Genomic DNA, 70239 nt, shown 5'->3' with positions numbered 1-70239 from the left:
TGCTCTCTGGGGATTTTCCTTGCAATTGGCAATCAAAGAGTCCAAGAGTTGGCAGAGAAGAAGAGATATTCTTGAAGGAATCAGGTACCACTGAAGAAATGTCAATATCGGATAGTTGAAGCTCCTTAAGATTGGTTAGGTTTTGAACAATTCTGTTCAAGCCATCAGCTAGGGAGAGATTGAGTGAAACTAGAAAGGTTGGAAATTTCGGAAGGGATTAGGCCACTGAAATTGGAGTCAGAGAGGTCAAGGTGAGTCATACTTACAAAGCCACCAAATTTGGACGAAATTGAGGAACCTCTGAAATCATTTTCAGAGAGGTCTAGCCTCTTGAGATGGCCAAGAGAGAATAAGCTGTTATTGAAATGGATATTGCCTTGAAGCCCGCCAGAACCAAGGTTGAGACCGATCACATAACCAGTCATCTTTTCACAAGTAACTCCATTCCATGTGCTACAATCCTTGCCTTTCTGCCAATAAATTGTCCTATTAGAATAGGAGTGAAGGGTATCAATAGAAAATGAGTTTTTGAATGGTCACCACCGCTTCATATTGGGCCACATTGCATCTACGCACTCACCCACTCATTAGGCAATGTGGATCACATATATATTTGCGAATGCTTGTGCCTTTTTCCCCAATTTTTGCCCTTAAAAAAATTCCCTCAATGTCATTTCTATTTTGATAATTATAATCTTATAGTTTAATAATTTTAGCAATTAAGTCCAAATTAAGGGTAAGCATTCATTTTTCTCCTTAACATATTTCACAGATTTATTACCCATATTTGTTTTGACTAAATTAAAGACTTCAATTATATGAAAGTAACGAGTTGAGAATTTATGGTCAATTTTTTTAGGCTTAGATACTAAAATGGTTCTTGTGTTTTACTACGTTGGATAATTTAGTCCCAGCTTTTTTAATTTGGCAAATTCGGTCCCTGTGTTTAGGACCGTTATTCAATTTGGTCATTCCATTAAAATTGCCGTTATATATGAACATAATAATCTTTTTTTTTTCTTTTGAAAACCTATAAAGCTTTTTTAATTTAAAAAAATTGAATTGATTTAAAAATATATCAACAACATAACACTAGAAAAACAAAAATAAAAACATGAAAAAAAAGGATGGGCATAGTCAGGGAGGGTAAGTGCTGCTTAGCAAGTGAAGTAGTGGAGAAATGGCTACGCAATGGTTGGGTTGGAGAAGATCTCGCTGGGAGCTGGTCGGGGGGTAATGGCCTTTTGCCTTTTGTATTTGAGAGAGAGAGAGAGAGAGAGAGAGAGAGAGAGAGATATATATATATATATATATCTAACCAGAAACTGGTATCCTAAGCCTACACCACCTGACATTCAATTTGAAGAAAGAAATAATCTAAGTCAATTTTCTGTTTCTCCTGATAAATTATATGAATGGAATATAGATGGCCTGTCTGAGCTCGAAATTATGAATAAATTAACCCACATGTCTATGGTTGCTAATAGTTATAGTACTAATCATAATTTAAGACAATCTGAGATAATTCCCCTGTTAGAAACTGGTTTTACAGGAACTCTAAGATCTTGGTGGGATAAGCATTTAACTGGTGAGTCCCGAAATAATATTATACATGCAGTAAAATTAGATGCTGAAGGTCTGCCTTTGTTTAATGAAAATATAGGACAAGGTATAGAAGACAGTGTTAATACTCTGCTTTATACTATAATTAACCATTTTATAGGAACCCCGAGTCATACACAGTCTAGAATACATGATCAACTGAGTAATTTGAGATGTCCGCAATTAAGTGATTTTAGGTGGTATAAAGATGTTTTTATCTCCCGGGTAATGCTGAGAGAAGACAAAGTAATCAAGCCTTTTGGAAAGAAAAGTTTATAAATGGTTTACCTAATTTGTTTGCTCATAAAATTAGAACTGTTTTAAGTAATGAATTAGGTCATATAGATTATGATAGTCTGACTTATGGTAATATAATTAGTATAATTAATCAAGAAGGTATGAAAATGTGCATTGACATGAAAATAAATAAACAAATACAGTCTGAAAGGAAATCTGCAAGACATGAGTTAGGAAGTTTTTGTGAACAATATGGTCAGTATACTCCTCCTTCTAGAAAAAATAAGCTTAAGTCCCCTAGTCATCTACGTAAAAAACGTCATTATAAGCGTAAAAGACATTTTACTGAGTCCAATGATGAGTTTTATAAGAAAAAGTCCCGCTTTAAGAAAAGATGGTCGGATAAGCCTAAAAGAAAGAATAAAAGTAGAAACTTTAAGAAAAGAACCGACATGAGTAAAGTTAAATGTTTTAAATGTCAAAAGTTTGGCCATTATGCTAATAAGTGTAAAGTTAAAAATACTATTAAACATTACAGATCACGGATGCAGATAAAGAAAAATTAATTAAAGTCCTTGAATTAAGAGATTCTGAGCCTGAAGATGTAACTATGGATAGTAATTCTAATTCTAGGTCTGATTATGAGTCTACTGAATCCTACATGAGTTCACCTAATATTCAATTAGGATGTAAAGATAAGTGTTGTAATACCCTTAAATCTATTTCTGTGTTAACCAAACAGGAAGAACAAGAAGAATTGTTACTTGATCTGATTAGTAAAATAGAACACCCTGAGTTGAAGTCTGAATATTTAAAGAAATTAAGAAAAATTATAGGCCATATGAATACAGCCCAACCTTCTTCTATTATAAGTTTAAATTCTACATTAGAAAGGTTTAATAAGAAAAAAGACATTACTTTGCATGATCTACACTCTGAGGTAAAGGCTGTGAAAAAAGAAATAATTGAATTACGACAATTAAGTCATAAATTACAAGCTGAGAATTTTGACATCCGACAAAGTTTGAATTCTCTATTAGAAAAAGATTTAGTTAAGTCCGATAGTCAGCCAAGTAGCCCTACTCATTCTGAAGAAAATGAAATAGCTGATCATAATATTAGTTTAATTAATCATATTCCTTTTAGAAAATGGTACTCTAAAATTACTATAATTATTAAAGACTTTGAGCTTGATACTATTGCCTTATTTGATTCTGGTGCTGATTTGAACTGCATAAAAGAAGGATTGGTTCCTACTAAATATTATACAAAATCAATTGAATCTTTAAGTACACTTCTGGTAAAATGCTACACTTGAATTATGAGATTCCTAAAGCCCATATCTGCCAAAATAAAGTGTGTTTTAAAACTTCGTTTGTTTTGGTTAAGAATATAACTGATAAAGTAATCCTAGGATTACCTTTTATAAGTCTTTTATATCCTTTACAAGTTGAATTTGATGGAGTTGTTGCCTGTCCTTTAGGTGAAAGAGTTAAGTTTGAATTTCTTACTCGATCCTGAATTACATGAGTTAAAGACTGCACAAAAAAGTATTACATCTATAGCAACATCTTTGATCCTTGACAAAACTAATCAAATTAAACACTTACAGGAAGAAGTTCAAAATAAGCGAATTGAGTCCCAGTTAAGTTCACCTTCAATGCAAAAACAGATTAAGGATTTTGAAACAAAATTGATTCTGATGTATGTTCTGATTTACCTACTGCTTTTTGGCATAGAAAGAATCATATTGTAAGTTTGCCTTATATACAGAATTTTTCGGAGAAAAATATACCTACTAAAGCTCGTCCTATTCAAATGAGTCCTGAAATGTTAGAATTTTGTAAAAATGAAATAAATGATTTATTACAGAAAAATATAATTAGACGTAGTAAGTCTCCCTGGTCTTGTTCTGCTTTTTATGTACAGAAGAATGCAGAGTTAGAACGAGGATCTCCTCGATTAGTTATTAATTATAAGCCTCTTAATACTGTTCTTGAATGGATTAGATACCCTATACCTAATAAGAGAGATTTGATTAATCGCCTGAGTAAAGCCATTATATTTTCTAAATTTGATTTGAAAAGTGGATTTTGGCAAATCCAGATTACTGAGTCTGATCGATATAAAACTGCTTTTGTTACTCCCTTTGGTCATTATGAATGGAATGTTATGCCTTTTGGTCTAAAGAATGCTCCTAGTGAATTTCAGAATATAATGAATGAAATTTTTAATTCTTACAGCCAATTTGCTATTGTTTATATTGATGATGTGCTTATATTCTCTGAGTCTATTGAGCAGCATTGGAAACATTTATATAAATTCTTGCATGTCATAAAAGCCAATGGATTAGTTGTTTCTGCTAAGAAGATTAAGTTGTTCCAAATGCATATTAGATTTCTTGGTTTTAATATAAGTCAATCACAAATACAGCCTATAGATAGATCCATACAATTTGCAGATAAATTTCCTGATCAAATTATAGATAAGAATCAATTACAGAGATTTTTAGGATCACTTAATTATATTTCTGATTTTTATAAGAATCTGAGAAAACAATGTAAGCCCCTATTTGATAGATTACAAACTAATCCTCCTCCTTGGTCTTCTATTCATACTGAGCTTGTTAAATAGATTAAAAGTCATGTTAAGACACTCCCTTGTCTTGGCATTCCTACTACAAATTCTTTTAAAATCGTTGAGACTGATGCTTCTGATATAGGATATGGTGGTATTCTTAAGCAAAAAATTACTCCCACTTCTTCTGAGCAAATTGTTCGATTCTATTCTGGTACTTGGTCGAAGTCGCAGTATAATTACAGTACTATTAAAAAAGAAATATTAGCTATTGTTTTATGCATTACTAAATTTCAAGATGACCTATTAAATAAAAAATTTCTTGTTCGTGTTGATTGCAAATCTGCTAAACATGTTCTTGAAAAAGATGTTCAAAACATTGCATCAAAACAGATTTTTGCACGGTGGCAAGCACTTTTGAGCATATTTGATTTTGATATTGAATTTATTAAAGGCAGTGAGAATTCTATTCCTGATTTTCTTACCAGAGAGTTTTTACAGGAAAATTATGGCAGGAAGAAAAATGAAAGAAAAAGATAAGAATAAAGAACAGCACAATCTGAGCCCCCAACTACCCAGAATCCTCCCTGCAACCTTGAGCCAATATCCTGTTAAACATGAGTCTGCATCTCCTTCTTCTCCTAATCTTGAGCCTGCATCTATTACACCTTATCCTGGTATGTCCCCTATTCCTCTAGCTAATAAATTTAACCCTTTAGGATCTACCCTGAGCAGGTACGACCCAACTACCAGTCTGCACTTACATCCAGCTATGATCCTTATCTTTTACCCCCCAATGCAAGCCCTCTATCTTCTTCTACATTTAGACCTAAATCCTCTCCTTATGTATCTAAATGCACTACTAATTTATTTGTTCTTGAGCCTCATATTACTGCATCCATGAGTCCTGCTGCAATAGCTTTTAATCATTTTCCTCCTGGTTTTCATTTTCTTCCCCATAGTCCTTATAAGTCCTTAAAATATTACAGAGAAATTCTTCATGAAACAAAATCTGTAGATATTAAGCCTATAAGAGACAAAGTTGATCCCCAGAAAATAATTTACCACTCCTTGTACATTTATCAAGTCCTGAGTCAAAAGAGTTGGGGTCCTCACCCCTATGAGTTAAGATCCCTTCCTTCCAAGCTTCAATACAACTATGCAGATTATGTTGAGTCTTTCTATTATATTTTCCTCTATTAGACCCCATTTGGTATCAGAGCCGTAAGAGTTGTGAGAATTCTGTCTAAGTTGCAACTCATCCAACCCAAGTGGCTGGTTTAGGATTTCTGAGTTGAAGTTCTTAGTGATTTTATTCTTTCTTTTATTCTTCAAGTTACTTCTTGGTTTTCTTCCTTAAGGTCTGACCCGTGAGTCCTTTTTCCAGTTGGTAAGTCCAGGTAGGGCACACATAGGTGGGCAGGAGACAGAAAATTAGGAAGAATACTGATAGGTTTCTTTTAGAATAAACAGTAAGTTTTAGGATTCACTATTTATCTTCTTCTTCATTCTTCCTTTCCTGCACACTTGAGAAATATGAGTCGTCTCTTTAGAACGAATTCTTGTAGTTCGAGCAGCTCTAGAACCACTATAGGACGTCTACCCGAGATAGTAAATGAAGAACAATTTGAGTATAATTCTAATGATGATAATGAGCAATTAGATTTTCGTGATTGGAATATACCTAAAGTACCTGATAAAAATATATACAGAAAAAAATGGTCTTTGAATGCTTTTAATACAACTACACATGTTAAAACTGTTGAACAAGTGTATGCTCTAAGTAAAGAACATGAGTCTTGCCAATTACTGAATTTAGATGCCATTAAAAAACATAAGCATGATGGTAATAATTTTCTGCATATTGGCCTTGTACAAGTTGCTGCTAAGCCCTTAACTAGATTAGGTTTACAAGCTTCTATTCTGTTATGCTTACGTGATGCTAGATTTACAGTATTTAATGATTCTGTGCTTGGTATGATTGAATCGAGTCTTTGTAATGGTCCTGTACATTTTGACTGCTATCCTAATTTTACTATCAGTCTGAATGATCCACATATTCTTAAAACCTTAACTTTGAATATTAAAACTTCTGGTTATAATGTTTTGCCTGGTACACAACCTATAGCTTTGATTTATAGAATATATTATAAAGTTACAGGTACAAATATGAATTTTCAAGCCTTAAATAGAAGTCCTAGAGATCAGACGTTATTAATACAAAGTCGTACACCTGATGCTAATATAAGTATTCCTCATACTATTAAATGGTCTGAAATAAATTTACCTAGAGATTGGACTTTAGTTACCGAATCCCAACCTGCACCAATACAACGTAGCTTAAATAATTTAGATTACATACAGCAATATTTAGATGGTACTGTTAAGATTAATTTTGGAAATCAACCTAAGTCTAATGTACAATTACAGCAATTGCCTACACCAAGTCCTTCTAAGCGTCATGAGCCTGCTAGAAATTCTTCTGCTTCGTCTTCCATTCAAGAAAGAGACTTAGAAATTGAACGAGCTCTTATAGACCTAAAGTTAGAATCCTTGAGAAAAAAGGCCCAAGTAAGTCATCCTTGTTATAATACTCCGCCTATAAATGAGCCTAAACCTGAGTCTCCCCCTTTGTCCCCTACTCAATCTGATTTCTTAGCAAGTGAATTAGCTGCAGCCCAAACGTATGGTCTAGATAATCAGTTAAAGGTCCTTAAACAAGTTGAAAAGTTTAAAATTGATTGGAAAGCTCTAGATAAACATCTGCATGATCCCATTAACCAGCCTAGAAGAATTATATATCATCAACTAGTCCCTGATGCTTGTAAAAGACAAGAAATATTTGCTGAATGGAAAAAATATATGAGATCTGAGAAAAAAGAAATGTTTTATCTTGATTTTATAGAAAGCCGTTACAGTCCTACTGAGTTAAAAACTATAACCAAAGAAAAATGGATAAAATTGGACCACTCAAGTAATATCTAGTCACCCCCCTGCAGAAACAATTAAAATTAAACATGGATCTAGAAATGTCATTGCAAGCCCATTTAAGTTAACAGATCCGAATGATGAGCCCAATAAACGCCTTATAGAACAGAATAACTATACAAATCAGAGTCTTATCACTTTAGGAAAACAACTAGATAAAATTGAAACAAAAATTGATAAATCCCTGCCTATTGAGCCTACCATTAAGTCTACAGAAAAGCCCTTAGTCCAATTCCAAGATTTACAGCCTAAGTTTGCCCTTAAGACATCCTCTGATTGACAAAATAGAAGAAATGCTTAGCGATTAAAAGCTGAACAACACAGAAAAATCTGGAGTTAAAGTCATAGGGTCATCCGTTCTTTTAGAAACACAGTCTGATACTGAATCAAATACAGAATCTGTAGAGTCTAGTAATATCTCTAAAATTGAGAATGCATTTAAAAACCTAGAATTAGAATCTGAGGCTAAAGGTCAAGAAATTAACTAATCCTACTAGCCTAACCAGAGCTGGTATCCTAAGCCTACACCACCTGACATTCAATTTGAAGAAAGAAATAATCTAAGTCAATTTTCTGTTTCTCCTGATAAATTATATGAATGGAATATAGATGGCTTGTCTGAGCTCAAAATTATGAATAAATTAACCCACATGTCTATGGTTGCTAATAGTTATAGTACTAATCATAATTTAAGACAATCTGAGATAATTCCCCTGTTAGAAACTGGTTTTACAGGAACTCTAAGATCTTGGTGGGATAAGCATTTAACTGGTGAGTCCCGAAATAATATTATACATGCAGTAAAATTAGATGCAAGGTCTGCCTTTGTTTAATGAAAATATAGGACAAGGTATAGAAGAGAGTGTTAATACTCTGCTTTATACTATAATTAACCATTTTATAGGAACCCCGAGTCATACACAGTCTAGAATACATGATCAACTGAGTAATTTGAGATGTCCGCAATTAAGTGATTTTAGGTGGTATAAAGATGTTTTTATCTCCCGGGTAATGCTGAGAGAAGACAGTAATCAAGCCTTTTGGAAAGAAAAGTTTATAAATGGTTTACCTAATTTGTTTGCTCATAAAATTAGAACTGTTTTAAGTAATGAATTAGGTCATATAGATTATGATAGTCTGACTTATGGTAATATAATTAGTATAATTAATCAAGAAGGTATGAAAATGTGCATTGACATGAAAATAAATAAACAAATACAGTCTGAAAGGAAATCTGCAAGATATGAGTTAGGAAGTTTTTGTGAACAATATGGTCTGTATACTCCTCCTTCTAGAAAAAATAAGCTTAAGTCCCTAGTCATCTCGTAAAAGCGTCATTATAAGCGTAAAAGACATTTTACTGAGTCCAATGATGAGTTTTATAAGAAAAAGTCCCGCTTTAAGAAAAGATGGTCGGATAAGCCTAAAAGAAAGAATAAAAGTAGAAACTTTAAGAAAAGAACCGACATGAGTAAAGTTAAATGTTTTAAATGTCAAAAGTTTGGCCATTATGCTAATAAGTGTAAAGTTAAAAATACTATTAAACAGTTACAGATCACGGATGCAGATAAAGAAAAATTAATTAAAGTCCTTGAATTAAGAGATTCTGAGCCTGAAGATGTAACTATGGATAGTAATTCTAATTCTAGGTCTGATTATGAGTCTACTGAATCCTACATGAGTTCACCTAATATTCAATTAGGATGTAAAGATAAGTGTTGTAATACCCTTAAATCTATTTCTGTGTTAACCAAACAGGAAGAACAAGAAGAATTGTTACTTGATCTGATTAGTAAAATAGAACACCCTGAGTTGAAATCTGAATATTTAAAGAAATTAAGAAAAATTATAGGCCATATGAATACAGCCCAACCTTCTTCTATTATAAGTTTAAATTCTACATTAGAAAGGTTTAATAAGAAAAAAGACATTACTTTGCATGATCTACACTCTGAGGTAAAGGCTGTGAAAAAAGAAATAATTGAATTACGACAATTAAGTCATAAATTACAAGCTGAGAATTTTGACATCCGACAAAGTTTGAATTCTCTATTAGAAAAAGATTTAGTTAAGTCCGATAGTCAGCTAAGTAGCCCTACTCATTCTGAAGAAAATGAAATAGCTGATCATAATATTAGTTTAATTAATCATATTCCTTTTAGAAAATGGTACTCTAAAATTACTATAATTATTAAAGACTTTGAGCTTGATACTATTGCCTTATTTGATTCTGGTGTTGATTTGAACTGCATAAAAGAAGGATTGGTTCCTACTAAATATTATACAAAATCAACTGAATCTTTAAGTACAGCTTCTGGTAAAATGCTACACTTGAATTATGAGATTCCTAAAGCCCATATCTGCCAAAATAAAGTGTGTTTTAAAACTTCGTTTGTTTTGGTTAAGAATATAACTGATAAAGTAATCCTAGGATTACCTTTTATAAGTCTTTTATATCCTTTACAAGTTGAATTTGATGGAGTTGTTGCCTGTCCTTTAGGTGAAAGAGTTAAGTTTGAATTTCTTACTCGATCTGAATTACATGAGTTAAAGACTGCACAAAAAAGTATTACATCTATAGCAACATCTTTGATCCTTGACAAAACTAATCAAATTAAACACTTACAGGAAGAAGTTCAAAATAAGCGAATTGAGTCCCAGTTAAGTTCACCTTCAATGCAAAAACAGATTAAGGATTTTGAAACAAAATTGATTGCTGATGTATGTTCTGATTTACCTACTGCTTTTTGGCATAGAAAGAATCATATTGTAAGTTTGCCTTATATACAGAATTTTTCGGAGAAAAATATACCTACTAAAGCTCGTCCTATTCAAATGAGTCCTGAAATGTTAGAATTTTGTAAAAATGAAATAAATGATTTATTACAGAAAAATATAATTAGACGTAGTAAGTCTCCCTGGTCTTGTTCTGCTTTTTATGTACAGTAAGAATGCAGAGTTAGAACGAGGATCTCCTCGATTAGTTATTAATTATAAGCCTCTTAATACTGTTCTTGAATGGATTAGATACCCTATACCTAATAAGAGAGATTTGATTAATCGCCTGAGTAAAGCCATTATATTTTCTAAATTTGATTTGAAAAGTGGATTTTGGCAAATCCAGATTACTGAGTCTGATCGATATAAAACTGCTTTTGTTACTCCCTTTGGTCATTATGAATGGAATGTTATGCCTTTTGGTCTAAAGAATGCTCCTAGTGAATTTCAGAATATAATGAATGAAATTTTTAATTCTTACAGCCAATTTGCTATTGTTTATATTGATGATGTGCTTATATTCTCTGAGTCTATTGAGCAGCATTGGAAACATTTATATAAATTCTTGCATGTCATAAAAGCCAATGGATTAGTTGTTTCTGCTAAGAAGATTAAGTTGTTCCAAATGCATATTAGATTTCTTGGTTTTAATATAAGTCAATCACAAATACAGCCTATAGATAGATCCATACAATTTGCAGATAAATTTCCTGATCAAATTATAGATAAGAATCAATTACAGAGATTTTTAGGATCACTTAATTATATTTCTGATTTTTATAAGAATCTGAGAAAACAATGTAAGCCCCTATTTGATAGATTACAAACTAATCCTCCTCCTTGGTCTTCTATTCATACTGAGCTTGTTAAACAGATTAAAAGTCATGTTAAGACACTCCCTTGTCTTGGCATTCCTACTACAAATTCTTTTAAAATCGTTGAGAGTGATGCTTCTGATATAGGATATGGTGGTATTCTTAAGCAAAAAATTACTCCCACTTCTTCGAGCAAATTGTTCGATTCTATTACAGTACTTGGAAATCGCGATATAATTACTGATACTATTAAAAAAGAAATATTAGCTATTGTTTTATGCATTACTAAATTTCAAGATGACCTATTAAATAAAAAATTTCTTGTTCGTGTTGATTGCAAATCTGCTAAACATGTTCTTGAAAAAGATGTTCAAAACATTGCATCAAAACAGATTTTTGCACGGTGGCAAGCACTTTTGAGCATATTTGATTTTGATATTGAATTTATTAAAGGCAGTGAGAATTCTATTCCTGATTTTCTTACAGAGAGTTTTTACAGGAAAATTATGGCAGGAAGAAAAATGAAAGAAAAGATAAGAATAAAGAAAGCAGCTGTCCCACAACTACCCAGAATCCTCCCTGCAACCTTGAGCCAATATCCTGTTAAACATGAGTCTGCATCTCCTTCTTCTCCTAATCTTGAGCCTGCATCTATTACACCTTATCCTGGTATGTCCCCTATTCCTCTAGCTAATAAATTTAACCCTTTAGGATTTACCCTGAGGCAGTACGACCCAACTACCAGTCTGCACTTACATCCAGCTATGATCCTTATCTTTTACCCCCCAATGCAAGCCCTCTATCTTCTTCTACATTTAGACCTAAATCCTCTCCTTATGTATCTAAATGCACTACTAATTTATTTGTTCTTGAGCCTCATATTACTGCATCCATGAGTCCTGCTGCAATAGCTTTTAATCATTTTCCTCCTGGTTTTCATTTTCTTCCCCATAGTCCTTATAAGTCCTTAAAATATTACAGAGAAATTCTTCATGAAACAAAATCTGTAGATATTAAGCCTATAAGAGACAAAGTTGATCCCCAGAAAATAATTTACCACTCCTTGTACATTTATCAAGTCCTGAGTCAAAAGAGTTGGGGTCCTCACCCCTATGAGTTAAGATCCCTTCCTTCCAAGCTTCAATACAACTATGCAGATTATGTTGAGTCTTTCTATTATATTTTCCTCTATCAGACCCCTTGAATTTTCACATTCCTGGTTTATAAATTTTGATAATAAATTCAAAAATGATCAGCTTCCCTACTGGTTTCTTCACTGGTGGGATACTCATGGTCCCATCTCTACCATTATCCCCTCTGCTATCACTGAGCTTATTACTACATTCTCTGCTAGAGTTAAGCTTCCTGAGCGTGATTTATTTTTCCCTACACCCTTGCTATTCTTTACCCGATACAAGATTCCCTGGATTATGAAGTGGAATTATCATACGGATTGGGAGAAGAGATTCTTTTCCCGACATTTTTCTGTTAAATGGTGGGATCGTTTTGAAGTCCACCGTATATCCTGAGTATTTCTACTGAGATTTCCTGCACTACCTCCTAAGCCTGAGCCTAAGTCTAAGCCTTCTTCTTCTCAGTCTTCCCAAATTTATACTGAAGGAAAATCTAAAGTTGAGCTAAGAGATCTCGCTAAACAATTACTTTTGCAAGCTGAAGAAATGCAAGATGATGATGAAGACAATGAATCTGAGTCCTCCTCCAGCTGTCAGCCTCGGCCTTTGAGCCCTAGTCCTGATCGACCGATGAGATGGTCTGACTATCCCCATGGTCAAGACCCTACTGAAGCCTATTCTGCCTATGATCTGAATTTGAGTATTCACCATGCAAGACAAACTGAAAGATGAATCATTGAAGGAATCTGAGTAAAAGTAAAAGCACACTGAGTGAAAGTGAAACATCGAGTAAAAGTAAAGCATCTGAGTAAAAGCGGAAGCATCTGCGTAAAAGTGAAAGCATCTGAGTTAAAGTGAAGGCATCTGAGTAAAAGCCACTTGTAATCATTGTACTAGAGTTAGTTTACTTGAGTTACTTTAATTTTCTAGAGTTGTGTCTTTCTTTATAAGGAGGCTTCGGCCTCATTTGAACACAGAATGTAAAATTTAGTTTTCCTAGTTTCAAATTGTTCTCTCAGAAACAATGATCTGAAGAACAGCTGAGTGTGAGCGAAATTAGGGAGCTATCTTTTGTAAGCATTCTCACTAAGCCTATATTTTATGTCAATAAAAGTTCTTTAAAGTATTTTCAAATTACATATTATGTTCATAAATTCATTACATTTAATTCATACTATTATTTTTATACATTCAATATTTGTTTATTCTTTGATTAGATTTGTGCATAAATTGCGATTATTCTTATACGTTTGTTTCCTTACTGTCTATACTAATCCTTCTTGGTATATATATATATATATATATTAGAGGTGGGATAGATTAGAGTTGGGGCCTTTGGGTGGGGAGAAAGCGGTTGGGGTAGGGATAGACAAGGTTGTGGGTTGTTGCTGGGGGGAAAAGGTGAGAGAGAAGGGAAGGTGGCTGAGAAAGGTGGATTTTTCTATTTTTGTTTAGTTCTTAAATTTTTTAATGAATATTTAAATAATATTAAAAAAAAATTTAACTGAAATTTAATGAATGGATCAGATTAAGTAACAGTCATGAGCATAAGGACCAAATTGGCTAAATTTTGTATTGAAGAAGCCGGGAACGAGTATATCATAAATTCACCATCAAAATCGTTCTTGACTTTTGCTCCCTTCTTAAGCTCTCATTAATTCTTCACGGTTTTGTAAATTGGCTAAATTGGCTAAATTGAAAACATAGGGATTAAATTAACCAATGTAGTAAAACACAGAGACCATTTTAGCATTTAAGCCATTTTTTTAAAGTTTGTCCAATTTGCTGTCAAAATATGTCACCCCACACAATCACTTGTTGTGGATTAATTTTTGTATTTTTCTTTTTAAAACTTTTGAACTGTTCAAAAATGTCATATGTTCTGTACAATGTCACGAGGTCCATAGTGCTAAGATGGCAAGTAATTGAGTTTGTTTCCTGCAAAATCAGCAAGCAAGCATCTTTTGACATCGAGGGTGAAGCATCTATTTTGTCAGATGGGTGTAACTAGGAAATTATTGTAACTAGTTAGTTACCAGGCTTTGATTTGATCTTTGGTCTTTGGTCTTGGTAAGTATCTTTGGTCAATACTTGTCCAAATATGCGAAAAAAAGTTTGGATAAGGAGAAAAAAAATTGTTTGGATTTTTAAAGAGGTATCAAAACTTTCGTTGTTTGTCTTTCATTGCTTGCTCAAAAAAATCAGCCAAAACGCATTGCACCTTATCCAAAGCGATCGAGCTGAGAAACACGTACACCGCTACAACTTGTAGCTGTACTTGCACTCCCAAAGGGCATGCCACGTACACTCCTCAATCAGAATTGATTAATTAATTGTCAATTGCATGGTCATAGTCAATTTTTAAGTTGATTCGTATTGTACCCTCAGTTTTGTGGGCAAGTACTACTTAATTATACAGGCTATTTAGTGATTTAATTTTTTTCCTTTCCTTGTATTTTTTGGAATGAGAAGAATTATAGGAGTTGTGGGGGACTTTTTCTTCCTGCAGCTAATGGGGTGAGCTACTGCAAAAGGCAGGAGGAGATTGCCCCCTTTGTTTAGGTTCGAAAATTAAGTCCCAAAATACCTCGAAAGGGCAGCAAAACCTTAGGAGATATTTTAGATAATCTTCACCAACGAGAATAATGGTGACCTGCAGATAGTTTTGGCATGCTTACTGGATGGTCTTTTTAGCTCAGCATGAGTGGCATGTGGCATGGGAGCAAAACCAACATGAGTTTAGCATTAAGAGAGTGATTAGGCTTGGTTTATGAGAAAAGAAAGTGTTTAAGTATGGAATGAGGTGTTTTGTGAGGAATTTGACTAGGAAAGAGGAAAAAGAAAGCGAGTTCTTACAGCGGTGCAGGAAAAACAAATTGGAGAAGAAGATGAACAGGTGCACGAGCTTGTTGAGTTTTTGCAAGTTAGAGAAAGTTTGCTCTCTGCAGGTTGTGGGTTGTCTCTGTTGGGTAGGAGGGCTCAATTTATAGGCTCTTTGAAATCACCATTTTTCAAGAAACCCTAATGGCTTCTACTTATTTTGGCTAAGTTTTTCTTCCTTTCTCCTCCTCTTCTACGACTTCCTTTCTTGGCAAAGATTGCTTACTGTCTATTTACATGAATTCAGGGGATTTGGGGGCTCAACATCCTCCTTTCCATGTTTGCGAGGAGCTTCCACTCTTGGTTTCTTTGTTTTTCTTCTTTCCTTTCCTTTGTTTAACCAAATCTGCGAAGAAAGGAAGTGAAGATACATCTTGGTCAAGGAATGCTCGACAGACGCGGGATAGTACTATCGATTCTTTGGATGTCTCGGCAGGACTTGTTTCAGACTTTGCTTAAAGTCCAACCTCTCTTCACGTGTCCTCTGTTTTCTTCAAACAAAAGTGAGGTTTTGTCTAGACTATTTTAGGATTTTTATAGCAAGGTGATTTTCTAAGCGAGGGTTTTATTAAACATTGGGCTTCTTAGTTTGGGCTTTATTTTGGTTGGGTTGTTTTGCTTGGGTATTGGCTATTTTTTCTCTTGCTTACCGTATGTTTGAACAGAAATGGGGCCTCTGGCTTATAGAGGCCTCAAGTAACGAGACTTTTCATTTTCCGGCCATCAATAGGCCTCATGTTAATTTATTACCATCCATGCCACAATGCTCAAGCAAGCCCGCATTTGAGTGGCTTGGGCCCACTTGGTAGAAGTGCGATTGGGTGTGAAATAATAATTTAAACTTAGCATGACATGTTCATTAGCATGCTTTTAAATATGCCGCTTGATAGGATAATTGGCATGGATTTGCAGAGCTAAATGCATTTTATAATTTTAATCTCAATTCCTAGCTCGTGGATTTTTATTTAGCATGGCGTGCGGAGTATGAATCTGTATGTCATACTTTCATGTGCTCCAAATCGGATCTTTTCGATAATATATAAATGTCTTGCATTAGAAATTTATTTGGCGTAACTGGGATTTTAGGCCTCAACATTAGCCCTAATTATTAGGGCCATGGATAAGTCTTTGGAATGGGCGAATAATTAAACCCGACCCAAAAATCAAATTTATACGCTCCAGCAACGATTTGTGGTTTCCCAATCTGGATTGTTTTTGGTGTTTTGTAGAGATTGCTTTGGATTGCCAAGAATTGCTTCCCCATCTTGTCTGAATTTATGATTATGCCACTGAGTTTGCATGTATTTACATTTATGCCCCCAATCTTTCTTGAATCTACTATTCCGCCACAACTTTTGCTTATGTTTCAAATTCTGCCATGACTTTTGCTTGGATTTACGGTTCTTCCACAATTCTGTTTTCCTCATTTGGTTTCTTCTTTCTTTTCTTTCCTCTTCTGTGTCTTCTTTCTTCTTCTTCTTCAAGAATCCAAACCCGTGGGTACTATTCATCAATTTAGAAGCTCCATTTCGGAAGTTCTAATCAAAAAACTTTCTTCATGAAAGTTGTTCATCTACTCGAGGACTAAAGCCTGTAAACTTTTGAGAATTTTCTGAATTTTTCTGATGCCTTAAAACGGGTCCGCAGCTTCTGTATTCATCAATGGCTGGTGAGTTTCTGCAGATTCGGTTTCTGCACTTGTTTTTAATATCTACTACTCTGGTGACTGTGCTTGCTTCATGAAATTTGCTTGAGATCGGGTTGTTTACAACACATCCAAAATTGAGAATTATCCAACCATTGTAGTGTTCTCTGCCCTCATTTTTCTAAAGTATGCGTATGGATTGATGTTGACCCCTTTAATGCATGCTTGTTTTCTTGAAGCTTATTTCTCAAAATTTGTGAATTAAGCACTGAATTCTGTGGTTGAGCTTGTGATTTAGTGTTTCAGCTTGGTGATAAACAAGACTCATACAAGCTCCCCTTGAATAATGCATGCCAAGTGTTTGTGATAAGTAACTCATAGTAGCTTGCTGGCTGTTTTGTGAACTTTTGAAAACTTTCTTTTCGAATCTAAGTTGGAGCTTTTGATACATGAAAATAGACTTCTCAATGGTTGTGTTGGAACTGGTCTTGTGTCATTTGAAGCAAAAATGAATTTTGGAGTAATTTCAAAGTATGGGGCTAAGCTGCTGGGGTTGTGCAATTCCTGCTGCATGACATGTTTTGGGAATCTGTTTGGCAGCATTCCCTAACTCCAAATGTAATGAAATTTTGGGAAAATGAAGCTTGATATGTCTAGTTCTAATCTGGAAAGTTTGAGATTTGTTGGTTGTAAGCTTGATTTATAGTGATTTTCTAAAGGTGGGATGTTCTAGCTAGGATGGTTGGAAAGCTTGTGTATAAGTTTTGCTTGGCGTGCTGCTTTTTGTTGAGAATTTGGCATGTCCTTTTTGTTGTCATTGAGTGCTGATCTGAGTATTGCTAGAGCATGTCCTTGAGCAATATTGTTGTGACAGCATGATGTTGAAAGGTATTGTCATAAGAGCATGAGTTCTTCAATTTGCTTGAAATGCCCGAATTGCTTGGAATGCTTGAATGGAATGAAATTTCTTGGCATGTGGATTGGTTTTCAAGCCTTGTGAATTTTGTCAAATGCTTGATACATGAGTTTGCTTGCATTATGAGAAAATTATGCTTCTGGCGCCTCCATTTGTGTATGAGTACCTTTCCGGCTTCTGATTTTGGCTAAAGTATTCTTTTGTTTAGAAACTCCAAAGCATGAGAAATATAATTTTCTAGGATTTTGATAGCATGAAAGTGAGTTTTGGTCTCTTGCCACTTGTCTTTTAAAAAATTATATGTTTCAATAGCGATTATGCTTCCGGTGCCCCTTTTCGTTTCCGACCTGATCACCAAGCGTACTCCTTATTTCTTTTTCAGAGCTTGATTGAGAGATTCACAGCATGAGAAATGCCATCTTCTTATTAATTTGCAAGGAATTTGGTAGCATGAAGGTGAGTTTTGGTTGCTTGCACCTTGACTTGCGATATGAAGGCTTTGGAAGATTTGAACTGGCAGAATGTTTGAAATTAGGCATGTATCTGGAAGGATGTTTGAAATGGGGTAGGTGCTAAAATTCTTCGCCTATGGGTAGGTCTGGAAGAATGTAACTTAGCTTGTTTCAAAGGGGAAATAGAAAACTATTTCTCACCATAATGCAAGATTATCTAGGCTTGTTGTAATCAAAGAGATGATTTATACTGTGTGGCAAAAAAGGTAGATGGGTTTGCTTGTTTGGATGGCATGGTGTCCTTCCTTGAATTTGCTTGGCATGAAGCCCTCAATCAGCTTGTTGAGGTCAGCAATTGGTTGTAGAGTTGGGTTATATTCTCTTTGGCTTACTTAGGGTCGAGAAACAAAGTAGAGGCACCTTGTAAATTTTTGTTTTTTTTTTTGTTTTTGTTTTTTTTTTTGCAACTTGCTTCAAAGAAGATCTTTGGAAGAAGTAGACTGAAGATGAGAAGGAAGAGGCTAAGCGAGTTCTGGAAGAGATTCATACAGCTTGTTTTCCTCCAGATAAGTAACAAATGCAGTTTGCTTTCCTCCAAGAGGAAAGCAAATTTAACAACTTCGATTCTTGTCTCTCTCTTTTGCTTGGCATGAAGCCCCCAAGTCATTTGGAGTTTGCATGTGCTGTTTGCTATGATGGATTCTCTTAAGCCCCCATAAGCCTTTCACAAGATGTTTTGTCTGAAAAGCTTTAAATTTTGTGTAGTGCAATTGCATGAATAAAGCTTGTGATTTTGGAGTTGTCGTATAGCCATGAGAAGAAGTTCTTACAAGTATTAGTTGCCGAAGTATCCATATTCAGAAAGACCAATTCTTAAGTATGCCAAAATAATGATGGTGCCAAAGTCTGCGCAGAAAAACATGGGGATAATTGCAATGATGGGTCTGTTGGTTGCATAAATAATGAGATCAACAATGGTCTTTGAAGGAGATGGTAGCGTGAAATAAAAGATCATCGATATTCTTTTAGCACCAACTACCTTCTCCGGCACCAACTACCCTTAGCTTCGGCACCTAACCTCCCTCTTTCTTGGTGCATTTGGGAATTCGTCCTTTGAGGTGATTGACAAGGTATGCCCTTTCCTCTTTGCAATTTCTTGAATCTATCGAGGGGCTTGTTGGGTTCTTCATGCCCATGGGCTTTGCTCGTTCACTGGAATCTCAAGTCCTTCTTTTTAACTCTGTAGAAATATATAGTGATATCTTGGCCTAGGCTTGTTTTTTCGCATGCTTGAATAAATTTGGACTTTTCTCATGTTGTGGAAATAGAAATTGTGAGTGCATGCTCTGCAATGCTTGAATCCTTTTGCATTTTGAGGAGAATTTGCTTGTCATGGGAATTGCTTGAAAATTTCGCTTGCCATGGATAAATTGTATGCTGCTTGGGTATTTGCTTAAGTGTTTCCTTTGGCACGAGCTTGACTTGCCTGTGGCGTATATTTTGCGTGTCTTTGCGTTCTTGACCCGTTTTTTGTTGTTGAACTATATGCATCACGGCGCATGCATCGCATGATTAATGCACATAGGATTAGAGGCTATTGAAAGCTTTGAGAAAAGCACCATTGGTTTCTTTTTATATTTTTATTTTTATTTTTATGAGCTTAGAATTTGGTCATGGATAACTGTTTATTTTTTTGGCTTTATAGGGATAGACATAAACATGTGTATGATGGGTCTGCAAGGATGTTGTGTAACTCGTAGGTATTTCGTTTTTGTGAAAAGGGTTACTATGAGGTAAATAGTGCTTAGTTTGTAGCACTTGCTTTGTGAAAAAGGGTCTGCTGGAATGATTGATTGAGCATGGAATGGGAAATTTGCTTATCATGAGCTCGAGTAATAGATTGCATGATGCTTCAAAAATATTTTTTTTGTTTATGCATTTCGCGGCATGAGATAACTTGCTTTGCTTGGCTTGTAAAGTTCATATGGCTTGCATGCTAGTGTGGGGATTGCTTGGCTTTAACACAGAGAACTAGCTTTATACTTTGCCGTTTTTTCAGCTTATTCTTTGTTGGCAATTCTTGCAGGGATTCATTGCTTGTCAAGACCTGCCATGGCATCCACTAACCCGTCGTCAATTATTAGTGGCCACCTTTATTCAACGGATGATAAATTGAAGAGGGGAAGGCCCCCTCCATTACTCAAGAATGCTTGTGAAGATGTTGCAGTTAGGCGAAGAGCCAGTGTCGTCTTGGTGTGTTTGTATCATTATGGCTCGGGAAATTCCTTCTCTGTGACTTTTCCCAAGATTGTTTGCATGCGCAGGCGTTCCCCTTGGCTTTAGCAATAGCGCATGGCGGCATGATTCCCATAGCCCCATGTTCTTGGGACATCTCGATGCGAGGCGACAATGCCCCTCTCCTTCTAGCGATCTTGCCTCATACTCCTCCTTTCTCGGAACATCCGACATGGCTGCCGACAACGCCTGCACCTTCAGCGATGCTGCCTCCTACTCATCCTCTTCTCGGAACATGCGACATAGCTGCCGGCGCTACCGCCTTGCATCTTCAGCGGATCTTGCCTTCTACTTCTCCTCTTCTCGGAACATCCAACATAGCTGCGGCATTGCCCTGCACCTTCCAAAGTAGTCGCCTCCTACTCATCCTCTTCTCGAACATGCGACATAGCTGCGGCTGCCTTGCATCTTCCAGGTGTCGCCTTCTACTTCTCCTCTTCTCGGAACATCCAACATAGCTGCCGGCATTGCCCTGCACCTTCCGGTAGTCTGCCTTCTACTCATCCTCTTCTCGAGAACATGCGACATAGCTGCCGTGTGCCTTGCCCATCTTCGGTCTTGCCTTCTACTTCTCTTCTCGGAACATCCAACATAGCTGCGGCATTGACCTACACCTTCCGCGATCTTGCCTCCTACTCATCCTCTTCTAACATGCGACATAGCTGCGCGCTGCCTTGCATCTTCCATGTGATGCCTTCTACTTCTCCTATTCTGGAACATCCAACATAGCTGCAGCCGCCTGCACCTTTAGCGATCTGCCTCCTTTATTTCGCAGTTGTTTTCTTTGGCTTGAGGGTCATTGGCTCGGTGCACCTTCCAGTGATCTTGCCTCCTACTCATCCTCTTCTCGGAACATGCAACATAGCTGCGGTCTGTTGCCTTGCATCTTCCAATGGTGATGCCTTCTACTTCTCCTCTTCTCGGAACATCCAACATAGCTGCCGCCTGCACCTCCTAGATGTTGTCTCCTTTATTTCGAGTTGTTTTCTTTGGCTTGGGTCAGTTGGCTCGGTGCACTGACTTCCATCTTTCTTGATACCATAGGATATACTAATCTTCGCATGTGTAACTTTGTTTTTGCGATGGCTGTGTACTTTTCAGATAATCTAACGACTATGTCATTATGACTTTGTAATGTACTACTGAACCACTGGAACTTGCATTAATTTCTAAATGCTTGAGGCATGTTGTAATCCATACATCTTATATATATATATATATTGCTTGGTTGGGAGAACTTGCTCTTGTGAACTTCTTGAAATCTTTCCTGACAAGTTGGCAAGCCTTAAAAACAAGGTATATGCTGCCCAAAATTTTGACAGGACCTCTAAGCTAAATCTTCGATGCATTGCTCTTTAAAACTTTTGCAAGGCTCGTCTACTCATTTGGCCTAAAATGCACCCTCTTTCCGTGCCTTAAAAAGGGTCAGGCCACTGTATGCATGATTTCCACGAAGGCTCTTGTAAGAATTGCGGATGTTGTGAAGTTTTTTGAGCATTCCGATTGAGAGTCAACGGTTTCAGTTATTCCAGTACGCCTCAAAATACACTTTTACTGCTCGTTTCTTTGTAATAGCTTGACTTTGCATACCCCACATCGTTTTGCTTAGGCTTGATGCTTGTTTCAGTTCAGGACCCCATCTAAGTGGCTTTGCTTGGCATAGTTACTGCTGAGAGGCTTAGCCTTTTAATGAAAAGTTTGTTTGTCTAATTTTTTTTATCAAGGAACATGTTTTGTAAAACAGAATAAGATAAAAGCAAGGAAGAATTCTAGAGGCTTTTTCATCTTCCAAAATACTCCATTCTCATTGCAAATATCGTCTTACACCTCGGCATGCTATAATGGTGGTGCATTTTACAAAAGTTGTGAAAGCATAGGGTGAAAATACATAAGGAGCTCATTTTTGAAATAAATTTTGAAAAGCCAAAAACCAAATGATAGGTGCAAAAGCAATTCAGCAATAATAAGACCTTGAGCCACTTTGCATTGATGAATACTTCAATTAAATCAAGCCCCCAAATATGAAAGGGCCCAAGGTTGTGCATGACTTGTAATAGCATGAAAGCTTGTGGCTTAGGTTGGCATGTATTTGGCATGTGCTGTACTATGATGCCATGCTCTGTAGAGATATTTAACAAAGCCACAGTTTGCTTTGCTTTGCCTGCAGCTCATAACCCAACTAATCAAAGAGTGATTTGCAGCTCCTAACCCATTGTACTTTCTTCAACCTCTGTGAAGTTATGAGAGGTTACAACAGCTGCTTCTTGATAATCTTGATGACCAAATGAAGCCTCCGAGTGGCTTTCTTCCAGCATGTCCAATGTGAATACTTCACTGCTGGAACCATTCTCTCATCCATTAGCAAGTAGCCATGGGGTGTTATAGCTTGCAGATTTTGAATATTTGCTCCAGTTGGCCTTCTTCATATTTCCACAAGGTTCCCACATAGCCTCCGGTGGCTTTGGGTCATTCTTCCACGGGTGGCACAATACGTCGTCGTCGAGCAAGTCATCAAAGCACGTAATGACAGTAGCCATCTACTTTCCCCTTCGTTTTGGCAAGGGGTCCTTGTCAATAGCTTGCCTCTTAGAGTTCTGTCATGTATCTCGGCGTATAAGATTTTCCTTAGAGTATGGCAAGCAATGGTGGATGTTGCAAGTGAAGAATGGATGAATATAGGAAAATACGCTTCCAGCACCCTTTTTCTTGAAAGCTTGACATCGCTTCAAAAATTCTAATTGCTTGGTAAAATAAACTTCATCTTGACAACATTTAGGTTCTTCCAGCAGTATCATAGCACTACCTTCGCAATATTTTCCTTTCATTTGCCATGAATTGAGATGTTTTCCTTCTTGAGTAAAACATAGTTCTTGGATTTCTTGACTAAGGCTTGGGGCTTGATGATGCTTGATTATGGAATAGACATCCCGATAGCCTTTTGGTTTTGACTCCTAAACTTGGTCATTGGAATGGTCAAGGCTTAGAAAGTGCTTGAGGTGTTGGAGCATATCAGTTATGGCAACTTAGGTATTGTTTGTTGCAGCTGTTGTGAACATGTTTTAGGAACCAAAAGCTTGGACTTGGCTATTGAAGCTTGAGCTTTGTATGTGGTTACTGCAGCAAATGTGTTGGGTTACAACAACAAGTGATGGCAAACTTGGAGGTTATAGTAACATAATTGGGATTTCAAGGAGATTTTTTTGGTCTGAGAATAGTGGTTTTGGTAATAATGGATTTTTAAGCTCATTTGGGGTTTTGGAATCGCTGCTGTGGTGATTGCAATGAATTCCTTCCTCAGCCCCCAAGTGCACCATAATCATCAGAAAAGGATTTGATGGGCATAGGCTACAAAAACTCTTGCAACATGGCCTTATTAGTATTTGTTTGGGTCATTGCATGGCATGATGAACTTGGGATATTCCTTTGTTTGCAACGGTGACAGTTTGGCATGATTCGGTGGTAGCATGTGCTTCAGCGGCTCTTCTAGCATGGTGTTTGGATTTTGGTGGCTCTGTTCTTCTTCTACCCCTCCAGTGGCTCTTTCAGTGGTGCTTGAACTTCTATGACTGGAAGTATAGAGAGAGATTTGTCTAAGGAATGGATGATAATGGCAGTGTGTTGAGATGTTGGGTAGGAAACATGAGAGCATTTGTTTTCTTGTTTGTTGTTTGGAGGCTTGGGTCCCTTGCACATGATCGATATAATGCTGCATGACCAAAGCATAAAAATAATATAAGCATTGTAGTTTGCAAATGACTAACATAATTGACATAAGCATGCTGAGCAGGTATGATTTTAGTACTGAGCATGCATAGTTGGCATCTACATTGCAATGTGTAACTTGGATTGATTAACACAAAGGTGGATCGATACGAAATGATAAGAAGTAAGATAAGTGAATAGTGCGTGGAATAAGGCCCTGAGAAATTTTGCTGGAGATGCAAAATTGAAAGGTGGTTTAATACATAACAAGAAAATGATGCAAGCTGGTGTACCATATGAATAACAACTAATCAATCAATCTTTTTTTTTTGGACTTGAATGCACATGCTTTTGTCTATGCTTGAGATTGTTCAATGAAACATAAATTTTATGGATATCTTAAAACAACAAACAAATATATATACTATATTGAGATCAACAAGGCATGATAATAAAAATCTTATCTTGGTGAAGCCATTCGCAGAGATGAGGCTGAGAGCATTGAGCAAGTGTTCCTTCTCCCTCTCTCACCGTGTTTTCACAACTCTAGAGAGGTGAGGGCTGCTATGAAGGTGATTTACGGTGATGGCCAGACTTGCTGATGATGTATCATGGCGGAGAGGTGAACGGCAGAGCAAGCCTCAACAATTGACGACGGTTGTCAGCGGCTTGCACGTTGGCTGAAGCCCCCAGTCCTCTTACAAGATCTTGTTTTGCTTGAGAATGGAGATCTAAGACACAAGCAAAGGGAGCATGTGAGTAATCTATATTATGTTTGTTCTACAAAGTAGATAGCCAACGAAAGGAAAAAGAAAAAGAAAGAGTAAATGCTCTTATCTTTTTATTTCCTCCGGTTTATTGCTTCAGTTTTTTCTTTGAAGGCATTAGTGCAGATAGTGGCTTAATCCCCAGCAGAGTCGCCAATTTATGTGAGGACTTTTTCTTCCTAGCTAATGGTGGGCTGCAAAAGGCGTGACTGAGGAGATTGCCCCTTTTGTTTAGGTTCGAAAATTAAGCCCCAAAATACCTCGAAAGGGCAGCAAAACCTTAGGAGATATTTTGGATAATCTTCACCAACGAGAATAATGGTGACCTACAGATAGTTTTGGCATGCTTACAGATGGTCTTTTTAGCTCAGCATGAGTGGCATGTGGCATGGGAGCAAAACCAACATGAGTTTAGCATTAAGAGAGAAATTAGGCTTGGTTTATGAGAAAAGAAAGTGTTTAAGTATGGAATGAGGTGTTTTGTGAGGAATTTGACTAGGGAAAGAGGAAAAAGAAAGGCAGAGTTCTTTTGGCACTGCCAGAAAAACAAATTGGAGAAGAAGATGAACAGTGCACGAGCTTGTTGAGTTTTTGCAAGTTAGAAAGAAAGCTTGCTCTCTGTAGGTTGTGGGTTGTCTCTGTTGGGTAGGGGAAGGCTCAATTTATAGGCTGGAAATCATCATTTTCAAGAAACCCTAATGGCTTCTACTTATTTTGGCTAAGTTTTTTCTTCCTTTCTCCTCCTTTTCTCTGACTTCCCTTTCTTGGCAAATATTGCTTCTGTCTATTTACATGAATTGGGATTTGGGGCTCAACATCCTCCTTTCCTACAGTTGCAAAGGGGAGCTTCCACTTTGGTTTGCTGTTTTCTTCTTTCCTTTCCTTTGTTTTAACCAAATCTGGCGAAGGAAAGGAAGTGAAGATACATCTTGGTCCAAGGAATGTGACATGCGGGATAGTACTCATCGATTCTTTGGATGTCTCTGGCTTGGGACTTGTTTCCAGCAGCTTTGCTTAAGGAGTCTGCCAACCTCTCTTCACGTGTCCTCTGTTTTCTTCAAACAAAAACTGAGGTTTTTGTGGACTATTTTAGGATTTTTATATGGGCCAAGGTGATTTTCTAAGCAGAGGGTTTTTATTAAACATTGGGCTTCTTAGTTTGGGCTTTATTTTGGTTGGGTTGTTTTGCTTGGGTATTGGGCTATTTTTTTCTCTTGTGCTTACCCATATGTTTGGGCCTAAGAAATGGGCTTGAGCCTCGAGGCTCCCAAGTAACCCGAGACTTTTCATTTCCCGGCCCATCAATGGGCCTCATGTTGATTTATTACCATCCATGCCACAACCCACTCAAGCAAGCCTCGGGCATTTGAGTGGCTTGAGCCCACTTAAGCTTGTAGTGCGATTGGGTGTGAAATAATAATTTCCCGCTTGGCATGGCATGTTGCTTGGCATGCTTTTAAATATGGCGCTTGATAGGATAGTTGGCATGGATTTGCAGAGCTAAATGCATTTTATAATTTTAATCTCAATTCCTAGTTCAACGGATTTTTTATTTAACATGGCGTGCGGAGTACGACTCGTGTATGTCATACTTTCATGTGCTCCAAATCGGATCTTTTTACAATAATATATCGTCTTGGGCTAGAAATTTATTTGGGCCCAACCATGGACTTTTTGGGCCTCAACAGGAATATATAACATAGTTGAGCCAAATTACGTGTATTGATTGAATTGATTTGTCAATTGTGTTTGACAAATTACAATATGCACGAGCAATTATTCTACTTTAACAAAAGTAAAGAGGATCCTCTTTTAAAATTCATGCATATTTATTGGCCCTTTGATATACTAAAATATTCATGAGAAATGATATACAATATGAAAATGTATAAACTTTTGGAATGGTTTCTTCAAGCACGTCATTGTGTGATTTTCATAATTCTACGACATGCTTTCTTCCTACCACTTTAACAAGCCAATCTAGTGTTCCATTAGAGAGTACAAGATATCCCATAGATATTCCAATTACCACACCAGATGCATACCCCATCAACACTACCTTCCAATCAAAACCATTCCCATGCTCCAAATCATCCTCTTGTTGGATTGACGATGGCGGTGACTGATGTGCACTGCATGTTTTAGAAAGTGGCAATCCACACAATCCTATATTTCCACTATATGAATCATTTTCAAATGTATCAAATTGCTTGCCATGAGGTATGGGCCCCACAAGTTGATTTTTGGAAATATTGAACTTTGATAGTGACGTCAAATTTGCCAGTTGCTTCGGAATATCACCAGCAAGTTTGTTTGAAGACAGATCTAACCATTCAAGATTGCTCATTTCGCCAAATGATGGTGGAATTGTACCTATAAGCTCATTATGAGAAAAGTTAAGCTCCTTCAATGATTTAAGCTAACTGATTACACTTGAAATCTCTCCTTTGAAAGTGTTGTTTGAGAAATCAATAATTGTGAAGAATGTCAGGATCTTCTCCATTTCAAATTCGATGCCTTTAATTGTCACTACCACAGTATCCTGATAGTAGCCCTCTCCCATATATTTCAGTTCATGTTCTTGCGAGTTTATCATGGCCATCAAATGTTCAAAATATTTTGTTAGCAAAAGACCACTAAACCGATTGTTGGAGAGGTCTATCACATGCAATTTTTGGAATGGAAACTTAGTTTTTGGCAAGCATATTTCACCATAGAATTTGTTAGACCTCAAGATAAGAACCTGCAAATTCGGAAGAGATTCCAGCCAATTTGAGAATGTGCCTTGAATTTTGTTGTTTCCAAGGTCTAGAACTTCCAACTCTCTACATGTGAGCAAAGTTGGCGGCAACGACCCTTCCAACTGATTTCCATTAAGATTAAGATTTCTCAAAAGTTTTCCCTTAGAAAATGTGCTAGGAATTGCTCCATGAAATTTATTATTCCGTAGATCCAAAACAGAGAGGCTCTGACTGAAGTTCCCTATGCATTGATGAAGCATACTTAGGCTGCAGATTGTTGGAGGCATCTCTCCAGTGAATTGATTGTTTGATATGAAAAAGTAATATGAGGAAAGTGGTGGAATTGGAAGCTCTCCTTGAAGTGAATTGTTGCAAAGGTCAAGATCTGGAGGTTTTTCCACAGCTGTCCTACAGTGCAGATCAAAGAGTTGTGAGAAAAACCTAAATACGACAATGAATCTTTCCCCAAATCCAACAACTATTTGGGAATGTCAGCTTGGATTCGTTTGTGGGAGAGGAATAACCTACCCAAATTTTGTGAGCTTCTTAGAAAGTATGGGAACTCACTTATGTTACAAGACGACAAATCTAGTGCCTCAAGTTGAGGCCAGGTGTTGTTACTCAAATGGTTGAAGCTCAAGGATAGATGATTAAAGGAAAGATTAAACGCCCTGAGACTTTGGAGTTTTGAAAACTTTTCAAACTCCAAATTTCCACTCAAGTTATTGGATGATAGATCAAGCAGTGACAAAGAACGAGATTGGAAGTCAATGATATTACCGCTGAGATGGTTGGATGATAGTCCAAGGTCCCTAAGGTTCTCAAGTTCAAAGATTGATCTCGGAATTAGGCCATGTAGCTTGTTATCACTTAAAGAAAGGAATTCCAAAGAACGAGATTGGAACTCAATGATATTACCACTAAGTTGGTTGGATGATAGTGCAAGGTCCCTAAGGTTCTCAAGTTCAAAGATTGATCTCAGAATTAGGCCATGAAACTTGTTATCACTTAGAAAAAGGTATTCCAAAGAATGAGATGGGAACTTAATGATATTACCGCTGAGTTGGTTACTTGTGAGGTCTAACCGCTCCAATGATGGCAAACTACCTGACCAAGATGGTATTGTTCCGTTGAGTTGGTTCTCATATAAAAAGAGCATGGTTAAGTGTCGAGGAATAGGACCCACTAGTTGTTGTTTTGAAAAATCATATAAAGAAGAGTTCAATGTCCAGTTGCTATCAACTTCTGGAAACTGACCGACATAATTGTTGCGACTAAGATCCAAGTAAGTGAGTGTCTCAAGATTTAAAAGCAACCATGGGATTTGGCCACCAAAACTGTTAGACAAGAGGTCCAACCACATGATTTGTGTGAGGTTACCAGGTAATGCAAGATGTGATCCTACAAAACTGCAATTGCTGAGATACAAATCTCTCAAAGACTTGAAATTTCTTGTCAGATGATGCCAATCTACTGAGATTCTAGTATAAGAGATATCCAACGTCTCGAGCGGACTGCTCCAGTTAGATTTAGGGAAATAACCTGTGAGGTTATAGTTATCGTTTAAATCTAAGAGTCGAAGATTTGGTAGGTGGAAAATGCTTTCTGGGAATTTTCCTTGCAAGTGGCAATCAGAGAGTTCAAGAGTTTTCAAAGAAGAAGACAAATTTTTGAACGAATCAGGTACAACTGATGACATATCAACACAGGAGAAGAATTATAGGAGTATATAACATAGTTGAGCCAAATTACGTGTATTGACTGAATTGATTTGTCAATTGTGTTTGACAAATTACAATATGCACGAGCAATTATTCTACTTTAACAAAAGTAAAGAGGATCCTCTTTTCAAATTCATGCATATTTATTGGCGCTTTGACATAATAAAATATTCATGAAAAATGATATACAATATGAAAATGCATAAACTTTTGGAATGGTTTCTTCAAGCACTTCATTGTGTGATTTTCACAATTTTACGACGTTGCTTTCTTCCTACCACTTTAACAAGCCAATCTGGTGTTCCATTAGAGAGTACAAGATATCCCATAGATATTCCAATTACCACACCAGATGCATACCCCATCAACACTACCTTCCAATCAAAACCATTCCCATGCTCCAAATCATCCTCTTGTTGGAATGATGATGGCGGTGATTGAGGTGCACTGCATGTTTTAGAAAGTGGCAATCCACACAATCCTTTATTTCCACTGTATGAATCATTTTCAAATGTATCAAACTGCTTGCCATGAGGTATGGGCCCCACAAGTTGATTTTTTGAAACATTGAACTGTGATAGTGACGTCAAATTTGCCAATTGCTCCGGAATATCACCAACAAGTTTGTTTGAAGACAGATCTAACCATTCAAGATTGCTCATTTCGCCAAATGATGGTGGAATTTTACCTGTAAGCTCATTATGAGAAAAGTTAAGCCCCTTCAATGATTTAAGCTTACTGATTACACTTGAAATCTCTCCTCTAAAAGTGTTGTTTGAGAAATCAATAATTGTGAAAAACGTCAGGATCTTCTTCATTTCAATTTCGAAGCCTTTAATTGTAACTACCACAGTATCCTGATAGTAGCCCTCTCCCATATATTTCAGTCCATGTTCTTGCGAGTTTATCATGGCCGTCAAACGTTCAAAATATTTTGTTGGCAAGAGACCGCTAAACCGATTGTTGGAGAGGTCTATGATATGCAATTTTTGGAATGGAAACTTAGTTTTTGGAAAGCATATTTCACCATAGAATTTGTTAGACCTCAAGATAAGAACCTGCAACTTCGGAAGAGATTCCAGCCAATTTGGGAATGTGTCTTGAATTTTGTTGTTTCCAAGGTCTAGAACTTCCAACTCTCTACATGTGAGCAAAGATTGCGGCAACGACCCTTCCAACTTATTTCCATTAAGATCAAGATTTCTCAAAACGTTTCCCTTAGAAAATGTGCTAGGAATTGCTCCATGAAATTTATTATTCCGTAGATTCAAAACAGAGAGGCTTTGACTGAAATTCCCTATGCATTGACGAATTTTGCCACTCAAATTATTATTAGACAAATCAAGGATTTGAAGGCTACTCAGGCTGCAGATCGTTGGAGGTATCTCTCCAGTGAATTGATTGTTTGATATGAAAAAGTAATATGTGGAAGGTGGCGGAATTGGAAGCTTTCCTTGGAGAGAATTGTTGCGAAGGTCAAGATGCTCGAGTTCTTTCCACCGAAGCGGTCCTACAGTACCAGTCAAAGAGTTGTGAGAAAGATCTAAATCCCACAATGAATCTTTCCCCAAATCCAACAACCATTTGGGAATGTCGGCTTGGATTCGGTTGTGGGAAAGGTATAACCTCTCCAAATTTTGTGAGCTTCTTAGAAAGTATGGGAACTCACTTATGTTACAAGACGACAAATCTAGTAACTCAAGTTGAGGCCAGGTGTTGTTACTCAAATGGTTGAAGCTCAAGGATAGATGATTAAAGGAAAGATTAAGATACCGAAGATTTCGAAATTTGGAAAACTTTTCAAACTCCAATGTGCCACTCAAGTTATTGGATGATAGATCAAGATCCGTAACCTTCTCAAGTTCAAAGATTGATCTTGGAATCAGGCCATCCAACTTGTTATCCCTTAAATAAAGGTATTCCAAAGAACGAGATTGGAACTCAATGATATTACCGCTAAGTTGGTTACTTCCGAGGTCTAACAACCCCAATGATGGCAAACTACCTAACCAAGATGGTATCGTTCCGTTGAGTTGGTTCCCAAATAAATAGAGTGTGGTTAAGTGTCGAGGAATAGGACCCACCAGTTGTTGTTTTGAAAAATCATATAAAGAAGAGTTCGATGTCGAGTTGCTATCAACTTCTGGAAACTGACCGACATAGTTGTTGCCACCAAGATTCAAGTGAACGAGGCTCTCAAGGTTTAAAAAGAACGACCATGGGATTTGGCCACCAAAATTGTTAAACGAGAGGCCCAACTCCATGATTTGTGTGAGGTTACCAAGAAATGCAAGATTTGATCCTAGAAAACTGCAATTGTTGAGATACAAACCTCTCAAAGACTTGAAATTTCTTGTCAGATGATGCCAATCTATTCTGATTCTTGTATGAGAGAGATCCAACATCTCGAGCGGACTACTCCAGTTAGGCTTGGGGAAATAACCTGTGAGGTTATGGTTGTAGCCTAAATCTACGAGTCGAAGATTTGGTCCGTTGAAAATGCTTTCTGGGAATTTTCCTCGCAAGTGGCAATTATAGAGTGCAAGAGTTTTCAAAGAAGAAGAAAGATTCTTGAAGGAATCGAGTACAACTGATGACATATCAACATATTCCAAATTAAGCTCCCTAAGATTGGTCAGGTTTTGAACAATTCTGCTGAAGCTAAGAGTATCTAGTCTTGCATCAAATTGGGAGAGATTGAGTGAAACCAAGGTGGAAAGGTGGGAAATTTCGGAAGGGATTGGGCCACTGAAATTGGACCAAGAGAGGTCAAGGTGAGTCATACTTACAAAGCCACCAAATTTGGACGAAATTGGGGAGCCTCTGAAATCATTAGAAGAGAGGTCTAGCCTCTTGAGATGGCCAAGAGAGAATAAGCTGCTATTGGAATGGATATTGCCTTGAAGCCCACCAGAACCAAGGTTGAGACCAATCACATGACCAGTCATCTTTTCACAAGTGACTCCACTCCATGCGCAACAATCCTTGCCTTTCTGCCAAGTAATTGAAGAGGTATCAATAGAAAATGAGTTTTTGAATTGAAGCAAAGCAGAGCTGTCTTCAGGATGGCATAAATGCCCTGAAGAAAGAGAAGAGGAAGAGTTAGAGGATGATGAACAAGTAGAGTAGAATTGACAAGTAGTAGAGAGCAGGAAGAGGAGGCAGAACCATGACAACCAAGCCATCTTTCTTTAAAAATCTAAAGTATATAGTTATGTGATAAAACAGTTGTGAGGAATTCCATACTGGATATGTTGATATTTATAACAAGCTTAATGAATAGTAATTTATAATCTTTAAAGATAACCAACCAAGCATCATTGTAAAGTTTGACGATAATTGACATAGGCATTTCTGCGTGTTAAAATGGGTTCCACCTGTTACCTCCAACCTGTACTAATCAAATTGTCCAAATATTGAACACGCACAGAACGAGTATCAAAAAATTGACCATCAAAATCGTTCTGGCTTACCATTGACTTTTGCCAATTGACCATCAGAAACTCACCAGCTACCAAATTCCTTTTGCCTTCCATTCATCAGCTACCAAATTCCTAAACATGTATCATTACTAACTTTGAAGAAGCAATTCCTAAACATGATAATCCTTTCTTCTTCTTTTGAAAATCTATAAATAAATAAATAAAAATTTAAAATTAATTCAAAAACATATTGCAACTTAATTAGAAAAAAGAAAACAAAAAACAGGATGGTCGTGGTCGGGGAGGGAGGGGCTGCTCAGCGATGGCTGAGTGTGCTGGAAGATCTGGGCAGCGCGACTGGGATGAGACCAATGGCCAGAGAATGGTTGGGTTGGTTGGGGTGTAGGGAGAGTTTGGATGTGGCTGTGGCTTGGGGATTTGGGGCTTTTGGGTGTGGATGGGGAAACTAGCTGGGGAAAGTGAGAAGAGAGAAGGGTGTTGCTGTTGAGATTAATTATTTTTATTTCTTTTAGCTTTTCAATCTTATTTTTATTTTCTTAGTTATTTATTTTTTTAATTGAATTCAAATATTTTTATTTTATTAATATTTTAATAGAAGTTTAACGGATTGAATTACATTAGCTAACAGTGCTAAACACATGGACTAAATTGGCTAATGGGATAAAACAAAGGAACTATTTTAGCATTAAAGCAAAAAATTTATAACAAACAATTAGAGCATCTACAATGGGCTCCCTAAATCATCTCATTGGACAAATTTTATGGAGAAATTGAAAAACATTTGCACCAAGTCTTTGATTTGTGGCTGTCTTTGGTGTTGGTAAAGTTTGACAATAAGGTTGTCCCATTGTCACACAGGTGTAGGTCCATTGTTAGCTGCTGCACCAATTTGAATTGTTGGTGACATTATTGAGGGTGAAGGCCTACGTCTATTCATCTAATTGGAAAAATTTTGCCCCATGTCTTCGATATTTGGTCGTCTTTCATCTTAGTATGTACGTAGGCATTTATGCGTGTTAAAATGGGCACCTTAATTTTCATTGACTTGCAAATCTGGGTTTATAATTGACCATCAAAATCATTCTTGTCTTCACGAGTAGTCACCAGTGACTTTTGCCCCCTTCTTCACGCTTTCATTAATTCTTCTCATCTGCTTCTCCATGGTTTTGCTTGTCTTTTCACATAGTTGGGTGTCCTGCAACATGTACTGATCAAGTGGTCCAAATATGATTCGAATTTGCGTATTGAAGAAGCCGGAACGAGTATTCATAAATTGACCATCAAAATCGTTTTTGACTTTTGCCCCCTTCTTCACGCTCTCATTAATTCTTATCATCTGCTTCTCCATGGTTTTGCTTGTCTTTTCACATAGTTGGGTGTCCTGCAACATGTACTAATCAAGTGGTCCAAATATGATTCGAATTTGCGTATTGAAGAAGCCGGAACGAGTATTCATAAATTGACCATCAAAATTGTTCTTGACTTTTGCCCCCTTCTTCACACTCTCATTAATTCTTATTATCTGCTTCTTCATGGTTTTGCTTGTCTTTTCACATAGTTGGGTGTCCTGCAACATGTACTAATCAAGTGGTCCAAATATGATTCGAATTTGCGTATTGAAGAAGCCGGAACGAGTATTCAGAAATTGACCATCAAGATCGTTCTTGACTTTTGCCCCCTTCTTCACGCTCTCATTAATTCTTTATGGTTTTACTTATCTTTTCACTTTCCGTCTCCACTCTTAAGCATTTGATAGGCCTTAGGCCTTTAGTCCAATCTCTGAATGAACATTCAGAACAAATTCATAAACAAAAATTTCTTTTAAATTTTCATTTATGAAAATCCATTATATTTCTCTAGGGCTAAAGAAAAGAAAGGAGTTAATAAATAAAGTCATCAACATAAAAATTAAAACAATCCTTTAGATAAAATCTAAATAATATAAAAATTAAATCCTATATAAAGCTAGCTACTACAAACTCTCGGCCACAGTTTCTTTGAATCTTGCTCAATCTTTCACATTTTCTTTGATGCTCTCTCTCACATTAACATGCTAGAGTTTCTTGTGCCTTCCATTCATCAGCTACCAAATTCCTAAACATGTATCATTACTAACTTTGAAGAAGCAATTACGGCACTAAAACATGTTAATATTGCACTAATTTCATTACCTCATTGAACTTTTCCGCAACGTTGTGTTGCCATGAGCTATGGGCCCCACAAGTTGGTTTTCCGCAACGTTGAATTTTCAAGTGTTGTCAAATCTGTCAATGGCCCAGGAATCTCACCAACAAGCATGTTTGAAGAGAGATCTAACCATTCAAGATTGCTAAAATTGCCAAATGAGGGTGGAATTGGACCTGTAAGATCATTATGAGACAAGTTAAGTCCCTTCAATGATGTTTTAGGAAGGTCCAGAGAAAGCCGTTCTACTTCTTTTTGGATTCGAGTATTTATTAACCTTAGAAAATTCTCTTGATAAATTTAATTGTAAGAATATAAATTTTTTAGGCTTAAATACTAAAATAGTCCCTCTGTTTTATCATGTTTGCCAGATTTAGTCCCTTTGTTTTTAATTTGGTCAATTTGGTCCACATGTTTAGCATTGTTAGTCAATATAGTCCATTACCGTTAAAATTGCCTTTAAATAACATGATAATCATTTCTCCTTCTTTTGAAAATCTATAAATAAAATTAAAATTAATTTATAACAATTGAATTAATTCAAAAACATATTGCAACTTAATTGAAAATCTTTCCCGACTTCCAACAACCATTTGGGAAGGTTCCCTTGAAATCGATTGTTGGAAAGGTTTATCTTGTACAAGTTAATTTTATGTTGAGGCCAAGTATTGTTACCGAAATTGTTGAAACTCAAGGATAGATGGTTAGAGGAAAGATTAAGATTGTTGGAACATACTAAGAAAATACAATTATCAAATGCATTAACAAAAGAAATCATATTAAGATGAAAAATAAGAAATTAGAACACGCGTATTATTGTAATTAGCAACTGAGAAAAAATTATGCTAATCACTATTAAGAATTTTGTAATCACAAAATAATATAAGAATCAGCTATTATATACTTCAATTAGGTACAAAATAGAACTATATTTGTATTTTACCTCCTCCTTTACATTTTTTCTTCTCATGTGCTTCTGCACGGCTTTGGTATTACACTGCAATGAAATTGGGACTATCTATGTTATCTGTATTCTTGAAAGTTGACATGCCCTGCGCTCGTGCATGCTCCACAGCCTCCTGAATATTCATCGAAATTTATTCAGTATACTAAGACTAACGGAAATCTCATGCGCACAACCACACATTTAGAAAATCAAAAGAGGCAAGTTAAGAAATAACCTTCTGGCCGACTAGTCCAAGTTAGCACACCCCACAGCGCAAAGTGAAGTTGGCAGTGTCAGTGTATCTCCTTTTACTGAGAAGCAGCATCATGGTATTAACGCATAATTTTGGTATACCTGAGCTATACGAGTAGTAGGAGCACAAAATGGAACTAAGCGCGACGAAACACATATTACCTCAAGCATTTTGATAACATAGTAGGCAAAACATGGGAAAAAAGTTCAAACAAAATTAATCTTTTTATCCCCTTTTTTCTGTTGGATAGGCATGGATTGAAAACTTTACATACAGGCTAAACACATCTGACATGTCCTATAGTTCTCAATCATCTTAAGTCGAGAACAAATTTATTGATTATTATTTTGAAATGTTCATAAACCAGATTTTGCATGCACGGAGTAATAAGCGTGCACTGTTAGTACTATTTAGGTTCAACAACTAGGATGCCCTCAGTGCATAGAGATCTGGAAAAAATTCAAGACAGTGTACTAGAAGTTAAAAAATATTGTCTCTTCAACTTGTATAGGTTTGTAAACTAGGTTGGTCGATGCATAGTGAACTAGAAAACTTCTACACACTGAACTACATGTTTAGAGTGGAAGTATCAGAAATAATCCCCTAAATCACATGCTCTGTATTTTTTATCATCTCAACATGCTAATTCCAGACTAAAAGCCCAAGGAACATTTAATGTTTTCACATATTATGTGTAGTAGTGTTTGTATGTGCACTATGGAAAGACGCCACCATGAAACCTTAAGCACTACCTTTGTTGCTCTTTCACAAGATTAAGAGCGAGCCCGTCAACCGGCTCAATGGTACTGTCCTTAACTGCAAATATAGTCTGATCAAACTCCTCTGAAGCTCCCCCAAAGGGTGACATCTGAGACAATACAATGCAGAAACCAATGACCATTAACGGGGAAAATTTAACCTCAATCAGAAACAGAGGAGAGCAAATGTCCACAAATAAAATAGCTTAAAAATCAGTAACTATCTTTGTTTTAACATATATTGAAAATTAATTCACATCAATTATAAATCATGAAAAAGTACAACTCGAAAAGAGCAAGAGCCAAGACCTAAGAGGCAAAGTCTCTCAGCACATAGGTAAAGAGAGCATGGGAAAAAGGGAAGATTCAATAGCCACTGAGCAGTCTGTGTTGTTGTGAAAGAGATTAACATTAGATTTGTTAGGGAGATACAGAGCTGTGGCACTCAGGCGATTTGAGTCCTATGTGCTTACATGTTTGGCGTTAAAATCTCAAAAAACATAGGAGAACTTGGTTGGATGTTGAAAATTGGGATTTATTTAAGGGCATTTGGTAAAACAAGGAAACCACATATTTCCAAAAAATTGGTCCTACTTGAGGCCATAGTGAAGCCACTTCTTAATTATCCGTCCACACTGATAACCAGTAAAATTCATAAACAGAAAATTAACATAAATCATCAGAACCACATACAGCTAAAGCATTGTAATGAAGCCCATCATAGATCAGCAGAGCCCTTTCGGAATACTTCTCCTGTCAAAAGTACCCCATATGAAAATGAGCATAAATATCTGACAAGATTAATATACATGAGAAATCACTAAAAATGCTATTTCTTGAGCAGTCAATCTTATAGACAAGTGGCTACACAAACTATTTCTTGAACAGTCAAGGCGCAAAAACTTTGTCAAATATATCAACAATGTGCAATACTTTCAAAGAAGACATAAGCCAGTATTGTATAATTAAGGTTTGGATACTTAGTTGGCTATCAGAAATAAGCAAAACTTTCACAAGAAAAGCTTTTCATTGTTCATTTTGTTTCATAACCAATATTCATATACGTAGGAAAAGGAAAGTTTATTTATTTTTAACAAACCTCCCAACTTCTGAGAGTCAAGAATCCAAGCACAATACTATTCATTTGGTTTACCGAGAAATGCTTCAGAATACTTAGTTGGATCACTTGCTACTGTTATTGCTATAACCTTCACATCATGGATGACCATAAAATGATCAGGAAGTATTGCACTTATGCATGCTTAATACAAACATGGAGCTATATATGCACAAAAACTGACCTTAAATGACGGGTGTACTTTTAATCCCTGAATGTTCATATACCTGTCTCAACTCAGGAGCTTTTTTCTTGTCATGGTCCATAGCATACCTACAAATGAAGGGTGACTATTGAATAGAAAAATTGACCTTAAATGACACAGCTCAGTTCATTGCAATAGACAATGGATAGAATAGAAGGTTGTATTGGAGCTTACCCAACCGCATTGAAGAGGCAACTATTGTCTGAGGGAATAACCCTTCTTACTACAATACCTTCCATATTATAAATATTTATACCTGAAACATTTTAACAAGTTGAATATTTCAAACGATGATGGTTTTATAATAGACAAGCACAAGCCAAAGAACTGAGAGAAGGAAACACATGAATATTTAATTCAAAAATATGGACCCAAAAAGCATTGAACTCCATAGAAGTGGTTTGTGTGAAGAAGAAACCTTTTGTGATTACAATGGAAAGGAGAACAAAGATTATTAAGATACAAAAAAAGATAGGAGTCCAATCAAAAGTAAACATCTACAGAGAAAGAAAAGAATTACACATAAAAACTTCCTTAAGACTGAATCCTAAAGTTACAGAAGTATGAGACAATACGAAAAGAAGGCTGAGGACTCAAACAAAACCCAACACATATTCAGCAGCAGACAGCCAAGTACCAACCAGAACCAGATTCAATTACTGGTAGCAGCAGGCCATGATTGAAAACATTCAAAGAAAAGGAACAAATATAATATAGTGTACAGAAATGAAATATTACAAATTTTTATCAGGAATGAATCTGAAATGAATGAAAAAAAGGAACTTTAAAGAATCCATACTCTTATCAGTTCTTTAAGGTGCCAATAAATGAACCTAATATGTCAAAAGCCTACCCAGAAAACCACCCAGTTATGTGCACCCATAAACAAAACATATTATCGAAATAAATCCTCAAATAATTCCACAAAGGAAACCAACCTTCAGACTTAGAAACCCAATACCAAAGCTATAAAACAAACCCAGAGCTGAATTTGAAACCTCCCAAAAGCATAAATTGAAAAAAGATGACAAATAAATAATGTGGCAATGAAATTTCCAGATCCAGTAAAAGTATTCGTACCAAGAGCAGCATATTCAAATAGACATGATACAATTTGGAAGAGAAGAGGAAAACAGATAAGAAAAAGAACTCACTCTGTTTCTTCCTTTTTGGCCTATAAGGTAATGGTAGTTGAGCAAATACTTTGACGAGGAGGTGGTGGTCGCCTGCCTGGTTTTGGCTATGGCTTCTGTGTTTTGATGTCGTCTTCCTTTTTCCTTTTCCCTTCTTTTTTTCATTGGGGAGGGAGGGTGGAGTTACAAGTTGAAGCCCAGGTCCTACTGAGCATTAATATGGGGTCCATGGTCTATCTTGCGTTACGGTTTTCTGCAACTTTCTGTCACACTCGATTCTCTCGGCAGTGGCACCCAATCATTCTATTTACGATAACGTATCATGTTGTGGGTGATTAGATTATTACAATGACTAAAATACGAGAAAATGCGTTAATTAAGGTTTAAGTAGATTATTACCATAACTAAAATTAAGCGAAGTACAAGAAAATAAGTAGATTATAAATGCACAGAATTGGGATAAATGTCACATTGGTTCCTGTGTTTGACTTCTTTGGAAAATTTAGTTCGTGTTTTTCAATTTACTTATTGTATTTATAGTTATTTTTTTATTGATTTAAAAAATATTCATTAACCTTTAACGGAAAAGTTAATAGAAAATTATAAACTAAAAAAAGAACACAATTAATTAAAAAGTAAAAAGAAGTGTAAGTGGAGGGAAATGAGTGGGAAAATCAACTCCCAATATATAAAACTAATAAAACTCTTTTGACATTTTAGCCCATACCAACCCAGTACAAATATATATTTAATTAAGAGTGTTGCTATTTTCACTCTTTTTTTCTATTTCCTTAGAAATTATTGTATAATTTCTCCAATTTCCCTACCCACATCACCTTTCCACCCACCATGTAAGTTTGAAAAAATACAATCTTATATTTCCACCCACCATTATTCTTAAAATACCTTTTAATTATTAATTCAAGCAAATTCTCTTTCATTTGATTTTTCTCATAATTAAAACATGGGAGTTATATTTTCTTTGCGTTCTATTCTTTTGATGATTTTTCTTGTGTGTTTTGTCATTGTAGAGTGAATTTTTTTTTCCTATCTTTATTTAACTGCCGAATAAATTTTTTTAGGGTTTGGGTTTGTTTAATTTGAGTTCGATTATAGGTTTAAATGATGCAAAATCAAAACAACTTGCTACAATAATAGGTACATGTGGGAACCGAGGTGTCTATGGTTGTTCTATATTGTCTTGGAAGTTCATATTCGCGGGATTGAACATTAGGGATTGCCAAGAACTGTTAATCATATGGGGATGAGAAGAAATACTTTTTGATTGGGAAAAGACATGACTTAATTAATATGAAAAAAAGAGCTGCAGTTTAGCATCTCTTTGTTTAATTAAGGAATATTTTTTTTTCTTTTTAAATTCTTATGAAATTGAGTTTTTATAGCCTAACCCTTAAAAGTCACTTTACAAAGGAGTAAATTTGTTTATAAAATTTTGAAGATAAAGTGAGTGGAGAAATAAGACAACGGGTGGAAATAATATCACTCTTAATTAATAGAACTAATATGTTAATTCAATAATCATTCATATAAAATTAATTAAATATATTACTTTAATTGTCTTGTTCTTGTCTTATCGTATTCTAGTTTTTTGATATTTGACGTATCATACTTTATTATATCAACGTACCCGTATTTGTATCCGTACAACATCGTTGAGTGTGAGTTAATTGATTTTATAAAAGTTTTTTAATTCAAGTATGATATGCCAATTTTGTGGCTATTTGATGTGATTTTAAATGAAATTTAAAAATGAGGTGACAAGCGAAAAAGAGAAGTCAAGCAAATCATAGCAAAGAAAATCCAAGCAAAGAATCCGGATCCAATTTTATTCCTAATTTTATATATATTTATATATATACATATATATATATACATATATATACATATATATATACATATATATATATTTTAAAAAAATATTTGTTTATTTGTTTATTTTTTATAAAATGTGCTTGGGGTTATTTGGGCATTCAGTTCTTCGACTGGCGTTTCCATTGGGCATTGGCAATTTCCCAACAGGGGTTTTGGCTGAACTCAATTTCATGAAACAATGGCTACGACAGTGGAAACAATGTCAGCGGCCATGGAACTGATCGAGACAAAGAAAGAGAACCTAAAGAAGGCCTTCGATGAGCTTCAAGCCCACTACAACGTCCTCTCCTCCTTCAATCTCACCTGGTCTGACCTCGATTCCCACTTCACCTCCATCAAAGACTCCCTTAACCAAAAACTCCAGCTCCTCCAAACCCTCGAGTCCCAATCCTCAAATCCTTCTTCTTCTATACCCCAAGACCTCTGTTCATCAAACCCTCCATCGCAGAAACCACAAGACCCTTCTTCTTCTTCATGTCAGATACCAAAGGACCCCTCTTCTTTGTCGAATTTACCGACCCATATAGCAGAAGACCCGTCTTTGTCATCGTTGACATTGGTCCAGATAACGGAAGACACCAAAACACCAACCCAGATAACAAAGGACCCACCTTCTTCATCAATTTCGTCGACCCAGGTGGGGAACACGGTTACGAGTCTTCAGTCGGATTCAGTTCCTCCTCGGCCAGAGTTGGTGGCATTTTGTGAGCGAATGGATGCAATGGGGTTGAGAAAGTATATGAATGAAACCTTGGATAATCGAAACACCATCCGGGCCGAGCTCCTGGGAGCTATACGGTACGCCAAGGACCCTGCTGCTATGGTTTTAGATGCAGTAGATGACTTTTATAGTGAGAACGGGAGGGATAAGGGTGATAAGGACCCGGAATTGTTTGCTGTGAGGAGAAGTGGTGTGCTGTTATTGGAAGTGCTCATGGGGTTTTCACCGGATGTAGGATTCGAAGTGAGAGAGAGAGCAAAGAAGTTGGCGTTGGCTTGGAAAGGGAAGGTGAGTATGGATGGTGAAAACCCGTTTGAGGCGTTGGGATTCTTGCATTTGGTGGCAGCTTATGGACTGCAGTCTGAATTCAAGATGGATGAGCTTGTTGATCATTTTGTTATCATTGCGCGGTATAGGCAAGCTATCGACTTGTGCCAGAAAATTGGTTTGGGAGATAAGATTGCAGGTAGAGTTCTCTGTTAGTGGAAACATTCAAGTTGACTTTTATTTAATTTATGTTCGATGTTGATACATAAGTTTTGGTGTTATCAAATGTTCATATTCATAGCTAATGGATTGTATTGGGTGTATCTTTCAATTTAGCATTATCAAATTGCGGTGTTTTGATGTTGCAGTCAGAGAGTTCGTAATGGATGCTAGTTATTAAGTAGGTATTTGCGGTTGAATTATTGATTATTATTCATGGGAAGAATGAATTCTTGAGTTGATTGTTAATCATGTAGTGTACAAACTTGAGGCAGAGTGATAAATAAGCTCAAATAATGACTTTGGTTACTGAGGGCAGTTTATACATAATGGTGAACTACTAAGTTTTGGGATCTTTAGCCTCTATGAATAAGCTGTGGGAGAAGGCTGTGTAAGAAGTATGAAGAGAGAGTAGAGCTTGTATGGTCTTACTACTTAGAAGGCTTAATGGAACTTTATACGCATGAGGCAAAAAGAAAAAAATGTGCTGGGGAGAGCTACAGATCCAGTTATTTTTCTCAATGTGTAAACACTTGCATATTTTTTGTGGGGGAGGAGTGGCAATGCTTTGCATCATACTTTCCATAGAGGGCATTGTATGGCAGGATTGTTGTTTGCCTTTTGGATGGACCTATTAACTGCCTAATTGCACAGTTTTTGGTTGTTTTGCTTAGGGTAGATTCTGATTTTAACTGTAAAATGTTATGCTCGCAGATCTCATTCAGAAACTTGTAAGTAAGGGAAAACATCTTTTGGCTGTCAAATTCATTTCTGAATTTGATCTGACTGATAAGTTCCCACCAGTTCCCCTCTTGAAGTCCTATTTGAAAGAGTCTAAGAAGCTCGCTAAGAAAGTTTGTAAGGATGGAAATAACTCCCGCAAGTCAATGGTAATTTCACTTTTCTCTTAAAATCTAATAGTTCATCTGCGGCGTACAATTCATTAAGTTTCTTTGTAGAATGAGGCCACAGCCAAAGAAACCGGTGCTTTGAAATCAGTAATCAAAGTTATTGAAGACCTCAAGCTCGAATCTGAGTATCCACCTGCTGTTCTTCAAAAGCGACTTGAGCAGCTGGAGAAGGAGAAAGCAAACAGAAAACGCCATGCAGAAGCTCCTGCTGTCAAGCCTCAGCAACATAAACAGCAGACAGCAAAGCAGCAAAAACTGAAGCAGCAGCAGTATGGAAACAAGCATCCTCGAATGACTGCTCCAGTTGGCTCTGCAGCAGTCTCAAATAGTGTCAATGCAGCAGGTTTGTTGCCAGCCTATGCCTTGTCAGGCACTGCTCCTCCAATTCCCCCTTATGCGGGTTCATCAGCTGGGCTGTATGGTTTTGCAGGAGGCCAGATGGGTTTTCTTGGGAACCCGGGCCCTCCTAGTAACCATTTATACTCATCCGACCATTATATGCCGTCAGGCTATTATAACAGGCAAACTGCCTATGGTGGATATGGTGTACCCCCTGAGTACCATCCTCCATCTCACTATCCTCAGTAGTGCTTGCTACTCTTTGTTCTGTGATAGTATACTTTTGGATGGTGTGATGCCTTTTGCATTTTTTTTACAATGCTGGTTATCAAAAAAGCAAAGTCTGCTTTTTTGTTCACCATAATTGTAGTTCAGCAACAAGACTTGGTAATTAAGATCAGTGGTTGCATGTATGGCGTCGCATGTCTAATTCCTTGAACAAAATTTTTTGCTTCCGAGTAGTTTGTGTCATCCATTAATTTTTTTTGTTTTTCTGGGTGTTTAATAAACTAATCAGCCTGAAAGTAGAAAAGCTTATTTTTATATAATTTTTTAGCACTAATTCTTGTGAACAGACTACTTTTAGGACCTTTTCATCCATTTTCTTTCCCTGGGAGCATTTTTCCTAAAAAGGGAAAGACATCCTCATGTTTTTACCTGTTTTAGGGTTCTCCTCCTTGTGCTGCCATTTCACAGGGACAACAGAAGTACTCTGCCTTTCACCGAAGGAGTTTGAGGTGCATTCCCTTTTTCTGTCTCAGAAAGAGGTGATGATTTTTACCTATATTGAATAGGAACTTAACGTTGGTTTTAGGTTGATCATTGTGATCAACAAATCGTTGCAGAGCAAGTAGTGTTGGTGAACAAGTAATCGTCTTTTTTCCTGTCTTTGGTTTTAAGAAATAGGAAGTCTTTTTTCATTAATTTTGCTTGAAGGGACTTGTCTTGTCCCCATCTTGACCTCTTTGGTAGCTTGCAAAACTTTACTCCTCTTCGATAGTAGATGCTGCTCGTTGAAAGCATAAATCCTATATGCCTAAAAAATGGGGCTGTCATCTGTTTCTAAATGTTTGAGTAGAAGGAAAGTGTTTGGTTGCCCTATTAAGTATTCATCTTTGTGTAACATCCATCTCTGGATAGATTCTTTTTTTTCTTCTTTCTTTTTTTCGTGAGAGCTGGTGTAAAACAGAATGGAAGCTTTATGCTGCTCCTCCATTCTTATTTATTATGTGTACTGTTGCCATTTGGATGTAACGATTTTTTGGCCAATGGCCTTGTAGCCTAACGGCATAGCAGCAACTCCTTCTTATGAAGTAGGGGTCTTCAGATAGGCTCCATTATCGACTCATAATGGAGTTGTTCTGATATTAGATATTAAATAGGTACTAGGGAAGAAAAGTTAGGATTTCTTCCAGAAACCTTGTTTCTGGGGCTTATTTCTTTCATGTTTTCCTTTTATCAATTTTTGCTTTAGTCGCCATTGGAGCTTTTCGTTTTCTACATGTGGTCACTTTGTAGATGTTCCCTTCTTCCTGCGTCTGGTGGAAATCTGTTCATTCAATTTTAAATTTCATTTTATTTGACCCGTTGGACTTGTATAGCTTATGGTTGAACGAAGCTCCTATTTAGGGTTGGGGATCAAGATATGCATTCTTCTTCTGCACTTATTTTTGCCTGCCTTTATTCTTCTTTTTTATTTTATTTTATGAACTTCTAGGTTTTTGACAATGTATAAATTGTGAGATCATCAAAATAAATACTCTGTAATTATAAATTTAGGCTACCAAGTCTGGTGAACCTTATTTCATTATTTGAGTTTTTTCATGTAATTTTATAATCTGGAATAAATAGTATGTGCTGTTGGTTGTAAAATAACTTGTTTCTACAAAAATAAAATGAATAAACTTGTTTATTTTAAAAAGAAAATCACACCTAAATTTTGGAAGACGGTAAGTTTTTCTAAATTTGGGGTGTGACATGTATAATGTAGTTAGGCTATTCTTTTTGGTTCGTTCTTCTTCTGCTCGGTCAGTTATGATACAAAATGCATTGTTTTTGTTACAATACAATTTACTCCAATGGTTGGAAGCACAAGGACAACTTCTGGATTGCCTCTTTAAGATTATATACTCTTTCGAACCAGTTTATTGAAGTCAATTTAACTACATGACAGGGTTGAGTTATTCAAACCTCTAAAGTCTCGCATCGGCCTAATTTAATGAGCCTAATTTAATGACTAATGAAATGAAGTTGAAACTTTACTCTCCATTAATTGACTCTATTGATTGTACTCGTATCTTTTAGATATGTTATTATCAGTCGAAGTTACATGTGACTCTTAATCGTTTTTTTGAAAGGAAGGGAAAAAGAAACTTAAATCATGTCTACGAGCTCAACTAATGTTTAGTAGACCACATAACGATTGGCAGTGCGTGTGGGAGAGAAAATCATTCTCCCCTTTTCTAACTTTGGTGGAAAAAAAGACCATATAACGATTATCTTATCTAAATGAAGTTTTAAATTCAATGTAAAATATGGGTGTTAGCAGATCAACATGTAAAAAAGGTCTTGTAGCATGTTCAATAATTATTGCTTGTTAGCAAATCAAAAGAAAACTAAAAATCATTAAGCCTTGACTAATTGAGAACTCATTGAGAACATAAATCATTAGTCTCTTTATAGATGGTTCAATTTTCCTAATTTCACTCTTCGCTTTTAAATTTTCCATTTCTTTGACGATTAGGGGTATGAAAATTAACTAACTCATATATATGAGGTTGGTTACATAAATTCTCACCTATTAAATCTGATGAGAGGATCTTTGCATTTTTTTTCTTTTTCCATAGTAGTCTTGACTAAAATCAATGCTAGCACTAAAAATAAAATTTGAGTAGATAAATCAAAAGTGGTTCCAAGTTGTGATGAGCCTCTTCATAAGATTTCCTTAATAGGCTCACAAGTCAACACTTGGAGCCACTTCATTTATTCCAACTCAATGCAATCTTGACATTGAATGGTTATAATTCACAAGTCAAGTTGTGATGAGACATAATTCTACAAATACTTTATTTTAGTAACTTTCCGGGACATTCTCCAATAAGTATTTAAGTTAATGATTGGTTATAAATTTTTAATCTCGACTGTTAAATTGTATTTAAAAGACTACCAACATATTTAATGAACATAATCCAACGGCTAAAATTAGGAGTATGGAAACAATACTCTCCTATGAATGTTTTAGTTAAGTTTAAATTTAAATCGTATGGCTATAATAAGATCTTTTTAAATATTTATTTTTAACCATGAGAAATGGGGAAACGTCTTCAATGACAAACTCAGTCTCTGAGTGGCTCAGCCCGCAGATGAAACTCAGATCCATTGCCACAAGTCAACCCACGTCTCTCTCTGACAACAAAACCTTCCAAAACACAACAGACACCCCCAAAGATTACCATTATGCCCTTCCCTCCTCTTCCCCTGTTCTGAACAAAAACGAACCCACTCTCTCTCCTTTTCCCTTTGACAGTTTTTTGACTCGCCCCTCACCCAAACCCACCGGCTTTCTATGGACGCGACCACACTCGACCACCCCTCTGGACCCTCCGATGACTTCGATCCGGGTCTAACCGACTTCAATCCCGGGTCTGACCCGACCCTTTTTTCTTCTACTGGTGGTGGTGGTGGTGCAAAGTACAAGCTCATGTCCCCGGCCAAGCTTCCGATCTCGAGGTCACCCTGCCTCACTATCCCTCCCGGCCTCAGTCCGACGTCGTTTCTCGAGTCCCCCGTCCTCCTCTCCAACATGAAGGTCTGCTTCGACGTTGTTTTGTTTCGATCCTTGTTCTATTTTCTATTGTTGATTTTTATTTTATTTTTGGCTGCTGAGGAAAAGCAAATGCTCTTTTTGAATCTTATGCTGTGTTTGGCTTGCTCAGTGAAGTGTGGGAAGTGGGAACATACATAAAAATTAAACATGATCTTCTAATTTTTATTTTGAAGGTTTTTTTGGGTGTGAATTAAATATAAGGCTCTGTTTGGTTGCTGAGAAAAGGAAATGTTGGTAATTGGAGTGAAAAAGTTTTAATTTTGAACTTTTCTCAGGCATTTTCTTGGTGACCAAACATGGGGTATATAGGGAACTGGGTCTAACGGCCTGAGATTTTGCCCCGTGGTATATGCTGTAGGAGGGAATTTTGTGGACTTAAAAAATTGATGTGATGTTGATGATGAGTGAGCTAAAAAGATGCTCCTCCTTTCAGCCAAATTCGAAAATTCTGATTACAATTTCCGTTTGTTTTGTGGCATAACAGTGAATTTAATTAAATGGGTTTGCTGCGAATGTTTTATTTCTTTTTAATTTTTCAATAAACCAGTGGGATTTTATATGTGGGTGCTTAGGATGGGACCCGAAGGTTCTGATGCTTTGTTGCTGTTTAAGAGTAATGTAATGCTAGTATTGGCCTATTGGGTCTTTTCTCTTTATGCCCGTATGGATTGTTCGAAAGCAATTGCTTTGGGAATATGGGGCTTTCACTTACAACTCTTTGAACTTTGTTGTTCTTTATTACTATCGACTGTGTTGTTTTTTCACATAATGAATCTTTCTTCTCTTCTTTTTGCTTTGGTGGTGGGTTTTAGCCTTTTTGTTTGTCTTTGTTTAACGGTGGCAGTGGATGCAAGTACGACAAAAACGTTTACATTTGTGTATGTAGAATAAGGAATAAATGCATCAGCAGGTGGAAGGAATAGGAAGGCTAGAAAGTTTGTGGGTCAAGGTGTTGATATAAGTCGTCATTGGCATGTGTTTTATGGAGGATATGACCTTCATTGTGCTGATTGTGATTAGAGATGATTGTTCTTGTTCAAAGCAGTTTGCAATAACTTCAGTTATGTGGGTAATCCATATAAATATATTGCTCTTCCAATCTTTAGTGGATTTACTTAAGAAATTTATCTTTTATTTACTAGTATTTGTTTCATTTGCATCGGTAATGAAGGAACTTGTTAGAGTTATTTTGGTAGTCTAGGATGGATGGACAAATTACATATCTGTTAAGTGATGCCAATCAGAAGAATGCCTGAGTAGTTGTCAGAGTTTCCTGTTATTTTGAGTAGTTGTCAGAGTTTCCTGTTATTGAACAGATATGTAACAGTATGTTTAAGTATTGCCACATTTAAAGGGGTTGGAAATTGTTCTGAATCTTCTTGGCCATCTCTCTCTTGTTCTTTCACGAAATTTTCTTTTTTCTGTACATGCCCTTCAGTCCATCAAAAGTCTTCTGGATCAGGAATTCCTGAATGAAAATATATCGTTTCTGGTCTTGCAGGCGGAACCTTCCCCAACTACTGGGTCCTTTTTGAAGCCTCAAATGGTCTATGGTTCTCTGAGTTCTACTACATATTCGGCAAGCACAATGTGCTCTGATTTCGATACCTTTGATGAAAGAAATTCTGGAAGTTTCGAGTTTAAGCCCCATGCTGGATCAAATATGGTAATTTCTTTATCAATTGTTGGTCATTTATCCTTTTATTAGTTGCATCTATGAGGACTACGTTTTATTTATGTAGTGAAAGATACTGATTAAATGGTGGCCTAGATCCAAAGTTTAGCTGATTGGTCTTTGGCCTATTTTGTGCACTAACTTAAACTTGCAATATTGGTGGATGTTTACTTAATGCCTCAAAATCTTTTAAGTCCCCATTCTAAAGCTTAACTAATTTGCTACGGTATTGCTTTCATACTTCCTCTGTGTCTCAAGCGCTATATGATGAGTACTGGATTGGTTTTCTTGTGTCAACTAATACTTTATTAAGTTATCTACAATTGTTTTCTGAAAATGCTTTATAGAGAACCAATGTTTTCTAAGGAAACTGTAAGAAGAATTGAAACAAAAGGTGGTAGATGAATCTCTTTGTCGAGATGGACTGTCATATTTCTTTTTGAATTATAGAACAATGATATATCTTGATTTGAGTTCATTATATATCTGAAAGTGTGTCAAAGTCGTTGTAAAGTACTGGTTGCCTAATGCTTCACATTTATTCAAGGTTACTACAGATTATAACCACCAGAGAAATGACCAGTTAGTCCAAGGTCAAGCTCAGCCTCAATCACTCGTGTCTCCACCTTTGGTTAAAAGTGAGATGGCGGTCTCCTCAAATGAATTGAGTTTGTCAGCACCTGTTCACATGGTCACTTCAGGAGCTAGTGCACCTGCTGAAGGTGATTCAGATGACTTAAGTCAGAGGGGACATCCAAATCCTGGGGTCCAAACATCACAGTTTGATCATAAAGGAAGTGGGCCTTCAGTCATATCTTCTGATGATGGTTATAACTGGAGAAAATATGGACAAAAACACGTTAAAGGAAGTGAATTTCCTCGCAGTTATTATAAATGTACCCATCCTAATTGTGAAGTGAAGAAGCTGTTTGAGCGATCTCACGATGGACAGATAACAGAGATTATCTACAAGGGTACACATGATCATCCTAAGCCTCAACCTAGTCGACGATATAATACTGGTGCTATGATGCCTATCCAGGAAGAAAGATCTGAAAAGGCTTCCTCTTTGATCGGCCGTGATGGTAAGCATCAGAGTATTTCTCTTTAGCTGTTTTATGAATATATGGGCAATAATCTTTTATCATAGCTACCAATAATCTTGTTCCTTTCTAACTGTAGACAAGCCATCCAGCATATATGGGCAAATGTCGAGTACTAATGAGCCAAATAGTACTCCTGAACGATCTCCTGTCACAGGAAATGATGATAGTGTAGAAGGCACAGGTTCACTATCTAATAGGATGGCCGAGGAGATTGATGATGATGACCCATTCTCAAAAAGGAGGTATAGAGATTCAAGAAATGCTTATGTTTTTCCTGTGTTGTTCATGTTCCCTAACTAACAAAGTGTCAAACTTGTTAAGCAGGAGGATGGATGTTGGTGGGGTTGATGTCACACCAGTTGTTAAACCCATCCGCGAACCGCGAGTTGTTGTTCAGACTCTGAGTGAGGTTGATATATTGGATGATGGATATCGCTGGCGGAAATATGGTCAGAAAGTGGTGAGGGGAAATCCTAATCCAAGGTATAGTTTATCATCAGGCAGATGGTTTTCAACAATAATTCTGACTCATTTCATCTGTTTCAACATGTAGCTTTAGTGCTTGTTTGATAATTTAGTGAATGCTCATAAAATTGCTGGGCGTTCTTCTCTAACCATTAATGGAATTTGATAACTTTCTGATACTCATAAAAAAGTTGGGCTTTCTTCTCTGACGGTTAGTGGATTATTCTGAAAAATATTGAGCTAATGATAACATTTATTCAAACAATTAAATCCCAATCTCTCTGCAATGGAACACGGTATTGTAAGGACGGATTTTGGTAGTTCATTCTCCCACCCTCTGGCTGTTTCACACTCAAAGAATAAATGCGGATATTCTTAAATCCAGTATAAGAACTTAGTCTGACAGTTGATAGCTATGATTTGAAAAATTGATGTCTTTCGAATTTGAACTTTTAGCCTTCCATTCTTTTTCCTTTTTTTTTTCTCTTTCTTTAAGTGACTGTTTGCATCAAAATTAAGTTTTAGTGTAGGTAATTGTGCAATTCTTTGTTGCTACTGTTGCAATTCTTCTCATTTAGTTTAACTGGAACTTTTCCATCATCTCCCTTAGCCACTTTCCCATTTTCATGTAAGAAAATAGAGGGCTGTGCAGACCCTGCTTATTCATAAAGGACTCCTGAGGAGTGGCACCTTCAGCACAGATGGTTGGGGTATTTGGAATATTGCTAATTTCGCCTGATGTTTTACCCCAGTAATTGCATTAAACGTCAAACTTAAAGGAACAAAAGAATAAATTGTAGATGTATTCTAGATCTCTTTCTGTAATTGAACCAACCTATAAATTATTTACCTTAGAATGTTACCTCATTATTTTGGATTGTGTTCGGTTGGAGATAAACCCGCATCATGCTTGTGTAGTGTGTTTGGTTATCATGTATGTAAATATACCCTGCTAACTTTGTAATTACAATGTTGCATCTGAATAACTAGGAAGTGGTTCTATTACGTGTATCTCCCATATGTGCATGTTCATCGTGTGGCTAATATTTGGCTCTAGTCTTTTTTTAACTGCTACTTTTTTCCAACTGGTTTATGGGGTTTCTCATCGTTCTCACATGCTATGCAGGAGCTATTACAAGTGCACCAATGCTGGATGCCCTGTTAGAAAACATGTGGAGAGGGCATCCCATGATCCAAAAGCAGTTATAACTACATACGAGGGGAAACATAACCATGACGTCCCAACTGCAAGGAATAGTAGCCATGACACTTCAGGACCAACAACTGTGAATGTCCCATCGAGGATTAGATCAGAAGAAAGTGACACCATAAGCCTCGATCTTGGTGTTGGAATCAACTCTGCTGCTGAAAATAAATCCAACGAGCACCTGCAACTGCACTCTGAACTAATGGAACGCCAATCTCACACTAGTTCCAATTTTAAGGCCATTCAAACTACCCCTGTTTCAACATACTACGGTGTTTTAAATAGTGGCATGAATCAGTATGGATCTAGAGAAAATCCAAGTGAATCACGTAGCATCGAGATTACACCTTTAAATCATTCCTCTTATCCATATCCACAGAACATGGGAAGGGTACTAACAGGTCCATAGAATTGCTTAAGATGAAGCCAACAGAAATAAGCTACTTTTCCCCTTCTTTTGGCCACGGGTGAAGGTCAAAGGGCATCTCAATTTGAAAGAAAGAAACAAAAGGTATTCTTCTTTGCCTATTTCAAAGATGTGGTATAGGTGCCTGCTGCGAAATTCCTTCTCTGTCCGATTGATGTATGTGCAACATTTACTTGTCAGGGAATACTATGTACAAATATGAATTAATACTGATACTATATTCAGAGTCATTGACCGCATGTGTTGTAATTCGATCAAATGCTTAAATTTTACAATATTTATAAGAAAGTTTTGTTTCGCTACTTGGCCTGTGTGATGAGCTTATTGAGCTCCTGAGTCTTAAATTTGCTTGGCATTGTGAACCCTGTTGCTAAAGCTTGAGCAATGTAGATGCCGGGGCATTGTTCATTTGCGTCTGATGATTGCGATACTGTTGCTGCAATAAAACGACGAGATAAAAGATAAATTGTACTCATGCCTATCATTGTAGAATGGTCCCAATGGGAAGATCAATGCTGACCCTGTGAACTGCTGGGACTCTTATCCTGCTGTGTGGAGGGGGTTTGAGCTTTAATTGTTCCATTCTCCAGGAGAGGACAAAAGGTTCTCTATAGGCCTTTCCATGTGGGGTAAAAAATTTGCGGCTACTTGTTTTGGAGCCTGTGAGGTAACTTGGTATTTCAACCACCACACAGAAGTAGTTTTTCATTTCTTCATACATTTAGACTAGATAGAAACTATTAATTGACCAAGGCAACAAATCACATGGATCAAAATCTGTGAGGTAAAAATTCTGGACCCTAAATAGAAAAGAAAAATAGAACACAGTGAAAAGTAAGAAGTTTACCAAAACAGTGAACACAGCCAATGGGTTCCCACCATAGTGGTGGTGGCTTCCCCCTTCCCCCATGCCACCCCAGTTTGAACCGTTCGAACTCCAATGTAACCCAAAAAAAAGGAAAAAGAGAAAAATCATTAGAGATGAAGCCAGAAGAAGATAAATTGTGGAGATGAGAATTATTTGTAGTTTTGTTCTGGTGGCCTGTTGTAAAGCTTACCGACCCTGGCTGGCATGGCAGCATTTGAACTTGCTCTTTAAATGCATTTGTATTTGTATAATAGGATGCAAAATTCCTTAAATACATAATTTGTCTTTTTGCTTGGTGGATAATGTAGCACCACGCACTCTTGCAGCCACGTTGTGGCCCAAAACTCCACTCCCTGTAGGCCCCTTCAAATTACGCAATTAATTTGTTTTAGCCATGCTCAGTCCAAGTTAATTTTCTTGCCAAAAAATAAAATAAAATAGTATTTTGCTCTTTCTTCTTAAGGACTTGTTTTATCTTAATCATTAATTTTTATTTATTTATGAATATTTCATTCAGTATTTTATTTTCATGTCAAACAAGTATCGGTTTTATTCTATTTTAATTTTTACTGCGCTTACCGTGGCTCCAGTCCTGCCTCCCGTTAATGAAAAAAGATAGTAACAAGTCGCATATTCTTTTATACGTCAGCAACAGTATCGAGTATAAGGTATAGTTATGGGTGCATTTGTTTGATTTAAACTCAGAAAGATCTGCAACTTTGCAAAGATAAAATACTGCACCAGTACGAGTTAACTAGAATTCACACAAACACACTCTCACTCAGTCACTCGGTCAATCAAACAGAGATGCATGCTTTGTGGGTGTATTTGAAGGACAATGTCAGGTGCAATGGGAACAAGGTGGCAGATGTAGTTGGCCGGGCATCTGAAATATGTAACAGAAGAAACAGCAGTTCAGGAAAGGCAAATTGTGGTGGTGAAATTGTTCATGGTAAAGAGACTCCGGCCCGAGAATTGATGCACCGGGGAAGCTACACAGAAGCACAGCTATATGGTAAGTCTCAAAGCTTTGCTCTGGTTTTGCTTTATATTATGAAAGACAAAGATCTTTAAGGATTTTGAATTAAGTTTTCAACAGTAGTCAACTGCTGCATCATATCGTTGCAGCAGCAGCCATGCAAGAGTCCATAGAGTGAGGTTTTAGATGGAGACAGATGTTGTTTATAATTGACATGAAACCTCGTTAAACGTAATCAAGTAGCTTTTAAACTCCATTTTTAAGCTCAACTTGTTAGGTAACGACCAAAAATATATGACAAGCAAAGCAAACACCATTATCATATTTTACAGTGTCTGCTTTATTATTCTTTTCTTCTGGAATTATTCATGTAGACGGGAATGAAATCCTATATAGATACTATAAACCTAGGACTATCTTCCAATGCTTAGAATTACTGTTGCTTAAGGTACATGTCCTTCTTGTCTTAATTCTTTAATCAGAGCTAGACATTGGAGACCCATCGAGGAATGTCATTGAGATGATTGTCCGAAGAGCATCGGTAAATCCATCAGAGCCATCAAACAGGATTAAAAGGGTCCTGAGAGTGCAGAACTCCATAGAAACGCTTGAAAGGTTTGAGAAGTACAGAGAGATGGTAAAGAAGATGGCCAAAGAGAGATATATGAGGCATCCAAGAAGCACAGTAGATGGAAACGAGCTGTTGAGGTTCTATGGCACAACGGTAGCCTGCTGCAGTGGCGAGTCGAAGCGAGTCTCTGAGCTTTGTAAGGCTCCAAATTGTCAAGTTTGCATGATAATTCAATCAGATTTTTACACAGAATATAGCGTGAGCAATGAGATTCAACTGAGTACAAGTAGCGAAAAATTCGGTGAAAACAGCATTACCATCACAAGGAGGAACAAGATAAGAAGGGCTGTAATAGTTTGCAGGACAATTGCAGGGAGCATGGTTAATATGACAGACAAGGAATATGAAGAGTCTGATTCAATTGAAAGCCAAAAGCTGCTTTCCACTTCAGAATATTTGGTAGTGAGGAATCCCTCTGCTGTACTTCCCTGTTTTGTCGTAGCTTTCACCTGATATGTATTTGCTTGTAAGTTGTAAGCACAGCTCTTATTTCCATCAGCAGGCATTATGTAGCACAGAACAGTATATCAAGTTTAGCTTACCAGATTTGTATTGAACTTCCATCGAGATTTTTAATTAGTTTTATCAGGGAATTTGATATTGAAGGTCTAAAGATGTATATGGAAAAGGTTCATGTATTATTGATGAAGCATGATCTTCTAACATAGTAAAGCTATCACTCTACAAAAGATATCTTATCCAACCAAGAAAAAGAAAACGAAAAAACAAGAATACAAATGAGAGCAGAAAACCACTTCGGGAAGAGGTTCCACCTCAGGTTTCCATATACAAGACCAAAAAACACAAATGTTCAAGTGTGTTTTTTTAAAATACAAGCAATATTCTAAACTACAAGGAGAGGGTGGTTTTTCAATGTGTCATGGGATTCAAACCTGAGTCCACTGGTGCAAGTCAGGGCCATTTTTCACTGTGGATAAGGTGAAAAACCAGCCATAATTAAAAATAAAATAAAAAATTTGCAGCTCAGTGTCTGAATGAACCGGGGAAGGATAGGGGCTGTGAAGCACCTTGCAGCTGCTTGTTTTGGAGCTAAAACTTTGCAGCTGCTTGTTTACGAGCCTGTGAAGCAACTTGGTAATCTAACTACCACACAGAAATAGGTTTTTAATATCCTCATATGCATGCAGACTGCATAGAAACAATCAATTGACGAAGCAATTTACAAATTACAAGGCTATCTATGAGTCACACGGATCAAATCAAAGTGTCCCTTTAGGTCAATTTTATGATGTTGAGATGGCTCTTGACAATTGAATTATTTTTGGCTTTGTAGTAAAAAACGGACGTAGGGCAACCGGGTTTTTGGCTTCTTTCAAGGACTGGCCGGCAGTATCCAGATTTGGTCTTACATATAAGATACAATATTCCTCAACTCACACATTTGTCTTTTGCTTAGTGAATAACGGACAATGTAGCAGCATGCCGCCACCTTTGTGGCCTAAAACTCCACTGCTATATTTCATTAGTGCAAGTTAATTTTCAAGCAAAACAGGACACAATGCTGTTTGGATTCCATGATCCTGCTTTGGGAAAATAGAGTATTTGAAGAATTAAAGAAAATACGGTGTGTAAGTGGACAAAAGAGGAGTGGGAAAATCAGCCCTCATTATTATATTCGATTTTATATTAAGTAGAACAACATAGGCTTTTTTGCAAGCGGCTTGTAGTTCAAGTGGTTAAGAGTATTTACCTTTGCGAGCAAGGTTTTAGCTTCAATTTTTCCCCCTCACCCGTTATAGCTTGTATAAAAAAAAATGGCTTTTCTTGTTTTTTTTTCCCCTCAAAATTGATTTAGGTCCACAGTTATCATTGTGTATAAAATATAAATGTGACAAATTGTCACATTTATATTTTACTGACAATAAAACAGGATGGTACAAGGTATAATTATAGGTTATTTTGTTCGTATTCAACTTAAAAAATCTGCAACTGAGCAAGGATAAAATAGTGCAACACTCTCTCGCTCAGTCACACAGAAATAATGCATGCAATGGGTATCGTTGAAGGAGAATGCGAAGTGTACTGGAAACAAAGAGGCAGACGGGCCGGCCAGCTGAAAGATGTAACAAAAGAAGCAACACTACTTTAGGAAAGGAAAAATTTGGTAGTAAACCTCCTGCACTACTTGTTCATGGCAGAGAGATTCCGACTCGGGAACCGGCATACCAGAGAAGCTACATACACATCACAGCTATATGGTAAATAAATGTTTTGCTCTCATTTTGATTTATATGTATGTATTTCGGTACCATATTCAAATTTCTAAAGCTTTTGAATTTAGTTTTTAACACTAGTCAACTTCTGCATGCACTTAAGAAGGTTAAATTTTTGCAATCTTTCAAGTTATGGACATGCTGAAGTATTTGGAGGCCTTCAGCTACATATGTCTGCAGTCCTATCTAGATTAGATAGCTATACACCTACGACTATGTATTTGCCAATGCTTGGAATTAGTGTCTTAAGGTACAATTTCTTCTTGTCTTTAATCAGATCTGGACGTTGGAAACCCGTCAGGAACATCCTTGAGGTGACTGTCCAAGGAGCAGTTATGAATCCTTCAAAACCATCAAGTAGGATCAAAAGCGCCCTGCAGGTGAGGAACTCCATGGAAGCGGCTCGTATGTTGCAATGGAGAGTCGAAGCAAATCTCTGAGCTTTGTAAGGGTCAGACTTGTCAAGTTTGCAGGATAATTCAATTAAACTTTTGACACAGAATATAGACTGAAGAATGAGATTCAATTGAGTACAAATAGTGAGGAATTCGGTGAAAGCACCATTATCATTACGAGGAGGAACAAGATAAAAAGGGCTGTAATAGTTTGCAGGACAATTGCAGGGAGCATGGTTAATATGACAGACATGGAAACTGAAGAGTCTGATTCAACTGGAAACCCCTGTGCTGAGCTTCCCTGTTTTGTCATAGTCTTCACCTGATATGTTGCTTGTAAGCACAGCTCTTGTTTTCACCAGTAGGCATTATGTAGCACAAAACAGTATATCAAGTTTAGCTTACCAGATTTGTATTAGACTTGCATAAAATAAAAAAAATAAAATGAAAAGTTTTATGGGGGATTTTAAGATTGGAGGTCTAAAGATGTTTAGTGAAAAGTTTATTACGGAGGAAGCATAATCTTACAACATTGTAAAGCTAATTTAGGAAGAGTTCTATCTCGGGGTTCCATAGGACCATGACACGCATATATTCATGTGTTTTTATCTCCATGCACAAGAGGCAACCAGTACTTGATTCATCCAACCAAGATATAAAGCTCCATCTCTCTCTTCGAGCGTATACTTTTCAGAATAACTCTGCAGTAGAGTCTTGATAGTGCCATTTACTAAGGAGCTAAGTGGATAAGGTGAAAAGCCAGCCATAATAAATCTTGACTTCCACTTACTGAGAAGCTCGTAACGTTCTACCCTTTCCATCCCTTCACAAGCTATAATGTTAACAATTTCTCGTGCCAGACAATGCTGCTCAACATTGATCCGCTCCTTATGCTCCCTTGGCAGAGCCACATCAATTGAATCAAAGATAGCCCTGAAATAGTTCAATGTTTCAGCAAAACGGGGAAGGAAAGGGGCTGTATTGGTGTTCGATTCTTGCTCAACAAGAGTCACCACCTTGGGAGACAAGCTCTTAACCAGCCTCAACAGCCGGTCCCTATGATTTTGACAACTCACACTCTCATCCGGCATGTGGTGCAGCATGAAGGCAAAATTCACTGCAATTGCCTCTCCTGGTCGAACCTCAATGTCCTCAAGCTGAACCTCAGAAGCAGAAATTCCAGCAGCATGGAACTCAAAGGGTACCTTACATGACTCTGCAAGCCTTGACAACCTCTGTCCCACAAGACCAAGTCCCCCTCCCCGTGCATAAGATGATGTGGAATCATCAATGCCCGTGATCCTAATCTGTGGGGGTCCTCCAGGCCGAGCAGCTAAAGCCTGGATTAAAGTAATCCACTGGCTGCCTTGAGCTACCTGAAAATCAATTATATGAACTCTACTTTCATCCTTCATAGCTTCTGCAATCGCTCCATTGGCTGACATATACCCAAACTTGAAGTATGGGCAGATTTCATAAAGTATGTGCATGTATGAGAGGAGTTCCGCACTGGCAGGCTCTTTGCATCTTAGGGCTGCATAGATAGAACTTCCTGAAGAAGCCAACCTTGCAACAAGACCTTCCAAAATGTAAGCTCCTAATCGTTGGATTGGCTCACCTGAAACTGACACCATCTGACGTAAGTTTGACATCAACAATTCAGTTGTTGACATATCACTATTTGCCAATGCCTTCGCACAAGCACAAAGGACCTCTTTCAAGTCACCTCTGGAGATCATCTCCATCATTTGTTCCCGGTTCTCTGCTTCTGAAGAAAGCTGGTTAGGCCCAAGCTCATCTGTGATGGCAAACATATCAAAGGCGTCTAAATCATTTCCCAGCAAAACACTTTCCAGTTCCCTCATTTTGTGCCCCAAGTCATCCGTATCATTTGATAAGCACGACTGGTTGACAGGAGAGCCACAAGACTGGTAGTTCTGCAAATCTGGATGTGATGTTGGACTTCCATTTGCTGAGAAACCTATACTAGATGGAGAACTGTGAACAGGGTGGTAAGTACTGGTTCCTGACGAAGATTCATGGGTGCAGTACTGTGCCAAGTGTTGAACTGAAAGCTGTGTTCCTTGTATAACCTCATCAGAGGATGCTTGGTGGTCAACACTGTGGATAGGAGGCCAAGAGTAGGACTCTGGTTCTTCCACAGGCTGTTCTCCACATCCGTGAGAAACATTTGGGATTATATGTTTCTGTGATTCCTGCATTTTCAGCCAATTCGTTTGACTGATTGCAACCAACGTATATACAAATAAATTGTTATGGCACACAATTTCTCAAATTTAACTGAAAACTCTGTTGTCATATAGAGCGAACCTTGGCTACTTCAAATCATGCAGATGCATCATAATCATCTCAGAGAATTCAAAGAAAACTGTGCTTGGATTTGGTGGTGTATTAAAGAGAGTACATGTTCTGCAGAGAAAGGTAACAAGACAACTAGTGTTATTAAGATGGAAAAAGAAAAGAATATTTTAACACTCGTGAAAAATATTGAAGCAAAACCCATGTGAGATCATAGCAGCACATTCTACCTAAATTTTGTGAACATAATTTCTATCTGCGATACGGTTTTAACATTAAGTATAGAACTGCTTTCATACCACAAATATTGCTCAGAAAATGCAGTGCATCATCATCGTTAAGTTGACAGAAAAAAAAAAGTTATGCAATAAGACAATAAAAAGGCTAAATAATGAAGATCAAGAGCACCATTATTATTGAGTGATGTTGAAGAGCGGAGATTGGGAAGAGTTTTAGTAAAAGAGTGAGAATGTTGGTCTTGCCATTTGGAAAGCATATATGAATGAAGACTTGAAAAAGTAAATAATTTTGATCGCCGAAATACGACCTTTTCAAACAAGTAAAGTGGAAAAGGAGGAGAATCTTATAGATATCTAGGAATGAACAGTACAGTTTTCTCAGTTTATATCCACTCCACAGAGAGAGAGAGAGAGAGAGAGAGAGAGAGAGAGAGAGAGCCTTTTGATGATTCCACTCTTTATGACTTTCTTCTCTGAATCGTGAGGATACTTATCCCCTCTGAGTTGAAATTCGTTTTCTATTTTGAACAAATAATCTAGACCTTGGAATTTAACCTTAGCATTCAAGATTTAGGAAACAGAGAAACTTTAAAACACACAACAAGGGTTTCACTTGGAATTCTGAAGCTATCACCTGTCACCATATCTTTATTCGAACAAACAGATAAGAAGAATCCAAAACTCAAACGCCAAGCCATAAACCACCTTTTAAAAACCCATAAATTACTACCCCAGAACAAAAATCCATGCTTTAAATAACTAATTCAAAGCTACAACATTTACCACCAAGTTATCCACAAAATGCATTCATCCGTACAAAATCTGAAGAAACATATGCAAGTGCAGCAAACATTATAGTAAAAAATCCAACTTGAAGAACACAAAAAGATTGAAAATAATACTCACAAGGAATTCAGTGAAAACCCAGTTGGGTTTTTGACATATGAATGGTATATGATTATTGCAGCCTTCAGCTTTCGTCTTCTCCTTTGCTTCTTCTGAGTTCATATGAAGATCCAAAGCTTGATGGTTTTACAACGTTGTCTCCTACCTAAATAAATATCTCACTCTTGCAGGTACCGCAATGCTGCTTAATTCAAAACCTCAATCTTTCCATAAATTACACTGCTGCCACTGACAATACTACATTACTGCCCAAAAAAATTATTTTAATATTAGGAGATATTCCGTATCCTATTTCTTCTTGTTGTTGTTGGTCATCCTCTTGTATTACAAGACCTACTTGTGGTCATGGTTGACATTTGGCGTGAGAGACCATCTAAGGAAATTAGGCAACATTAATGTCTTGGAAAATGCTGAAATTTTGGAGTCCCCGATGGTTATCCTTCTCCATGGACTTGTGTGCCTCGATTAGTCATATGCTTTGGTCACAATTAAAGACCAAAGGCCAAGGGAGCAATGATGTTTGTTTGACTTGGAACTTACGAGAATGATGTCTGCAAGATTCTTTCGAGGTAACATGTTGCTGGGAAATTGTTACTTTTCCAATCTGAAATGAGCTGCTTTTACACCTCCCAAACGTGAAGGAAGGAGTATGTGATTGATTTATTTATTCAGGTTTTTTTTTTGGGGGGCTTGAGATTCTTATTTTGAAGTGCGTATGTACAAGGGTTGGCAGAAGGAGGTATTCATATCGGGGTCGGGGTACCGCAAGTTGGAATAAACACTATCATTTTATTGAAACTATACCTATACACAAATTAAAGCTGAATTGCATATTGGTCTTTTTATATCGACTTATGTTTTCAATTTGGTCATCGTTATTTCGATTTTGTCAATTTTAATCATGTAATTAGTTTAGTTTGCAATCAAGTCCTACTTGTAAGATGAAATTAGAGGTAAAATTATGCAACCGCCATGTGTGAGGGCATTTTTGTGTTTTTAAAATATTTGCAACGAATCCAAATCGTAACCACTGTGTCTATTTTTCTTAACAATCTTTGTCATATAGAACTTGATTGCTAACTTTCCTCAATAAAAACTATCTGCTTCATTAAAAATGATTAAAATTTTCAAAATTGAAATCGCATGGAGTTAAAGCCATTAATGAAGCCATGATTGGGAGTTTACTTTGCTATTCAAAATGGAAATTGGGTTACCAAAATTTTGTTTTATATATCATGTTTTGACTAATTGCACATATATGTCCAAGCAAAGCCGTTTCTTTTGTCCACGTTCTTGACAAGTCAAACCCAAATAAATGTGTGGTGTGATCATGTTGATCAAGGCCAGCAAAGGAAGGAATAGACAGACAGAACAGATGGGAGCGCTTCTTAATTTGTCTTCTGTATCATATATCTTTCCTAATACATACTTTTGCAATCTAAAACACTCGTTATAATTGCTTATCTTGATTATAACCATTTATCACACGAGTCAATAAAGTCGTCCGCTCACTATCACCGATTATATGTACCAATGTGTTCATAATCATCGATTATATACGACAATGTGTTTTTCGTTTTAATCAAACGTACAACAATGTGTTTTTCGCATCATTCTGTGCAAACTCAAAACTAATTTGACGGTGATGGAAGTGTTATCTGCCAAACCATTTTATTTAATAGTCTCAACTAGTATGCTAACCAACTGATTAATTAACTTCGTACAGCAAAGGCGGTTCGTTTCAGATTTCATGCAAAAACAAAATAGGTAAAGTGATGCCGGCCTTTGAGGACCATGCAATTGGCAGGATTGACATAATTATGGTATTGATAAAATTAAGTCAAGATAAGGATTTGTCTACCTCTTGCGTTGATTTTTGTGCACTATATGACAATGAGCGTACGTACGTGCAAAACTCCTCGGGAAGGAAACCAAGGGCCCTTTCGAAAGCAAGGACCATCTGATTGGGGAAAGTGGGCTGAATGCTGCGTTCTACTTTCATATTTGTTTGATCTCTCTGCGGTTTCGAATGAGGACTAAATGTTTTCACACCGTTCAAACTGTAAATGTATATATCACGTCGGCAGAACATCATGCTGTTGCAATATAACTGGAATGTGTTTTCTTCATTATTACTATTTTTTATGACATGAATTTTTCTCGTCTTCATCCCTCATCCGGTTGTATATAATACAAGTTACAACTATGTGTTTATCTTTTTAATGGTGTGAAAACGGCACATGGAATTGCAACAATTTTTTTTAGCCGAATTAGTCGTGTTTTCTAAAGTTTACAATTTATAGACATTTCGTTATCTTCTTTCCAAAATTTCCACCAATGTGTTAAACCTTTAGAGGAAGAAAAATGCAGGTGCTTCCTAAAAAACTAAAAATAAAAACAGCACTTAACTGAAAATAACAAATGTTTATAAATTGTGAACTTTGGAAAACACGATGACCAATTTGGCCTATTTTTTTACTCAATGACCAAATTGAATTTTCATGTAAAACCCAATGACCAAAAAAGCATTTTGAGTGGCCTTATGTTCTATTTTAGAACACCGATTCAGCCGGGTGCAATTTTAGAGCATTAATTCCCAATATATAATAAACCCTGACCTATTCATCTGAGGAATAAAATTTGATTGAGATCGAGAGCCCTTTGATAGTGCATCTAAGGATAAACTTCTCCAGCACTGAATATAAACACTCACAAAATCACTATCATGATATCATATTAATTAAAGCCTTTGGTTTAAGCATGAATTAATAATGTGGTCTTAAGGGTAGGTGCCGTCATCAACTACTTGTTTGTTTAAAATGAAAGTCAAATCAGTAATTCCTGCGCTGATGACTGCAAATGGACTCTGCTCAATCAAACATTCTAGTAGCTTTGCTGCCAAAAGGAAAGTAAAAATAATAACATTCTTCTTGGCGTATGAAGTGACATAAGATAGAATGTTTAGCAAGAAATCAAACCTTTCTGCGACGTACTCTTCACAGATTGAAAGAATATTTGAAGGCAACATCTTTGCCACAAATATACAACATTGAATTATTAATGGGTTGAGCTTTTGGGAGGAGCTCTTCAAAGTCAGTGCACTATATCTCCAGAGGACAAAAGCTCTAATCATGTTGGCGACTTTTAGCACCCACATTATATAAAGGAAGTTGACGAAAGACATCAATTTGGAACATTGATTAGGATTATTTCACACAAGGCAATAACCAAAAGGAAAGTCAATTGGGCTCAATGTCAATGAAAACAGTGTTGAGGTGAAACTTTATTGTCAATATATTACTGTTGATTGCCATTTCAAATACTCCGTCTAGAAGTGTGTCTTAAACTTCTGATGTAGTTTACATTTGTGCTCTGTCACCACTAAATACATGTTCCTAGACACCTATATCATAAAGTTTCAACATTCTTTGACCTCCAAAAGTTTATAAATTTCGGAAATTCTCAGGTGATTGTCCATGATGTACAATCTCAGGTGACCGCAAGTTTTTGAGGGTGTGGTGTGGTTCTTGTTCATTGCATGTGCCGTGAAACCATAAATTTTTCAAAGTAAAGAAACTAAGCTAAAATTGTACACAAAAACGTAGAAGTATTATTCTCATAAGAATTATTTTAGATGATAATTTGTTGCTCCATTATAATCTTTCAACACAATCTAGGTATAGGTCACTTGGGGTCATGGAGTTGAAGAAAATGGTAAGCTGGTCCTATTTGGTGGGCTGGACTGGATTGGATATATTCAATTAAAATGGATATGGGTCCAGTAAGTTATTTGGTGGGCTTTAAGTGCACAACATACTGGATATGGATCTTGTATATTAGTCCATAAAAATAGGGGCTTTGTAACCCATCGTTAGAAGTGACCATCAATAGAGAGCACGCCTCCTTAGCCTGTTTGGGATTCTTTTTTTAAAACCTGCTTCACTTTAAAGTTAAGCGGTTTAAGGTATTTGGTAAAAATAAAATATCCGGATTATTTTAAAAGTAGTGGCCTTTTGACTTTTAAAAGCAGGCTTTGTGTTCTTTTCAAAGTGCTTTCAGAGATGAACTTTTAATGAATTTTTAATTCCCAAAATACCATCATTCATTTTAAAAAATGACACCACCTTCACTTCCACATCCAACTCCACCACTTGCACCACCACATTCACTACCTCTATCACCACCACCACATCCTTCTCATCCTCATCCTCCGCCACCACAGCCATAACCACCTCCTCCTCCACCACCTTCACCACCACCTCTTCCATCTCCACCTCCACCACCACCTCCTCCACCTCCACCACCACCACAACCACCTCCTCCTCCAAAACCTCCACATCCACTACCACCACCATGCTGCCACCACCACCACCACCACCACCACCACCACCACCACCACCACCACCACCACCACCACCAACTCCACCTTTATCACCACCACTACCTCCACTCCATCACTACCACTACCACCACATGATTAGTACATAACACTTTTAACATCATGTCTATTTTAGTCATTATTCACAGTTACAACAATTTTATATTAAAATTTACCAAACGGTTTTGACATTGCTTTTTGTACTAACAACACTTTAAAAATATTGTTTACCAAACATGAAGCTGCTTTACTTTACAGCTAATTATTTTCAAAGCACTACAGAAACAACTTTTTTTAAAAGTGACAGCAATTCCAAACTGGGCCTTAGCCTTCTCTCTTCTTCTCTCTTCTCTTCTCCTCTACTCTCTTGGTTTTATCTCTTCTTGGTTTATCTCTTCTCCACTCTCTCTTCCCCTCTGCCATATCTTCTCCTCTGTCATATCTAGTTCAATCTTGAAGCCATTGATGCAGATATGAGAAGCTTCAGTTTTTTCATTAAAAAAAATGTAATACCTTGACCTCAGATCTTGGATGAAAGGCATATGGTGGAAGAAACAAAATGGTGAAAGGAAGATTCAAAACTTCTTCCTCTTTATTTATATATATTCTTTAATTTTGCAATTTTTGTGGTTATTTTTTTTTTCTTCTTCTTCTTTTAGATATGAAGGGAGGTAGCAGAGAAGAAGAAGTCTAAAGATGAGCGATGACTTATTAGAAGTTTGAAATTCATTTGTTTTTTTTTTTTTGGATTGAAAATCAATTTTGTTGTAATCAATTTGGGAATGAGAATATAAAAATAAAAATAAAAATAAAAATGAAAAAATGGTAGTCCAAACTAATCTCAACTTCGGTGTTGTACTGTACTAAATAACTGTTTAAAATCCAATCATATCCCAATCAGTCTAGTATAATATAAACAGATTAATCTAATCCAGTCCTGTCTAACTTACCAAACATGCCAAAGGATTAGGGAGTTAGACAAAGAGGTGAAATGAGAGTTAGTTGGTGGTTGTACATTTTTGGGTACCCAACATATTCACTTTTAATTTTTTTGGTAGAAGTCATTGAGTCTAGTGTTGTAATTTTACAGATGATTATATAATTGTTATTTTCTTATAAAATAAAATAAAAATTCAATGGATGTCCAAAGACCAGCTTGAGTGCATATAGAATTCCTCTTCCTGTGCTGCAAAATCCCATTGTTAATGTTCCATTTCTCTTGACCTCCCCAATTAAAGAACCGGATGGTGTTGTTGAAGCATAGAATTGAATAAAACGTGCCCAATTGAACCGTATGCAAAATGTATTAAGGCTAGGAACAAAAACAGTATCTTGGCCAGAAAAGAATATTTTCCATGATTTCCAAGGGAGAAATCCACCTGCTATAAAAATTTACGAAGAATATAATGTCAATTAACTTGACAAAAAACAGAGAGTTTTTCGATCTAAGCAGAAAAAAAAATTAAAATTATAATAAGAAACAGAGTTTTTCAGCCCTCGAAAAATAACTTGGTAAAGCAAAGGATCTGAAGCATAGCGCATCTAGGACATTTGACGTATTCTTTGATCAAAACAAGCCCTGACCCTCCACATACCTCACATCTTTTCTGAGCTATCTAATATGCATAATCAACAATACCATATTATACACTAAAATAAATCATTAATTGGAAAAAAAAAAAAACTCATTAGCTCATACATGAATTCATAAACTCTAGAAAACTTACAATTCATTTGCTGAATCCATCGACGGTTCAGAAGACGGTGAATCGAAGACCGGTCTGACCTAGTGCTATCAGTCCAGATTCGGATCGGTTTTGGGTCAAAAATTCCACCCCCTTCCCTTATTATATATCATTAATTTTATGCATATTATTTAGTGATTTAATAATAATAATAAAAATTTCATTTCCTGTAATTCATTTTTGTTTTTTGTTTTTTGTAATGAGTCGATTTATAGGAGTATATAATATAGGCAAATTGCGTGTAATGATTGAATTGATTTGTTAGTGTTGCACTTACCAAATCACAAGATGGATGAGAAATTACTTTACTTTGACAAAACTAAAGCGGATCTTCTTTTGGAATTCATGAATATTATTGGCGCTTCAACATAATACAGTACGAAAATACATACTTTTGCAACGGTTTATTCAAACACACCATTTTGTGATTTTACGTCATCGCTTTCTTCGAACCACTTCCACAAGCCAACTTGGTGTTTCATTAGAAAGTACAAGATATCCCACTGAGGTTCCAATTACCACCCCAAATGCATACCCCATCAACACTATCTTCCAATCAAATACACTCCCATGCTCCAAATCATCTTCTTGTTGTAATGATGATGGCATTGATTGATATGGACTACATTTTTTTGCAACTGGAAATCCACACAATTCGACATTTCCACTATACTAATCATTTTCAAATGTATCAAATTGCTTGCCATGAGGTGTGGGTTCCACAAGTTAGTTTTCTGAAACGTTGAACTTTTCAAGTGATGTCTAATTTGCCAATTACGCTGGAATATTACCAATACGTCTGTTTGAAGAAAGATATAACCATTCAAGATTGCTCAAATCGCCAAACGAGGGTGGAATTGTACCTGTAAGCTCATTATGAGAAAAGTTAGGCAACTTCAATGACTTAAGCCTATCGATTACGTTTGAAATCTCTCATCTGAAAGTGTTGTTTGAGAAACCAATAGTTGTGAAGAAAGTCTGGATCTTCAGCATTTCAATTTCGAAGCCTTTTAATTGCCACTACTACAGTGTCCTGATAATAGTAGTCTCCCATATATTTCAATTTATGTTCTTGTAATTTTATCATAGCCTTCAAATGTTTAAAATATTTGGTTGGCAAAGGATCACTAAATTGATTGTGGGAGAGGTCAATGATACGCAATTTTTGGAATGGAAGCTTAGTTTTGGATTGCCTATTTCACCGTGGAATTGGTTAGTCCTCAAGATAAGAACTTGCAACTTTGGAAGAAATTCTAGCCAATTTGGGAATGTGCCTTGAATTTTTTTATTTCCAAGGTCTAGAACTTCCAACTCTCTACATGTGAGCAAAGATAACGGTAACGGCCCTTCCAAATGATTTCCATTAAGATCAACATTTCCCATAGAAAATGTCTTAGGAATCATACCATGAAATTTATTCTTCCGTAGATCCAAAATGGAAAGGCTCTGACTGAAGTTCCCTATGCATTAATGAATTTTACCACTCAAATTATTATTGGACAAATCAAGGATTTGAAGGATACTCAAGCTGCAAATGGCTGGCGGCATCTCTCTAGTGAATTGATTGTTTTGATATGGAAAAGAAATATGTGGAAGGTGGTGGAATTAGAAGCTCTATTTGTTACGAAGGTTAAGATAATTGAATTTTTTCCAATGAAGATGTCCTACAGTGCCAGTCAAAAAGTTGTGAGAAAGATCCAAATTCGTCAATGAGGGGGAGTGTTAGCAAGGCTTGTTAGGGAAGTCTCTAACCTAGAAAACACAAATGGTTGACTTCTTGGGATTGTGTGTGTTGAAGAAGGTTGTATAATTATGTTGGGATTGAGATTGTATTTTGTGCAATTAATTTTGGACAAACTACAGTAAACCCCCCAATCTATAGGGTTATTTATGAGTTCATATCCGATTTTAGGGGCATTTACTAGTACATACTCAGTTCCACGGAAATCCTACAATTTGCCCCATATGTTAGCTAAACTGTTAGTCAATCTGTTAAATGCTGATGTGGCATTTGTGGGACCTATTTTTTAATTGATGTGGGCTTCCACGTGAACAAAAAATTAATAAAAAATTTACTTTTTAAATTATTTAAAAAAAATTAAACATATTAAATTAAAAATTAAAAATAAAAACTTTACCCAGATTCTCTCTCTCCTGATTTCTTCCCCATTCCTCCCAATTTCTACCCCCCAGATTTCTTCCCCAACCTAGATTTCTACAAATGAACACAAGGGAAAGGAACAGGGAGTTTTGGTAAGAGGAGGAACAAGACCCACACCCGGGGCGGAGTTGTGTTAAGGCCAAGGATGGCCTTGACCCCAATTTATTTAATCCCTTTGAATGTATATATTGGATGTGGTAACAAATGCAAAGAAAAATTGCTATACTTAAGCTTATGGCCCCCTCACCACAAATCAATACTTACCAAAATTGTATTTCAATATGAATATAAGTAAAATCATACTACATTTATGAAAGAAAACCACTCATTTCAATTTAGTGCTTTTGTAGGCAATAGTTTACTCAATAGGCCAAAAAAAATCTACAACAAAACTTTTCGTGTTTAACATTTTGGCCCCCTCAAATATAAAATCCTAGCTCTGCCCCTGCACACACCCTCTGCGTGAGGTGTGGATGTTGCAGCTTCCACTTGCAGAAGAGTCGCTGTTCAGCTTGTGCCTTCTCTACGAATTCTTCTTTGCAAGAGACATCCCTGGGTTTAGTGATTTCTTCGGCAGCCTTGCTGGGATCGCCAGATCGAATAATTCATCTTCTCTATTCAAGTGGGCCTCCAAAGACAACTCCAGAACATGCTTATCCCTAGTTAGCAGAAACGATCACCCGCACTTTAGCAGTCACTTCTGGCTTGTTGAAAAATAATGTCCATTTGTGTTCTACATAGTTCTAGAAGAATCATAAATACAAGGATGGTTATAGAGTTGTGGAGAACATACAATGTCGGCTAGACAAAGAGAATTGAAGTTGGAAGAACTTTCTAGAGTAAGAGCACTCATTTTGCTAGATTATGGCGGTGGAGCATGATGGCTAAACAATAGCCACAAAAATAATAATGTACAATATAGAATATTCTAGATGAGGCCACACACTTGTGGATGGAGAAAAAGAAACCAAGTCGGTGGACTTGGTGATGTCGGCAAAGGTGCCTATAAATAGGCATGCAGCTTACAAGTGTGGCGGAGT

At 36.7% G+C, this 70239-nt stretch overlaps 6 protein-coding genes, 2 long non-coding RNA genes and 1 pseudogene across 10 annotated transcripts; 3 read left to right on the top strand and 6 right to left on the bottom strand.

The window, feature by feature from the left end:
* Nucleotides 1-26627: 26627 nt before the first annotated feature.
* On the bottom strand, nt 26628-29233 carry LOC103326642 (receptor like protein 27-like; annotated as a pseudogene).
* A 140-nt stretch (nt 29234-29373) lies between these two features.
* Nucleotides 29374-33185, bottom strand: LOC103326643 (receptor-like protein 7). Its single transcript, XM_008228890.3, has one exon. The coding sequence runs from the start codon at nt 32432-32434 to the stop codon at nt 29483-29485; it is 2952 nt and encodes a 983-aa protein (XP_008227112.3). The 5' UTR covers nt 32435-33185; the 3' UTR covers nt 29374-29482.
* A 1387-nt stretch (nt 33186-34572) lies between these two features.
* Nucleotides 34573-35091, bottom strand: LOC107880636 (uncharacterized). Its single transcript, XR_016125685.1, has 2 exons — nt 34864-35091; nt 34573-34786 (listed from the first exon to the last, which is right to left on the bottom strand). It is a non-coding gene; the product is annotated as an uncharacterized LOC107880636 (long non-coding RNA).
* A 577-nt stretch (nt 35092-35668) lies between these two features.
* On the bottom strand, nt 35669-39483 carry LOC103326635 (OVARIAN TUMOR DOMAIN-containing deubiquitinating enzyme 2-like). The gene is made up of 7 exons (XM_089049459.1): nt 39310-39483; nt 38330-38411; nt 38178-38223; nt 37527-37586; nt 36828-36943; nt 36058-36133; nt 35669-35955 (listed from the first exon to the last, which is right to left on the bottom strand). The coding sequence occupies exons 2-6, from the start codon at nt 38392-38394 to the stop codon at nt 36079-36081; spliced, it is 342 nt and encodes a 113-aa protein (XP_088905585.1). The 5' UTR covers nt 38395-38411; nt 39310-39483; the 3' UTR covers nt 35669-35955; nt 36058-36078.
* Nucleotides 39484-41278: 1795 nt separating this feature from the next.
* Nucleotides 41279-44051, top strand: LOC103326636 (FRIGIDA-like protein 1). Its single transcript, XM_016793315.2, has 3 exons — nt 41279-42368; nt 43103-43278; nt 43348-44051. Exons 1-3 carry the CDS (start codon nt 41360-41362, stop codon nt 43885-43887), a joined length of 1725 nt encoding a protein of 574 aa, XP_016648801.2. The 5' UTR covers nt 41279-41359; the 3' UTR covers nt 43888-44051.
* A 2945-nt stretch (nt 44052-46996) lies between these two features.
* On the top strand, nt 46997-52646 carry LOC148918973 (putative WRKY transcription factor 20). Of its 2 annotated transcripts, none has more exons than XM_089049457.1 (6): nt 46997-47446; nt 48966-49130; nt 49687-50224; nt 50322-50487; nt 50570-50728; nt 51837-52646. In XM_089049457.1, the coding sequence occupies exons 1-6, from the start codon at nt 47204-47206 to the stop codon at nt 52324-52326; spliced, it is 1761 nt and encodes a 586-aa protein (XP_088905583.1). In that variant the 5' UTR covers nt 46997-47203; the 3' UTR covers nt 52327-52646. The 2 variants fall into 2 exon arrangements, with proteins under 2 accessions (XP_088905583.1, XP_088905582.1); XM_089049456.1 differs by having other exon boundaries at nt 47003-47446; nt 50567-50728.
* LOC148918972 (uncharacterized) lies at nt 52544-53430 on the bottom strand. Its single transcript, XR_016125684.1, has 2 exons — nt 53192-53430; nt 52544-53004 (listed from the first exon to the last, which is right to left on the bottom strand). It is a non-coding gene; the product is annotated as an uncharacterized LOC148918972 (long non-coding RNA).
* A 473-nt stretch (nt 53431-53903) lies between these two features.
* Nucleotides 53904-55383, top strand: LOC103326644 (uncharacterized). Its single transcript, XM_008228891.3, has 2 exons — nt 53904-54227; nt 54674-55383. Exons 1-2 carry the CDS (start codon nt 54020-54022, stop codon nt 55273-55275), a joined length of 810 nt encoding a protein of 269 aa, XP_008227113.2. The 5' UTR covers nt 53904-54019; the 3' UTR covers nt 55276-55383.
* Nucleotides 55384-57923: 2540 nt separating this feature from the next.
* LOC103326639 (scarecrow-like transcription factor PAT1) lies at nt 57924-61324 on the bottom strand. 2 transcript variants are annotated; one of them, XM_016793217.2, is made up of 3 exons: nt 60916-61324; nt 59783-59881; nt 57924-59667 (listed from the first exon to the last, which is right to left on the bottom strand). In XM_016793217.2, the coding sequence occupies exon 3, from the start codon at nt 59314-59316 to the stop codon at nt 58057-58059; it is 1260 nt and encodes a 419-aa protein (XP_016648703.2). In that variant the 5' UTR covers nt 59317-59667; nt 59783-59881; nt 60916-61324; the 3' UTR covers nt 57924-58056. The 2 variants fall into 2 exon arrangements, with proteins under 2 accessions (XP_016648703.2, XP_008227107.2); XM_008228885.3 differs by having other exon boundaries at nt 57924-59692; nt 60916-61074.
* Between the last annotated feature and the right edge of the window lie 8915 nt (nt 61325-70239).

The sequence above is a fragment of the Prunus mume genome, linkage group LG3, assembly GCF_029339155.1.
Source record: "Prunus mume cultivar Tortuosa linkage group LG3, ASM2933915v1, whole genome shotgun sequence".
In the NCBI taxonomy this organism is placed as follows: domain Eukaryota; kingdom Viridiplantae; phylum Streptophyta; class Magnoliopsida; order Rosales; family Rosaceae; genus Prunus; species Prunus mume.
This window is presented reverse-complemented; position numbering and strand designations above follow the sequence as displayed.

Bases quoted from the DNA above. Each gene is read 5' to 3' on its own strand.
- LOC103326636 (XM_016793315.2), top strand. From the start codon at position 41,360: ATGGCTACGACAGTGGAAACAATGTCAGCGGCCATGGAACTGATCGAG. The intron at 42,369-43,102 runs GTAGAGTTCTCT...TTATGCTCGCAG, and splicing joins TTTGGGAGATAAGATTGCAG to ATCTCATTCAGAAACTTGTA. The intron at 43,279-43,347 runs GTAATTTCACTT...GTTTCTTTGTAG, and splicing joins ATAACTCCCGCAAGTCAATG to AATGAGGCCACAGCCAAAGA.
- LOC148918973 (XM_089049456.1), top strand. From the start codon at position 47,204: ATGGACGCGACCACACTCGACCACCCCTCTGGACCCTCCGATGACTTC. The intron at 49,131-49,686 runs GTAATTTCTTTA...CATTTATTCAAG, and splicing joins CCCATGCTGGATCAAATATG to GTTACTACAGATTATAACCA. The intron at 50,729-51,836 runs GTATAGTTTATC...CATGCTATGCAG, and splicing joins AGGGGAAATCCTAATCCAAG to GAGCTATTACAAGTGCACCA.
- LOC103326639 (XM_008228885.3), bottom strand. From the start codon at position 59,673: ATGCAGGAATCACAGAAACATATAATCCCAAATGTTTCTCACGGATGT.
- LOC103326644 (XM_008228891.3), top strand. From the start codon at position 54,020: ATGCATGCTTTGTGGGTGTATTTGAAGGACAATGTCAGGTGCAATGGG. The intron at 54,228-54,673 runs GTAAGTCTCAAA...TTCTTTAATCAG, and splicing joins CACAGAAGCACAGCTATATG to AGCTAGACATTGGAGACCCA.
- LOC103326635 (XM_089049459.1), bottom strand. From the start codon at position 38,394: ATGGAAGGTATTGTAGTAAGAAGGGTTATTCCCTCAGACAATAGTTGC. The intron at 38,224-38,329 runs GTAAGCTCCAAT...CTTCATTTGTAG, and splicing joins TGCCTCTTCAATGCGGTTGG to GTATGCTATGGACCATGACA. The intron at 37,587-38,177 runs GTATATGAACAT...TACTTTTGACAG, and splicing joins AAGCTCCTGAGTTGAGACAG to GAGAAGTATTCCGAAAGGGC.
- LOC103326643 (XM_008228890.3), bottom strand. From the start codon at position 32,434: ATGGCTTGGTTGTCATGGTTCTGCCTCCTCTTCCTGCTCTCTACTACT.